Source organism: Chiloscyllium punctatum, chromosome 14 (genome assembly GCF_047496795.1).
Source record: "Chiloscyllium punctatum isolate Juve2018m chromosome 14, sChiPun1.3, whole genome shotgun sequence".
NCBI classification, from domain to species: domain Eukaryota; kingdom Metazoa; phylum Chordata; class Chondrichthyes; order Orectolobiformes; family Hemiscylliidae; genus Chiloscyllium; species Chiloscyllium punctatum.
The window spans coordinates 23,657,636-23,729,724 of NC_092752.1; positions in this window are offsets into that span (position 1 = coordinate 23,657,636).

The following is a 72,089-nucleotide window of genomic DNA, read 5'->3' on the forward strand; positions in this document are numbered from 1 at the left end:
GTCTGTATTGTTTAAATGAGACAAGGAATCATCTGTTTGAAATTACTCTGTTAAAGTAACAGATACCTCAAACAAATATATTTGTTTATCCACAAATATTGGTAGCAGTAATTGGTGTCAGCTGGGTCTCAGCAGGAACAGCCTTAACCATCAGTCAGTCCTTTCAGACCCTATTCTTGAGATTTTAGCGCAAAATGTAGATATGAACTACTGGACAGTACAGAGGCAGTGCTGTACGGTCAGGGTTCTATCTTCTGGGTGACATAGAAACCTGCGATCCTTTCAAACTTTTTCATTGGACATAAATGATCCCATCATACTATTTTGGAGAAAAGGTAGAAGCCACTCTTTCACCAACTTTATCTGCCGAAGCTTGCATTGTTATTTATGGGACCTTTTTGTGTAGCTTTGGTTGCCTCAATTCCCACTTTATAACAGATACATTTCCAAGGACTTACGACCTGACACAAAGGGGAGGTGATAGCTTTGTGGCATTATCACTGGACTGTTAACCCCAGGTAGTGGCACACCTGGGGACTCAGATTTCACCCTTATGCCTCGCAGATGGTGGAACTTGAATCAATAAAAATCTGGAATTGAGAGTCTCGTGATGACCATGAAATGAATTGTCAGGGAGAAAAACCATCTGATTCACTGATATCCTTTTGGGAAGGAAACTGTTACCCTGACCTGATGTGACTTACATGTGACTAGACCCAAAGCAATGTGGTTGACCATTTTATGCTCTATGGGGCAATTATGAATGGGCAAAATATGTTGGCCTAACCAATGACGTTCACATCTTGCAAATGGATAAGGACAAACAAAGTATTTACAATGTGCTGAAGCATGAACAACGAGGTTTTAATTTTCCTTTTATTTCTAAGCCTTGATAATGAATATTTGTAGTAAAACTTTTGACTTCAGCTGGAGTGTTTTGCCCAGTCCTGGGCACCACATTTTAGAAAGGGTGCAAAAAGCATTGGATAGAGTGGAGTAAAGAATTGTTCAGGATTGAGGAACTACAGTTGGGAGGATGAGCTGGAGAAGTGGTCATTAGGGTTGTCCTCTTCGAAGAACTGAGGGTTGAGATAAGAATTGATAGACGTGATCAAAATCATCAGAGCGAGAAACAGAACAGATAGGGACGAACTATTCCCATTGTTGATTGAGGATCAGTAGACCCTGATTTAAGGTGATGGGTAACAGGAGCAAATATAACTTGAGGAAAAACATTTTTTACCTGGCATGGGGTTCAGTTCTAGAATACTTAGCCTAAATCTGTGGACAGCTATGTACTCTATCAGAAACACAGGAGCTAGCTTGTTATTTGACTATAGGTAGTTGTGTGTGTAGCATATCCTGGAGATATGTCCACTCTATCAAAAATAGATAGTATTCAATTCAATAAAATGTATTCAGAAATACTAGATTTGCTTGAGATACCTGTTCTGAGACCCACCATTCAATTTTGAAAATTGGGACTGCCAGAGAGGAAGACGAGGAAAAATTAAAACTAGACTTGTTGAATGATATGTCAATGGAAGAACTATCTTTCTCCCTTTATTTAAACTGAGGAAAATTGGGCAAATTTCTTTCCAAGTAAGAATATTGAACTGCCCAGTCCAATCTTTTAAACAATCTTGGGAGAAAGGGTGACTTTATAAAGGTTTCTAAAATCATGAGGGGTCCAGATAAGATGAATGGCAAATGTCTTCTCCCTAGCATCGGGCATTTCAAGACCAGGGGGCATATTTTTAATGTGACAGGAGAAAGATTTATTATAAGACATCAGGGACAACTTTTTTATGCAAAGAGTGGTCTGCGTGTGGACTGAACTTTCAGAGAAAGTGGTAGATTTGGATACAGTTACAATGTTTAAAAGACATTTGGATAAGTGCATGAACAAGAAATGTTTGGAGGGATGTGGGCCAAGCACGGGCAAGTGGGATTAATTTAATTTGGGATTATGGTCAGCATGGATTGGTTGGACTGAAAGGTCTGTTCCCGTGCTGTATGACTCAATGACTCTCTCAACCCGTGGAAATTACCCTTGAATGTATTTTTGGCTTGTTATTTCTCTTCATTAAGTAACATGGTCATCATCCTTTGGGCTTATGTTTCTCTTTTTGTCTCATATGCAAATGCATAAATTATTATCCAAAAGGTTGAGTCACTGAAATATCGAATGGATTGTATTAAAATAGAACTACTATTATCACCCATTTTAATTGCTACTGTGAAAATGTAGAGTTCAAAGCACAGAGAAGCTTCCACTGAAGAAACTGCTGCTGGCCACTCGAACAATTTTCAAGTGACCTTTTCAAATCATTTGATATTAGATATCCTGTGGCATGATGGTTTCTGCAAAAGTAATAGTTTGGAATCTATGCCAATTTGCTCTCCTGCTCATTATGAAGATATTGTGATTGACAAAGTCAGCATGGAAGGAAATGAAGGGACAGCAGCAGAACTTCTCAAAAACTAAAACAGATTGTTTCCATCCCTGCTCATGTAATTTTCGAAGATGGGCAGATTGAGGCAGTAAAGTGGGCTAATGACATTGATATTGACATGGTTCCTTGGGACGCGCTAAAGGAGTGTTAGCAGATACCGAAATGGATCAACCAACTGCTGTGACATCATGATACCTAACTTTGAACCATGCAGATCCAAATAATCGACTTGTACATCAATTGCAACCAGTAAGTGCGCAGCTGGAAAACAAACCTGAGTACACTGTGTTGCTTAAAGACCCAGGCATCCACATCACAACCTTTGAAGAACAGCATTTTGAAAAATCTCTGCCATTGCAAGGTTCCTGTAAGTGAACTGAAGTGTTTTTGGCCATTGTGCATCCTTGAATTTATCAGAGTGCATTGCCACATGTCACAGGGACAGTGACAGAATAGGTTGCCAGTTCACACAAAGACTGCAATAGTTGCCAAGGGAAGTCCAAACTCATTCTCGGTCCTTGATTTGGCAGGAAGCTCGCTGGCAAGCCAAAAAAAAAATGCAGTCCGCATCCTGGTCTGCAAATCCATCGGCACTCTCCTGCACAGTAACTCATCAAGGTTCTCAACTGCAGGAGAATAACTTGGCATGTCTGTAAGCCCACAAACAAAATAATATATATCATACCTTATTTTCACTGTGTCGTACCCACAGATTACTTGAGTCTGGATGGTTCTACACATTGACCCAAGCTACATGCTTGTTTCCAGAGGCATGTGCAGTACCAATAATGTAACTAACAGCGCATGTCAACCATGGGACCACTCCATCATAGAATCACTACAGTGAGGAAAGAGGCCAATCAACTCATCAAGTCTGCACCAATCCTCTGAAGAGGATTCCAATCAGACCCACAACCCTGAATTTATCACAGCTAAACTATCAAGCCTGCACGCTATGAGACAATTTTGTGTGGGCAATCCATTTAATCTGCGCATCTTTGGAGTTTGGGTGGAAACTGGAGCACCCGAAGGAAACCCATGCAGGCATGGGGAGAACATGCAAACTCCACACAGTCTCCTCAGGCTGGAATCGAATCCAATTCCCTGGCCACTGAGCCACTGGACCGCTGTCAGTACTATGCTGTACTGCTGCTAGCTCTTTGTCATTCTGCAGCTTGTTACAACATGGAGTAAACTCTCCTGCTTAATTTAAACCAGCAATACAGAAAAGATTTATCCCATGCAATAATCTATGAAAATGTGAGAGGTCAAGAACTATTTAAAGTAAAAATTAACAACTTTATTTCTTAAGGTATAACAGAGATTAATTAACTAACCACCATTTACAACTCCTTCCTCTAACCGATCTTTTACCTTCCCCTTCTACAACACTAGTCCGATAAAAACCCCTGATTAAGATTTACCAAAATTCAAATTTTCAAAACCAGCCAGATGTCAAATCTTCAATTTATATCTTCCTCTCTCATCGTTTCTTCTTCTTAGGGATTTCTGTTTCACAGTTTACTGATCGATAAAGAGAGCTATTCTCTTGGCAGTCTGCTGAAGCTGGTGGCTCAGCAATTCTTCTCCCAACTGTTCAGTTTTCCCCCGTCTTATACCCACAAAGCACCAGATTGTGTTATTGGCTTTTAAGATTGTCAATATAATAAACACAAACTTGATTGGAGTTTGGTATTTTTCGGGGTATAATTTAAACTGATTGGCCGAATTCAAATTTGTTTTGTCGTCTCCAGGCAACCAGCTAATTGAGTTGTTTGACTGAATGTTACATTATATCTTGTTCCAAACCCTTGGTGCTGTGTTAGATAGTTCCGCTAGCTATTAACTCTCTTAATGGTACAGTACACCCACGCCTTCATATCAAGCTTAAAGAAATGTAGTTAAAGAGGGAATGAGTGACTATCAGTCAGAGGAATAATGGTAGACAAGTAGTCAGGAAATCCCCAGAGTACATCTCACTTGAAAACAGATTTTCTGTGTTGGAAAATGGCGGGAATGACTCTTTCTCTGTGGAGTGCAGCCAGAGTCCAGCTTCACTGGGGGAGAGGTGGGGGAAGCAAAAAGGGAGGAAGAGCAATGATGGCTGGAGATTCAATGGGGAGCTGTACAGACTGACGTTTCTGCAGCTGCAGAGATGACTCGGGGACTATGTGTTGTCTCCCTGAGGCCAGATCAAAGATGTCATTAAATGGCTGCAGGGCATTCTGAAGGTGAAGGGTAAACAGTCAGAGATTGTGCTTCATGTTGGGATCAATAGCATAGGTAGAAAGAGAGGTAAAATCCTGAAATGAGAATTGAATGAGCTGGTAGCAGATTGAAAAGCAGGGCCTTAAAGGTTGCAATCTCTGTATTAAGCCCTGTCTGGTTTGGGCCTGATCACATATAGGAAGCTCCAGTTACTGATCTATTAGTTCATGTTTCAACATATAGTCAACCTCTTCCCAAACCAAGATTGTTGTAAGTGATTTAAAAGAAGGCAATGGCTTCTAGGCTATTAATCTAGAAACTCAGCTAATGTTCAGGGGACTGGGTTCAAATCCTGCAATGGCAGATGGTGGAATTTGAATTTAGTAAGGAATCGGGAATTAAGGGTCTAATGGTGACCATGAAATGATTGTTGGAAACACTTATTTGAATTTATTGATGTCCTCCAGGAAAGGAAATCTGAATCCTCACCTGGAATGACTTACATGTGAGTCCAGACCCACAACAAGGTGATTGACTCCTAACTGCCCTCTGGGCCATTTGGGATGGGCAATAAATGCTGGCCGGTCAGAGACACCCATATCCTGTGAGTGAATAACTGAAGTGATTGATGAACATGTGGTGCACTCAGCAGTCCAAAAGATCGGTGCAGTGGTGAGTAGGATATCTTATGTGAAGATGAATACGTTATCCCTGAGCATCTATTTGGACACTTTTTAAAAAAAATCTTTGTAGTATTGCTGCAGTTCCTTAGGTCCAGATTCCATGCATTGATCTCTTTGGCCACTTGTTTCACTCTCTTCTGAGGGTTGTCCTTGATGACCTTTGACTTACTGTGGGACCACGGTATCTGCCCTTCTGGCTAACTTCCCCAGTAATGACTTGAGCAACGTATCCATTACCCTGCTTGGACTTTCTTCTTCTTGCTTTGATCACATTATTCAGTGTTGTGTCCTCATATGAGGGACAGCCTGCCTGTGAGAACAGAGTGTTGGGTTGAATATAGATTAGATTACCTACAGTGTGGAAACAGGCCCTTCGGCCCAACAAGTCCACGCCGCCCCACCGAAGCGTAACCCACCCATACCCCTACATCTACATCTACATTGAGATTTACATCTACCCCTTACCTAACACTATGGGCAATTTAGCATGGCCAATTCACCTGACCTGCACATCTTTGGACTGTGGGAGGAAACCGGAGCACCCGGAGGAAACCCACGCAGACACGGGGAGAACGTGCAAACTCCACACAGTCAGTCGTCTGAGGCGGGAATTGAACCCGGGTCTCCGGCGCTGTGAGGCAGCAGTGCTAACCACTGTGCCACCGTGCCGCCCATATGTTCTTGATGTAATACAATCCTGTTACCAAATAAGCCTTGGACAGCCACCAGCGAGAAGATAATGCCAGCAGCAAGGAAGATATTTGGCTGCAATGCTGCAATCAGTGACATGGGAGCTCCAAATCGATATGCTCCCTCCAATAGAATCAACACGGATAGGTTCCAAATCATGACCACTGCACCAAATAAAAAGTCAGATGGATTTTCAACTCATAGACCTGAATTCCAATGGTCTACAATTGAACTTAATGCAGTATCTAGAACTAATCTCAAATTGCAATAAGTTAAAAACATACATAGAACACAGAATGGAGGACTTACTTTTACAATAAAGCAGTGGTTTCAGTTCAAAATTATTTCACTGCTCACTCCTGACTGCTAAACAATCTCTGACAATACTGCCAACAAAAACTCATATTATTATCCGCAGTCTGAGCATTTGTTGCCTTTCTTTGGAATAGGAGCCCAGCAATAAATCTGTGATGGGACTTCTCCTGAAGTTTATTGAAAGTGATTCAATTGGTTTTGTGAGAGAATGATTCTCTTTGCCTAGCACAATGAAGTGTTCCAAGCCATCTACACGGAACAAAGCAGATAACTTTATCTCTCATGATTCAGTTCTTCACTTTCAAATAAATTAGAAAGTAGAATGGCAATACCTGACCTACATTAAAAAAAAGTGTTTAAATCCGATAGATGATGTTTTGGATTCAGGTTTTCTTTCTTTCATTTGAAGAACAAGATAGATTATATTGTTGGTACCGGAGAAAAAATAACGGAATTCAAGACTGGAATACAAGCACAAAATACAATGTTGTGCATCAGAAGCAGTAAAAGTCATTGTAGAAAGTTCGTCTCCAATTTATACAACCCAGAAAGATTGGTATCTTCCCTGTATTGAAGTAAATGCGATAGAATTTTCTGGCCTATAAGATTCATTACTTTTTGTCAGAGAGCAGGAGATGTTTTGTTTATATGTTCCCTGTGTAAAATGCTCAGAGGAATTTTAATTTTGCTTAATCCAGAGAAGTTTGAGAAGCAATGCCTTGAGCTAATCACCATGGATATAGATTCCATACTGATCCCAATAAAGCAACATTTTGTTCTGAATAATGCAACTGATAAGAGTCAAAAATATGGAGATAATGAACAGATTACTGCACTCTTTCCTTTTCCCTATTTATAGTCACAATTAATATGTGATGCAAATGATTCTTAAGGTGCCAGCACCTTTGATGAAACAGAAAGTGCCAACAATCAGCAGGACAGGCAGCATTTGGAAAGGCTGAAGCATCAGGATTAACAACCAGGATTTTACCAGTCGGTTGGAGATGGGGATGCTGTAAAAATGACAATGGACGTCTTCAGGAGTGATATCAGATGCCTTGCAGTCAACACAGTGTATTACCAGGAATTGAACTGACAAAATCTTGGCCAGTTAGTAAATGCACTTAATTCATCTTGAGTAAAGATGATGCCAGGATTTTACCAGCAGTGGATCAGACCATGTCCTAGGGCAGGGTCCTTTGCTTAAGCTGCAGGAGGTTCCAGCAATCCAATCACCAAGGTCTGCCTCTCTGACCCCAGCACATCAAAAAAAAATTACTGTCCTTTAATATAAGTGCAGTGAACATTCAATTTGTTCAGGTAAATACATATACTTTGACGTTTGAATTTCGCATGGTGAAGTGAAACAACCTTTGATTTATGTCAATAAGTTATTTTCACCATTTTGAATTCTGGAAAATATACATGTGACGGTTATGATGCATGCATAATTAATCAAAGGGAGATGTCAAATATTAGTTAGCCTGTTATTGAAGGAAAAATGTCTGACTAGCTCCAAAGCATGTTCATATTTTGAGTTTATAGGTTAAGTAAGGTGTTTTAAAACAATCTTAAACCTTGAAGTAAGCATAGCACATTGATGACTTCAATAAATAAAGGTATTTAATACTGAATGCATGCATAATCTTGACTCAAATCATGCAAGATTAAAATTTGTACATGTTTTAAAATAGTGAACCGTGGATCTAAGTTTGCTCGCTGAGCTGGAAGGTTCATTTTAAGATGTTTTGTCAGAAAAATGTCTGAAAACGAACCTTCCAGCTCAGCGAGCAAACTTACAGCCAGAACTTCAACCTGAGCTCCAAATCTTATCAAAATTCGATACTGAACCATTTTAAGGTGCTCCAAAAGAGAAGAGGAAATTTAGCTATTAAGTAAGAATGAACAGAGATGTGACGATTATGTGACTTTAAGAGAGGGATTTTGTCCTTTTTATATGAAGAGAGGTTGAGACAGAGGTTCTTTGTCTGCTTCAAGCCAATAAAATAAACAGCATGTGAGGTTTTGCTTCTTTTTAACGTTGAAACAATGGAAGTCACCTGAATGAGTGAGGTCGAGCTCCAACAGAACCAAGACTTTTTTTGTTTAGTTTTCCGTAGCTGTTGGGGCTGTGAAAACTGCTGCATCTCTGTCTCTCTCTCTCTCTCTCTCTCTCTGTCTCTTTGCCAGAGGTAACAGCTTGGGTTTTCTTCCTGCTGTTAGAATTGTACACGAGACAATCTATTTTAATAACTGTACCTTTTCCAAGGGTGTGCTTCTAGGATGTTACTATATTGGAACAGTTAATGAGTAGCTTATTATTTTGTTAATATTTCAAGAGTTACAGCTAAGCCAATTCTTTTGTTTGGTCTGGATTTAACTATAGCGTATGAATAAAGTGTGTTTTGTTTCAAGCCAGGTAGTTTGACCAATCAAGTTACCTCCAAAACGCAAGGAGTCAATGGCCTAGTGGTATTAGTGCTGGACTGTTAATCTAGAGACCCAGGTAATGTTCTGGTGAACGTGGGTTCAAATACCATCACAGCAGGTGGTGAGATTTGATAAGTGCCTGGAATTAAGAATCTAATGATGATTATGAAACCATTGCTGTTCGACTAGGGAAAACCCATCTGGTTCACTTGTGTCCTTTAAAGAAGGAAACTGCCATTCAGACCTACAGTAATGTTATTGTTTTTTAAATTAGGGATGGGCAATAAATCTTGGCCTAGCCAGTGATGCCCCACCCTGTGAATAAATTTTAAAAAACACAAAGCTTGGCACTTGCTGTCCAAATAAGAAAAAGTTAGGGTCGAGGCTATCTCTTTGATATGTTTTAGGGGGTTTGGTCTGGTCCGTAACAGAGGTGCCTGTGTTTGAAAGTAATTGAAAATGAGGAAGTATGTGATGGTGCAAGTTAATTTAAAACGGAGTACTGGAAAATAAGCATGTGGTGTTTGAATACCATGTCTCTCTGGGGATAATGGCAGTGGACTAGATTTTGTCACCAATTGGGGTCAGGATAATGGCTTTGGTCCAATAATGTCTTTGCTGCTTCTTCAGTGATCTTCCTTCCATCATATGGTCAGAAATGGAAATGCTTGCTTATTATTACACAATGTTCAGCACCATTCACAACTCCTTACGTACAGTAGCAGTCGATTTTCATATAGACCTAGCCAAAATTCAGTCATTCTGAAATTCAGTCATTCTGATGAAGAGATTATGCCTGAAATGTCAATTCCCCTGCTCCTCGGATGCTGCCTGACCTGCTACACTTTTCCAGCACCGCGCTCTCGACTCTAGCCAACATTCAGTCAGTCCTGATGAGGGGCTTGTGCACAAAATGTTGATTCTCCTGCTCTTTAGATGCTGTGTGACCTGCTGTGTTTTTCGAATGCCGCTCTTTTCGACTCTGACCTCCAGCATCTGCAGTCCTCACTTTCAGATTAAGGCTGATATTTGGCAAAAAGCATTTGTGCCATTCAAATTCCAGGCAGTGGCCATCTCCACCAAGACAGTATCTTATCATAACTCCTTGATGTACAATGGGATTATCATTGCTGAATCCTCACAATCAACGTCCTAGGAGTTATCATTGATCAGAAACTGCACTGGACCACCATTAAATACTATGGCGACAATGATAGGTCAGAGCCTAGGAAGTCTGCAGCGAAAAACTCACCTCCTGTCTCCCCACTGCTTGTCTAATTTGTATCAGACACAAATCAGGAGTATGTTGGAACATTTCTCACTTGCTTGGATGAGTACATCTCTGTAAACACCGGATGCTTGACACCATCCAGAAGAAAGCAGCCACTGGTTTGTCACTACAACCATGTGCACCCTTCCCCAATGATGCACAGTAACAGGAGAGTGTACCATCTACAGCAAGCAGAGCAGAATTACCAAGGTTCTTTGGAAATCACTTTCAGGTCTATGACATTTATCAACCAGAAGGATGTGGGCAGCAGATACAAGGTCACATCGCCACCTGCAAGTTCCCCTCTAAGTCACGCATCAACATGACTTGCCATTCCTTCACTATTCTTGAGTCAAAATCCTGGACTTTCTTTCTCAACAGCTGTATGGGTATCCCAATACCACAGTGACTGCAGATTAAATAATTACCTTCTGAAGTGTAGTAAGGATGGGCAAAAATATTTTGCCCAGCCAGAGGTTTCCAGGTCCAATGAAGAAATAAAAAAAATGTCTGTGTATGGTGAGTGTTGGTAAGGAAAGCATTTGGAAACCAAAAGTGGCCTAGGAGTACAAGTGAGGATTCCAATCACATTAAAATGAATTTGAAACAAAAATGGAACATAATGAAGCGTAAAAAAAATGTTCTTTTTATTGGACAAGATGTGAGCTCTCAAACTCTGTTTACAGTTGAAAAGAATACTTAAATCTGAATACTTTCAACCTGTTGTACCATTCAATTCAATCACATTTGTTATGCACCCCAACACTATTTATTTGTTTTTGACCCCATAAATTTATCTAAAAAAATTCCATCTTTCTCAATCTTGAAATCTCTGATTTTTATTCAGCATCTGCCGCCTTTCAGGAAACAAGTTCCAAATTTCCATGATCCTGTTTGTGAAGTAATTTCTGTCCTGTACTGTTTTACTTTAAAAAGGAAGGCGTAAAGTCCCATCACACGGAAACATACCCTTCAGTCCAACCAGCCCATGCCAAACATAATCCCAAACTAAACTAGTCCCGCCTGCCTGTTCCTGGCTCATATCTCTCCAAACCTTTCCAATTCATGTACTTATCCAAATGTCTTTTAAACATTGCAATTATGCCCACATCCACCTCTTCCTCAGGAAGTTCATTCCACACGTGAACCATCCTCTGCATAAACAAAATGTCCCTTATGTTTTCTTTAAATCTCTCTTCTCTCATTATAAAAATGTGCCTCTGGTCTTAAAATCCCTTATATTTACATAGTGTTGTTCATGACAACCAGGCGTTTCAAGGTATTTTACAGTCAATGAAGTTTTTCTATTGTGCAGTCAATGTTGTAATGTATGGAGATGCAACAGCTAATTTGCACACAACAAAGTACCAAGAGAAAAAAAAAACATATGGTAATGACGAGATAATGTGTTTCCGTGATGTTGATTGAGGGATAAATATTGGCTAGGACATTGGAGACAACTGTTTTTACATGTTTAAGATAATCTTCCTTAAAATAATGCTGCAAGATGTGTTACATCTACCAAAGTAGACTGATGAGATTCAGTTTAACATCCTGATTTAGAGACACCTCCGACAGTACAGCCCTCTTTCACTTCCATTTTAAAAGTGCCACAACAGTCTTGACATCTCTCAGCAGAGAAAATAATATATCCGTACTTATCTTGTACAATCTGTCGTTACTTAAACTCCTACATCCTGGTATGACTCTGAATGGAGTTCATGAACAGAGTTAAGCAGTGGGCCTTCCATCCTTCCACTGATGGAAGTTCTGGGCTATTTCCAATAAAATGGACAGGGAATCTAACAGCAGTTTGTGCCTGAGCTCATGTCATTGGTATGTGAAAGCAGACAATGTGCTTAGATACATTATATACAAGGTAAAAACAATGACTGCAGATGCTGAAAATCAAATACTGGATTAGTGGTGCTGGAAGAGCACAGCAGTTCAGGCAGCATCCAACGAGCAGCGAAATCAACGTTTCGGGCAAAAGCCCTTCTTTATTCCTGATGAAGGGCTTTTGCCCGAAACGTTGATTTCGCTGCACATTATATACAAGGCATATTCTCCTTTTATATGACTGCCAAATGGATTCTATATTGCCTTAATTTCTTGACATACTGACTAGATCAATACCTCTTCATCCCAAAAGATGTTCCAAGTATAATTCCAGAATGTCTGGTCTAATCCCATATCTATAATCTCACTTTAGCTGTCTGTACAAATAGCATTATTTCCCATTTTTCCCTCATTTCCATCCCAACATTGCAGAAGCCATCGTGTTCCTTGGAGTATTTGATTAACTTAGTCCATATCTGTTTGGCTGTCTTAATTTCAATTCCATACTGAATATTTATCCAGCTGTTTTATTCAATTAATTAATCAACTCAATTACCTTCGCTTTTGCTGGATGCCTATTCCAAATATTTATCGACACTCATCTGTCATTTGAGGCTTATGAATAAATCACTGTCCATTACATCTGTGTTCATATTCTAAAGATACCTTTCAGCATTTAAAATCCTCAAATATATCACTTCCCAATCTTCTCTTGTGTATTGAAGTTCAGTTTTATGAATCTGTGTTCATAAATTGTCCTAAGCTCTGGAAACATCATTGTCACTATAATTCACACCCATCAGTGTACATTTCTGTTGCCCTAAATTACACTCGATTCCAAATTTGGCCTGATCAGTGGTATATATGGTATAAGAATAATGTATTTTCACTTCCAGTCAAATGCCCTTGAGAGGTAACCTGACATTTTATTAGCTTTATTGATAGCAGCTTTACAGTGACTTATGGGCTTTACATTTACATTCGATCTGAGTTCCTTTCAACAAACCTGCCAAGTGCCACTCATTAGGAGTAGCAATCATTCATTTTGGTTTAAGACTGTGACCTGTTCTGATTATGTCAGACGTAAAAATAAACATGGCTCCATATGTTTATAGGAGTCGGTGCATTATGTCATTCTCACTGATCATAAATGTCACACATAAACTTTTTCTGACACAGACAGCTGTGAATGCGATTGAAAAGGGAAATGTTCTGTCAAAGTAGCGAAGTTTGTGGAAATTTCTGCATGCCCATTGTCGATGTTAACCTGGAGGTCGAAGGGTATACAGTTCAAGATTGTCAGAAAGTAACCTCTTCTGATGCTTTGCAGTGAAGGTACAAATGAACAATGAACAGAAATAATTCTTGTGACATATTTAAATCTTACTTCTTTCACTTTCTTTTGCTCGCCAAGTACAACACAGTACTCCCTCTTCAGATAGCACTCCAGAACATTCACTTACATACCATGGTGAGTTTCACTCTCTGAGACACTGCTTTCGAAGTCATTGGATTCAGAACTTGGGCAAGATCGTTACTTGGTGTATGACTGTTTTTTGTGGCTTTAAGTTAGAACCCTGTGTGAGCTCACTTTTAATGAAATAGTGAAACATGTCACAATGTTTGGGTGGGATGCTATACGGAGGGTCAGAATGGGTTTACTTCCACACTTTAGTGATTCTGTGAAAATCTCACTGGGGATTTTCAGTGTAACTTAAATGTTCACATGCAGCCGGAGGTTTGAAAAACAATTTTGAAATACATTGGCGGATGTTCGGAGATATGTTATTGTCAAGATTCCATCAACATTTATTCAATGTTCTGTGAAGGCTCCAACCAAGAAAAGGAGTCAGCGTTCACATATTACAATCAGTTTCGCTGATGGTGAAACTGAAGAGGCCCAGAAAAGGTAACTTTAATTTTTTGTGGGGCTATGATGGTCAACTAAAACAAAATGGGCTATTACTGCTCTGGGATTTCTACTAAATCAGCTTCTGGATTACCATTACCTGGGTTCTACCCAACACCCAGCAGATATGAACCAGGCAAAATACTACATTAACATCGTTATTGGTGCAAATCCACATTGCCATGTAAATGGTGTCAAAATAGCTCTTCACCACTCAGCTCTGGAAATGGATCCCTAAAATAAATTAGCTACCTGCCCAACCTCTTTAAGGCTTATGTGTAAACATTCGTGAGCACGGTGATGCTTCTTGGGTAGCAAACAATTCTCAACATTTATTGCACAAGAAAGCCACTTCACTTTACTAGCTTAACTTTAGTCAATTACAGAATAGTGTCATAGAGGTGTACTGTACACAAAAAGGCCTTGAGCCCATCAAGTCGGTCCTGGTCAGATCACAACCATCTAACTAATCTAATCCCATTTTCCACCACTTGGCCCATAACCTTGTATCCTTTTGCATCACTTTTTAAAGGTTATAAGGATTTCTGTCTCTACCATTCTTACAGGCAGAGAGTTCCAAAATCCCATCATCCATTCTTAAATCTCCTGCCCCTTATCTTAAATCATGCTCCCCTGGTCATTGATCTCTCCATCAATGGGAAAAGCTCCTTCCTGTCTATCCTGTCTGTGCCTTTCATAATTTTATATATCTCAAATATACCCTCCCAAACCTTCAGTCTCTTCCATTCCAAGGAAAACAAAATCAGGTCCGTCCAATCTCTCTTCAGAATGAAAATGCTCCAGCCAAGGTAACATCCTGGTAAATCTCCTCTGTACCCTCTCCACTGCTATCACGCTCGTCCTGTAATGAAGATTCAAGAATGGCACACAATACTCTACTTGTGGCCTGACCAACATTTTATACACTTCCAGTAGCACCTTTCTGCTCATTAACTCCATGCCTCAGCAAATAAAAGAATAAAAGTGAAATAAAATAAGAATCTGGCAGATGGTAACAAATCTATTCTAAGGCAAGTACAAATGGAGTGGTGATGGTCTAGTGGCAATATCCCTGATTTAGGTTATTGCTAGATAGATATGTATTCAAATCCAACCAAGGTAGATGGAGGAATTTAATAAACTTTGAGTTTAATTTTATAAAAAAGTAGTCCAATGAAATTAACATAATATAAATTTGGTTCATTAATGGCCTTCAGGGAAGGAAGTCTGCCGTCTTTACCTAATCTGGTCAACATGTGAATCCACAGCAATATGGCTGGCTCTCAACTGCTGTCTGAAATTGCCCAGAATATAACTCATTTCAAACTCAATGAAGGATGGGCAACAAATTTTAGTCTTTCCAATCATGTTCATACCTCATGAAATAATATGTTTCTTTAAAAAAAAACACATTAACTTTCATGAATCTACGATGACAAAAGATTTGCATTTATGTAGTCTTTTAAGGTTTCAATGTCGCAAAGCATGTGAACTCTAATCATGCTTATAATATTGAAATTGTATCATGCATTTTGTCCACTTCAGGCTGTCATACACACATGGATCAGCAAATGAGTTTGGAAGGAATATACAAGAACTCATGCTTTGATAATACCTGCAACAGAACTTGTTCTGTTCTTTACTCAGTATGAGAGTTACTTCCGAATAACTTCCTACGAACATGGCTCATCATTAACTCACTGCCTCAGAACGTTGTGGAGGCCAGGCCATTGAGTATATCTAAGACGGAGGTAAATAGGTTCTTGATTATCAAGGGGATCAGGGAGAAAGTAGGAGAATGGGGTTGAGAAACTGATTAGCCATGATTGAATGGTGGAGCAGACACGATGGGCTGAATGGCCTATTTTAAAATAATTTTTAGAACTAGAATTAGAATGCCTACAGTGTGGAAACAGGCTCTACGGCCCAACAAATCTACACCACCACTCCAAAGAGTATCCCATCCAGACCCATTCCCATACATTTCCCCTGACTAATGCATCTAACCTATACGTTCCTGAACCCTATGGACAATTTAGCATGGTCAATCCACCCTAACCGGCACATCTTTGGATTCTGCTCCTATGCCTTGTAGTCTTTAACTTCCCGACAATGTGGCAAAACTGGGCAGAAATAAGAAAACATTGCTTTCTGGCATGCAAATATTTGAAAGGCGTTTGTCTATTTTCTGCCGGCAGATATTTAAATTGGGGATTTAGAGAACACATTGCAATACAAGGTACATCAGCATGGGCTTAGGAGCAGGAAGCTTGCACAGTTTAAAGCTATTTGGATGCTGCCTGAACTGCTGTGCTCTTCCAGCACCACTAATCCAGAATCTGGTTTCCAGCATCTGCAGTCATTGTTTTTACCCAGTATACACACACACACTGATCTCTTAAAAGTAACTATCGAAACAAAGAGAAGATACATCTCAGATCATTTCAGAGAGATTTTCTTTCGAAGGCACACAATCTTGGATCCTTGATTATGTACTATTGTTGCATGAATGATCATGATGGGCATTGCATACGTCCGATCTTCCACATTTGATGTGATTCCTGAGCTATCATCTGTTTCCTCATTGATAAAGGTGGCTGTGCTGTTTAGAAGGTGCGATGGGAGATTTAACAATTCTGTACTGTGGAAGTGAAAAATTGGAAGATATCTTTGATACACTTAAAACTCCACAAGCTAACAATGGCTATGACTCAGCAAAAGATGCAGTAACAATCTATTTCACACCCACAGAAAATACGATATCCAAAACAATGATCTTCCATCATACTAAGCAAGAAACATACAAGACAATTGATCAATAATGCGCATGATTGAGGTAACTAGCAATCAAATGTGACTTTGATGATGTTGAACTGATCGAATGGGAAATCAAAATGCAAATAGCCAAAGTAGTCAACAAAACATTTACAAAAAAGAAAGTTGTCAGCATTGCTGGAGTTAACAAAATCACGACTGCTTTCAGAGTGGGAGGTACTGAGATAGATGCTGCTAACAATAACCAACATCTTCCAAGTCAACATGGTGAACACTGCTCATCATTCATATGCCAGCAGCCATTACCACAGTCCCCCAAGTAGAGCTATGACAATTGTCCAAATGATGTTTTCACTATTGCTTTTCACACTGGACAGAATGTCCTGACAAACAGTGGAAAGCGTGTGGAAAATTCAACCACCTTGCTTAGAGTGATCGCTCATCAGTACATTCAATGACAAAGGCCAATTACACCAGAAGGATTCTACTTAACACAAACCAATGGAATGATGAGAGAATGTAGCCAATGTAGAGGCAATGATCCGGATTATATTTTTGTCCTCCCTGTTGACATGGCCAACAGTTACGTGAGATAGTGGCATGGCTTAGAAATAGGTGTTTTTATAGATAAGGGAGTGTTTGTTGACACTATCATAGGGAAACTGTTCAACAAACTTCAGGAGTGCCCAATTCTCTGCAAACCGGGAAACATGAAACTCTTAATAAAAGCCAAAAGAACTGCAGATGCTGTAAATCAGAAACAAAAATATAATTGCTGGAAAAGCTCAGTAGGTCTGGCAGCATCTGTAGAGAGAAATCTGACTTAATCTTTCAGGTTGAGTGACCCTTCCTCAAAACTGGGGAATATTAATGTTCTCCAGTTCTGAAGAAGGGTCACTCAACCTGAAACGTTGTCTAATTTCCCTCCACAGAAGCTGCCAGACCTATTGAGCTTTTCCAGCAATTATATTTTTGTTTCTGAATGCAGAAGTATTATTTTACAGCAGTGACAGTTCCATTGAAAGTTCTTGGGACTTTTGAAACACAAGTCTGATTTAACAACACTGGAACAACTGCTGCGTCATATCTAGAGAAGGTGAGAGTTGATACACAGCAGCAGATTTGCACAAGCTTGCAGTCACACATGTGATTCCTACACTTACAAGCAACATTCTGGAACAACTTCTCTAATATTGACATTATTTTAAAGCTGCATGTTGACCCTAATGTGCTCCCATTATGTGTTAACAGTGATGAATGTTGATATATGTCAGAATGCACATAGTGAGGTAATAGCTGGGCTGACTTGACTCTGACATTATTGAACATGTTGGAGATGAGCCTACCTTTTGAAAGTCACTCATACAAGTCAGCAAAATAACCCAAGAGAAAGAACTAGTTTAGAGTTTGTGCTAATGTGGTGGTCACCAAAGCAAGCTGGACAGAAAGATCCTTGATACTGATAGTGGGTATTATCTTCTAGAAAGTGAATGGTGCTGAGCACTTTGCTACATATGACCTCAATGCTGGGTCCATCAAATCAAACTTCCAGAAGATTTGAGGTATCTTATGGTGTTCTGTACAGTCATTAGTCTTAAAACATAAAATGGTACAGCACAAGAACAGGACCATTGGCTCACCATGTCTTTGCTGATCACGATACTAAATTAATTCTATTTGCCTGCATGTCCCTTCATATCCCTCTTTTCACTGCCCGTTCATGTGTCTGTCTAAATGCTTCTTTAACATTGCTATCATATCTGCTCCCACGCAATAAAGACAGGATCCCCCTTGTCCTTACCTTCCACCCCATCAGTCTCCACATCCAAAATATCATCCTTCAACATATGCACCAACTCTAACTAGACCCCATCACTGAGAACATCTTCCCCACCACCCCCCCCACCCCATCCCTCTCCACCTTCCACAAGGAATGTTCCCTTCATCACTCCTTGGTTTGCGCCAAGCTCACCAACCAACACCACCCCACCCACCCCACCCACCCCACCCCCTGGTACCTTCCCTTACAACTGAAAAAGATACAAAACCTGCTAGCACATCACGCCACTCACCTTCATCCATGGCCCCAAACAGACCTTCCAGGTGAGACAGATGTCCACCTGCCTCTTTTCTAACCTAGTTAACTGCATCAGGTGCTCCCAATGTGGCCTTCCCTACATCAGTGAGACCAAATGTAAACTAAGGGCACATTTCGCCGAGCATCTCAGCTGGGCCCATAAAGGCCAGCCTGACCTCCCAGTCACCACCCATTTCAATTCCCCTTCCCATTCCCTTTTCAACGTGTTTGTCCTTGGCCTCCGCCATTGCCACAGTAAATCAGACTACAAATTTGAGCAACAACACCTCATCTTCTGCCTGGGCAGCCCACAGCTTGGAAGATTCAATATTGAGTCCTCCAATTTCAAATAACCTTCCTTTCCATCCCCCGATTCCCTTTCTAGACCCTCCCCCTCCCTTCCACTCCACTGACAGAGACTTCCAGCCATTGGCCGAATTCATTCCTCCCATTGACCAACCAGGTCATACCCTCTCCCTGTGTTCACCAATCACAAACTCAGTACTCTGACCTTTTCCCTACCCAAATCCCATCCCCTACCTTCCTTTTATCTGCAGCTCTCCTACTCAACATCCATTCCTGAAGAAGGGTTACACCCAAAATGTTGACTCTTCCACTTCCTGATGCTGGGTGTCCAGAATGTGCTGCTGGAAAAGCACAGCAGGTCAGGCAGTGTCCTGAAGGGAAAGGCTGGTGAAGGGCTTATGCCTGAAATGTCGACTCTCCTGGCCCTCAGATACTGCCTGACCTGCTGTGCTTTTCCAGCACCACACTCTCGACTCTGATCTCCAGCATCTGCAGCCCTCACTTTCTCCTAGTTCCTGAAGCTGCCTGGCTTGCTGTGTTCTTCCAGACTCCTGCTTGTCTACTTTGGATTTCAGCATCTGCAGTTTCTTTTGTCTCATATCTGCTTTTACCACCTCCTCTGGCATCATGTAGCAGGTACTCATGATCTTCTGCGTAAAAGTGTTGTTGCATTTTTTTCTCTAATTCAACTTCAGACCAAATTCAGCAGTTGAGAGGTTTCAACATGTGAATCAGGGTACACTGCCTGAATTTGGAGGCATACCAAACATTAGTACTTTATCTGTGTTTGCATGGCAAATAACGAAGGCACAGTGACATGCATGGCTTCAACGTCTTGTGGAATATGACCTACCATTGAACAAAGACAAGCTATTGGTTAGCAAAAGCAGAACTGAATCCGTCAGTCTTTTGTGTAGCAGGGAAGATGAATTCTGTAAAGGTAAAGCTGCTGCGAATGCCATGGATCTAACAAATGTGCAGGATATCCAGGGTCTTCTAGGGTCATCACATACTGTAGTCATTTCACTTTTACCTTATCTGCCATCCTTAAAGGTGATCTGACAAACCAGACCATTGAGTGGGAGTGGACTAAATCTTACATACAGGCTGTGCACCAAATTACACAACAAGTGTCAGTGCATTACAAAAATACCTGCTTTGATTCTGAAAAGCCTCCTAACGAGACATGGATTCAAGCCCAGTTGGCTTCGCTGAAGTTCTCATGAAGCACAAGGCCACAATCCATCAGTTATTACACTGACAAGTAGGTCACTAATCCCTGTACAGTCACAGTATTTTCAAAACTGAGAAGAAAGTAATCTCAATCATCTGGGGTATCTTACACTTTCATTTCAACATCTATAGAAGCAGATTTGAAGTGACAAATGATCATCAACTATCAATAGGTTTTTCAACAATTCACATAACCAACAACCTTCAAGAATACAGGTTCCATGCTGAATATTAGCAAGGCAAACCTATTCCGGTGATCTATCTTTCAAAACATCCTCGTCCAACTCTCTGTCCTACTGGTCATGACGATAAAGATCAGCCAGCATTATCTTAATTATGTAAGCCCAAAAGCAGTGCCAAAGTCCTTAAAATTAGTTGACATCAAACAATGACAAAAAAAAGATGAGGCAGTGGCATTATATTTGATAGCTATGGAATCATAAGACTGGAAGAACATGATCGAAAGATCATCTGCAAATGAAAATCACTCACGCACTACAAGATCTTCACAACGTTTGAACTAGACCACTTTTTCAAACACATCTAAGTTTTCATCATATGGTAGCTATATTGTTATTCACAATGACTGGGGAAATGTGGTATAGTTATAACAATATTAAGGTGACCAGGGAATTGTCAAAAACAAACAAAAAAATAAATTCTTATGAGAAAGGTTTGGTTCCCAGGAATTGACCGGGTGTTAGTGCACAAAATGAAACAGATTCGAGCATCCACAATGTCAAGTCTTCATGATCCACACAAGACATCTAAACTAAACTCCAGGACTATAGATTGAACGTAGCACTGAGTTCTCAGACTTACACATTGGCAAACGCCTGCTTGTCATCAATGACATGGAAACTGTTACGTCCACTTCAACAAAAGCTCTCATTTCCAATCCTGACTGGATTTTCACTTTGTTTGGCAAATGGTGAGAAGTCACAAGCATTCAACAGGATGACTTCATTAAATTTGCAAAATACTTGACCTTCATCATCAAACAAAATCACACCACATTGACTGATTGAGCAAGTGAGATGATTTATGTGTACATTGAAAAAGTGATACATACAACTCCAGTTGAAGGGATGCCGTGGAAATATAAGTTGCATTGTTTTTATTGCAAACATAGACTTATTTCTCACTTGACGGCTTGGAAGTTTCCAGCAACACTCAACTTTTCAGATCCTTGTTATGCACTCAAGCTTCTGTGAGCTCTCCCACATTGCAAAAGATCAACATGAGAATGAACATGGTCTTTTAATTAAATTAAATGCTGATTGAAACATGAATTCAAAGCTACACTACAAAAACCAGAAGATAAAACATGAGTTAAACAGAATGATCATGTTGGAAAGTAAACAACCCCCTTATGACATCCAGCCATTTATTGTGGTAACCACAACAGGACCAATAATCACTTTAAGCACAAGTTGCAAATCACACAAAATGCATCATTTTCAAAGCAGTGAAAACATTCTAAGTGTAAACATTGAATCTGATTCTTACACCTCAGATGAAGAACATGCGTTAATGAGGCCTGATGTCAGATAATATCCTACTTATGAGAAAACTAATCCTTCATATGTATGATTATATTATGTAAACTACTTAAGTAAACTATTTGCAGTCAGTGAACACATCTTTACGTGATCGAGTGCATTATCAAGTTATTAGAAATATTAGAATATATAATAATATTATTAGTGATGTTGAATGTTCATGTTATGCTTAGGTTTAGTATTGACACATTTGAAAACAACTGTTGAAACACGTTTTGCCTCTCTGACAAAGAAGGAGAGAGGTGGAGCAAATTTAAAATTGCACTGTGCAGTTTGTCCACCGAAGGCTACCATACACACATACTAGCAGAGGGAGTCAAGAAGGGGAATAAAGCAGAAAAATATAAAGACAGAAGGTTTACATGCCTGGAAGGAAAGTCACCAACAAACTCAAAATAAGCTTTCACTGCATACATAGCACATAGTGGATGGGCTAAATTAGTAGATAATGAGATTTCCACCCTTCAGCTAGGCAAAACCCTACCTCTGGACCTCCCAGTTAATTTGATTAGCTGACACCAGTGCTGGGACTGCAGCCAATCCCAGGATAAAGAGCCCAGTGAATCACTTGAGTCAGATACATATGGGGTATTGGACAAGGAAGTCTGCTGACCTTTGGGAAGGGGCTAAAGGGAGCAGAAGAGTAATTTTAAAATTCTAGTTGGGGAGGAAGGAAGGGGTAGTCCAATCTGCAGGGGTGGTCTCTGCGCAAAGATTACTCTCCAAAGAGTAACTATGTTATGACATGAAAGAGTAACATTGAGGTCAATTTTAATTGACAGTTAATTATTTATTTGTGTGATGTACAATTATTCATTTGGCAGCCTGTACACTCATTGTATCATAAGGGTAAGCTCGGGAATCAGTGGGAAGGTAGTGGGTCAGTCACCTGTTTTATTCTACATGGCCTTTCCACCTCTCGCTGAGAGTACGACCATCAGCAGCATGGGCAGCAGTTTGGCTTCTTAATTAATGTATTATTTCTTCCCAAGAACTTAACCTGCAGCAGCAGCAAAAAAGCTCCGCACAGCAAGGTCAAACAAACAATAATGTTATCATGGTCAGAAAATTTGTTTTTGTGATGTTTATTGAGAGGAAAATAATGCACAAGACAGCAAAGATAATCTCTTAATCTTCTTTCATTTTCTTATTGCTTATTGTTTGACTCACATTGAGTAAGAACCAGCATGGATCAGTTGGGTTGAATGGCCTGTTCATATTCTGGATTAGTGGTGCTGGAAGAGCACAGCAGTTCAGGCAGCATCCAAGGAGCAGTAAAATCGACGGTTCGGGCAAAAGCCCTTCATCAGGAATAAAGGCAGAGAGCCTGAAGGGTGGAGAGATAAGCTAGAGGAGGGTGGGGGTGGGGAGAAAGTAGCATAAAGTACAATAGGTGAGTGGGGAAAGGGGATGAAGGTGATAGGTTGGGGGTGGGGGAAGGGTGGAGTGGATAGGTGGAAAAGAAGATAGGCAGGTAGGACACATCATGGAGACAGTGCTGAGCTGGAAGTTTGGAACTGGGGTGAGGTGGGGGAAGGGAAAATAAGGAAACTGTTAAAGTCCACATTGATGCGCTGGGGTTGAAGTGTTCCAAGGCGGAAGATGTGGCATTCTTCCTCCAGGCGTCTGGTGTTGAGGGAGCGGCGGTGAAGGAGGCCCAGGACTTCCATGTCCTCGGCAGAGTGGGAGGGGGAGTTGAAATGTTGGGCCATGGGGCGGTGAGGTTGATTGGTGCAGGTGTCCAAGAGATATTCCCTAAAGCACTCTGCTAGGAGGTGTCCAGTCTCCCCAATGTAGAGGAGACCGCATCGGGAGCAACGGATACAATAAATGATATTAGTGGATGTGCAGGTAAAACTTTGATGGATGTGGAAAGCTCCTTTAGGGCCTTGGATGGAGGTGAGGGAGGAGGTGTGGGCGCAGGTTTTGCAGTTCTTGCAGTGGCAGGGGAAGATGCCAGGATGGGAGGGTGGGTTGTAGGTGGGCATGGACCTGACCTGGTAGTCATGGAGGGAACGGTCTTTGCGGAAGACGGAAAGGGGTGGGGAGAGAAATATATCCCTGGTGGTGGGGTCCGTTTGGAGGTGGCGGAAAAGTGGGTGGATGATTTGGTTTATGCGAAGGTTGGTAGGGTGGAAGGTGAGCACCAACTCTGTCACTTCCCTCCCCTTCCTGGACCTCTCCATCTCCATTAATGACGACTGACTTGACACTGACAATTTTTACAAACCCACCGACTCCCACAGCTACCTGGATTACACCTCTTCCTCTTGCAAAAATGCTACCCTGTATTCCCAAATCCTCTGCCACCACCGTATCTGCTCCCAGGAGGACCAGTTCCACCACAAAACACACCAGATGGCCTCCTTCTTTAGAGACTGCAATTTCCCTTCCACGTGGTTAAAGATGCCCTCCAACGCATCTTGTCCACATTCCGCACCTCCGCTCTCAGACCCCACCCCTCCAACCGTAACAAGGACAGAACGCCCCTGGTGCTCACCTTCCACCCTACCAACTTTGGCATAAACCAAATCATCCACCGACATTTCCGCCACGTCCAAACGGACTCCACCAGCAGGGACATATTTCCCTCCCCGCCCCTTTCCTCCTTCCCAAAGACCGTTCCCTCCGTGACTACCTGGTCAGGTCCACGCCCACCTACAACCCACCCTCCTATTCTGGCACTTTCCCCTGCCACCGCAGGAACTGCAAAACCTGCACCCACACCACCTCCCTCACCTCCATCCAAGGCCCTAAAGGAGCCTTCCACATCCATCAAAGTTTTACCTGCACATCCACTAATAGCATTTATTGTGTCCGTTGCTCCCGATGCGGTCTCCTCTACATTGGGGAGACTGGACACCTCCTAGCAGAGTGCTTTAGGGAACATCTCTGGGACACCCGCACCAATCAACCACACCGCCCTGTGGCCCAACATTTCAACTCCCCCTCCCACTCTGCCGAGGACATGGAAGTCCTGGGCCTCCTTCACCGCCACTCCCTCACCACCAGACGCCTGGAGGAAGAATGCCTCATTTTCCGTCTCGGAACACTTCAACCCCAGGGCATCAATGTGGACTTCAACAGTTTCCTTATTTCCCCTTCCCCCACCTCACCCCAGTTCCAAACTTCCAGCTCAGCACTGTCCCCATTTCGTGTCCTACCTGCCTATCTTCTTTTCCACCGATCAACTCCACCCTTCCCCCGCCTCCGACCTATCACCTTCATCCCCTTCCCCCACTCGCCTATTGTACTCTATTCTATTTTCTCCCCACCCCCACCCTCCTCTAGCTGATCTCTCCACCCTTCAGGCTCTCTGCCTTTATTCCTGATGAAGGGCTTTTGCCCGAAACGTCGATTTGACTGCTCCTCGGATGCTGCCTGAACTGCTGTGCTCTTCCAGCACCACTAATCCAGAATCTGGTTTCCAGCATCTGCAGTCATTCTTTTTACCTTTGGCCTGTTCATGTGCCATGAATTCTAGCCTACTCTTTTACCGCAATACATTTGCATTAGGGTTGTGGCTTCCATTTCACAATCACTGGGAGCTCTACAAAAGCCAGTAATTATAGTTTTAATATAATTATGACAGGCAGATTTAATGCAACTCATTAATTTTACATTTTTATCTTCAGTATTCAAAGGCAGAGGTAACAGCACAGGAAGAATTTTCAGTAGCTCTGAAGAGAAAGGAAACTGATTTTTTTTCTTTTCAAGGGAACTGATGCAGCCGATAGTAAAAATATTCTGCTGCTGTGTGATGACATTTTCACGTTGGAAGATAAGGTAAGAGTGAGGCACAGACTGCAGGCTCGTTCCTATTTGAAGCAATCTTTATTTCATATCCTCAAAGTATAAACAGGTAAGAATACCTTATGGCAGTCTATCAGTCAGATGGAGAAAAAACGAAAGATAAAGAACAAATAGACTTATCCAATATTCTCATTGGTTATGAATGTTCTACACGGCCAAATTCATAGGATGACCTTTGCAGCCTAATTTCCCACAAACCTGAAGTTAAAAAAATAACATGCATAATATGTGCTTTGTTTATTTTTCTACTTTCTCTGCAACAGAATCAAAAGCATCATTTCAATACAGAAGGTGCTGGAAAATAACATTATGGCACGTTCTTTAGGCCTATTACTGGATAAAGGTAAAGTTGGTCTCGTGCTACGGGGCTGTAGAGCTACTCTCTCATTACAGAGAAACAACACATAGTGGTTAAGTTAGAAGGTCACCATAATTCAGGTGAGGGGAGAGATTGAGGAGGATTCCTTCATGGGAACCTCAGCTAGCATGGCAAATTGAGTCCATGCTGTTGGCATCACACTGCATTGTAAGTCATCCAGCTAAGCTAACTGAGCCTCAACCCGTTACACACCCATTTCAGTGAGGAGGTCTGAGGCCTGAAGCAGCCCCCAGATTGGTCTTCAAGACCCTTTTGTTTAATCTGAGCGGACTGCCAGTGCTAGTCTTGTGCTCATAAAGGCAGGTGGCCATTCTTTCAGATCTGAAGATTGGGGAGACTTAATTCAGCAGCCTGAAGGTCAATCCAGGGACCTGGAGTGGCAGTGGCTGAACGCTAATTGCTCTGGATTCAGGGGAGCTGTCCTACTTCTCCTGCAGTGAAAATGTCTGCCTGAGGTTTTAGAAAAATAAATTAGTATTTCATGACATCCAAAGAGATTACGGAAAAATTGTAAGGTAGAATGGACCCAGCAATGAGACAAATAGAAATACAAATTGCCAAACTGATCATATTGCTACTATTAGGGCAGTACAGTGGCTCAGTGGTTAGCGCTGCTGCCTCACAGCGCCCAGGACTTGGGTTCAATTCGAGCCTCAGGCAACTGGCTGTGCTGAGTTTGCACATTCTGCCGTGTCTGTGTGGGTTCCCTCTGGGTGCTCCGGTTTCCTCCCACAATCCAAAGACATGCAGGTTGGGTAAATTAGTCATTCTAAATTGCCCACAGTGTTCAAGGATGGTTAGGTTAACCATAGGAAATGCAGGGTTATAGGAATGGGTGGAATGCTCTTCAGAGGGATGGTCTGGACTCACTGAGCTGAATTGCCTGTATCCACACTGTAGGGATTCTGTGATTATAAATAAGGACAGATTTGCTAAATTTTGTCCCCAAAAATCAAGGGATGGTAGCTTTGAAAACTGGAGAATTATGCAAGGAGATTGATTAACTGAGATACTAACATTATCACTTTACCGGACATAAATAATTAACAAGTCATTACATATTTCTGATTATGATTAACTTTCAGCCACAACCATTTGGAGTGCTGGGAGGGTTAAATGCATTAAGTTGCGAAATCTTCTGCATTGCAGGCCATCTCTCTTGGGAAGCATGTGCAGCTGACTGACTAGATGTGGGGTCAAACAATGCAACTTAATTTGGCATGTTTTGAGAACCATCCGTTGCCAAACTCACAACATTCGCGTGCCAGGGGAAAGGTCAGAGGTGGTGCAGCGACAGTGGTTCAATCAAGCACTAAACATAAGAACGTGAAGGGCCAGCTTTGTGGGTCTACATGCCAACCTTACATCAAGCTTTTCAGTCATGAGGGGCGCCATGGAAGATGTTGAAGTTTGGATGTGCAGAAATCTACCAAAAAAGGAATGTGAAAACTAATATCACATGTCAAATTCTGTTTTCTGGCAGCAAATGTGCATCCCTGACACCTCCTCACATCCTGAGAAATATCAAAACCATTAAAATAGAATATTTGAAGTGCCAGGATATTTTTCAAAATGTCAAGCTCACTTTTTTTATGAAAACAACATGCGGCTGTGGGAGTATATCTCACATGATTTGAAAATACTGGAGCAGGTTATGCTTTAAAGCTGCTCTGTTTGGTCCAGGTCTGTGAAGCATAGTGGTCTAATTATTTTTCAAATTATATCACCATAACTATACCACAAAAACATTTTTTTTTTGGCCTGAATGCTGGGCTGAGAGCCGGTTTCATTTGATTTCTGCCTTGGTTATTGACATGTAGAAATTTTGGTCATGCTTGCAGACTCTATTTTTCCATATACCCTTTCATTTAAATTCATTAAATCATCAGTTTGCTTGAGCTCATCTGAAATTCTTTGTTCTCCGTGATGAAAGAATTGTATGTGTTACCAATAGCAGCACGTGCAAGTGGAATTGCTTTCTGTTTATTGCCTAGAGTGGGGATGGGCTATTTATGGTTATATTTGGATTTAACCAACAGAACTTTATTTTCTTCAGTGATACAACAGGTTAGACTCTCATCTAACAGGTTGGGTGCTTGTTTATTTCAACAAAAGCTTTGCTCATCCCATCCAATCCAAAGGGTGCCCATTGATTGACAAGGAGTTTTGTGCTTGCTTCCATTGAGGGCAGCCAGAAAACAGTGAAGTAATATTGTGGAGGATGCACAAGGCATCACCAGCTGCTGTCCCTCCCGACATTACCCCACAACATTTCTGTAAGGCAATGCAGATTTTATAAATATCTTTGTGAGGTGCTCTGTGTGAGCCAAGTATGATTCATTAGGACAGTGTCAAATGGTGCAAGACATGTAATAGAAAAGCTTATCTGTCACATTTATGATCAAATTCTGCTAGTGGTTGTCAAATTTACTGCCATTCCTTTCAAGGAACACTGTGAAGCATTAGCCACATTGTGAAAATTAAGAGGTTGAGCCCTATTCCACTTAGTCTGCTCACCACACAGCAAGTAAATGGCTGATAGCTTTTAAATTCACTTGGCAAGAGGTGGACGTCCCCTGCCTCAGAGATATGTTGGACAGTTGAAGGACTGGCTGTCCTCATGTCCTAGTAGCACCACTGTGAGACATAGCCATCACGAGGACTGCAGGAAGCCCCAATTGGGCTGTGAGGAAAGTCTGATCTCTCACCAGAGCCAATCTGACAGGATATGGCATCAGGATAAAAGGGTTGAGAGGCAAAATTGAAAAATAAATTCAATTGGGAAATACAAGGGGAAGGGAATGTTTGTACCTTGTTTTGGAAAGGGTGCTCCAATGGTGTCTATCAAAAAAACATTCTACCCTTAGCCTGACACCAAAGCTCAGTGGACTTTACTTAATGTCCTGGTTATCAGCTGTGGAGCACTCATGTATGTATAGGGCTGCAGCCCAGGTAGGAGTGGAATCAGTACTGCGAGAGTGGCAGCCACTTTTCCATATTCTCACCTGCCATACCAGCTCTAAGGTAAGTAAGACAGTAAAACTGCAGCCAGTTGCTAACTAATCTGTAGCTCACAGAAGCAATCTGCAGGTACATCAGAGAAGCCACATAGTTTGAAATGCAGCAACAACATATCATCATCTTAATTATTGCTTTTAATATGGATGTAAGTTAGCTCGCTGAGCTGGAAGGTTTGTTTTCAGACATTTCTTCACCATGACTAGGTAATATCATCAGTGAGAGCATCTGGTGAAGTGCTGGTGCTATGCCCTGCCTCTTTATTTACAGATTTTGGTTTCTTAAGGTGGGTGATATCTATTCCGGTTCTTTTTTCCAAGGGAAGGTGGATGGGGTCTAAATCAATGTGTTTATTGATGGAGTTCAGATTAGAATGTCATGTCTTTAAGAATTCTTGTGCATGTCTTTGTTTTGCTTGTCCGAGGATGTGTGTGTTGTCCCAGTCAAAGTGGTGTCCTTCTTTGTATGTATGGAAACTAGTGATAAAGGGTTGTGTCTTTTGGTGACCAGTTGGTGTTCATGTATCCTGGAGGCAAGTGTCCTGCTTGTTTGTCCGATGTAGTGTTTTTTCACGGTTCTTGTATGGAATTTTGTAAATGACTTCAACTGTGGCAACACATATCTTAGGAAACACGAAACAAAAACAGACACAAGACTTCTTGGAGGCCTCGCATTCTAACCAGAATTCCATCAATAAACACATAGGATTTAAATCCTATCTACCTTCCCTTGAGAAAAAGAACCATAAATGATATCACCCACCTTAACAAACCAAGGCACATAAACAGAAATGGGAGATATCACTAATGCTGCACCGGAGAGTCTCACTGATGATATTACCTAGTCATGGTGACCCAATGTCTGAAAACAAACCTTCCAGCTCAGCGAACTAACTTGCATCCATATCATCAACCTGAGCTACAAATCTTCTCAAAAATCACCATTACCTTTAATTTCAGGGTATAGTGGAGGGCACTCAGTTGAGATTGCAAATGTCTATAGTTAGCCATGCAATGTTCTAAACATAAAGGGATACCACTCACTTAATACCCATTCACTGTAAATTGTCTTTGAACAGCTCCACAGCTTTCTGTATGGTGAATTGTCCATTTGTAGACAGCTGTCATGGAAAATAGATGCCCTGAAATTTCAGACATACTGATCTCAACAAAGACAGTCAAGGGTGAGGTTCTGGATTCGTAATGTTAACTCTGTTTTCTCCCACAGATGTTGCCAGACCTGCTAAATTTCCCGTTCCGTTTGCTACAGCCGGATGTAAAGAAGCTTCTGGGAAGTGATACTTGGCTTTCATTTTCATGGATCATGACCTTATGAGATGAGCAAGAACAGAAGTAGAAGAAGCTCTCGTAAGACATATTCATCAGCATGAGTGATCATTGGGAAAACAATGAGTAAACCCCATTTACCTTGAGATATCACCTGTGTGGAGGCAGCGGTAAGAAACAGGATTTGGAGGTGTTCCCAGATCTCAGCCCCTTCTCCCCACCTACTGGCAAGTCTGGTAAATCGTCATTGTTTAGCAAATCCCCTTACATGACCTGAAATCAGGGCAGCAAGTGGGATCATGATGTTGCAGAGTAAAAAGCCTTGCAGATTTCGCAATGCACTAAGCTGCGGTAAAATGTAACTGAACGAGTACTTAAAATGTGCCCTCTCAGCTATAAAGTTATAATTCACAATGAAGCCAGGACACTAGGGATTTCTGGTCAGAAGCTGAAAAATCCTTTGACAGGACAGCCTTACGCTGTACTCCCAATGCACCACCCCTTCCACGGAGGCAAAGAAGGCTTGCAGAACTTCCAACTGTATTGATCAATGGCTGTTGCTTATGGTCTATCTCCAAGCAATACATGTGGCCCTGTCCCACCAGGAAACTGGTGGTTGACCTGAAAATCCCAGCTGACTTTCTTAATCTCTGCTTAACAAGCGTGTATCAGGCCCAATGCCCTGCCTGCCTTGTGGGTCATGTGGTCTTCCCAGACCCCAATGCCACACAAAGTAACATGGATAGCTTTTTAAAGCAGGACCCAGAAGTCCATTCACTTGCCTGCCTCACAGTTTTTTTCCTGCCATATCTGCTTTCAGTGATCTGCTGAGTATTCTCCAGCCTTGAAATTTCAGGACATGCCCCTATTTTCTTCTGAGCCTGTCTACTTCTGATAGTAGCTTACCATGATCTTGGCAACTTTATTTCTGAAAGAACTGTAGATCAAATGGAGAATATGATCCCTGCTGAAGGACATAGAATACAGGTTTTTGATGAATTTTGTTCTATTTTATCAGTATAAATCTGTGAAGATCCACCTTCAAATTCAGGTCTGAGGCAACCTTCTCAATGGTTCTGAGTTCAACAGAAGGGTTTGCTTCAGGAATCAATCACAGATTCTTTCAAAAATGTCCAGCAACTTGCAAATGCCATAACCAGAGAACAAGAAACCTCTCTCCCTCAGCGTGCGTCCCACTTATTGAGTCTACTTGTACAAAACAAATACAGCCGTTCAACTCCAGAAGCCATCACATCCAACTTCAAGGGTTAACCTCGTCTCTTCAACATGAAAGAACTCCATTAATAGGCCTCAATGGTATATCATAAAAACATGTTGGGATTTTTCACTTATCAGTATTATTTCTCTAAGCTGTGCTTGTTTTAATCTTGGTATGTGCAGTCCTTTACTTAATAAGTTTCCCACTCCATTCTCAAGTTGACTTCTTTAATTAACTAATCTTTAACCTGATTAAGCAAATGTTTTATTGTTGGTCTACATTAACTTGAATCATTTTAGTTCCAAAGGGGATTAAATGAATTGTATTAACTTACAGTTCATTGGCCATGCTAACACGCCCAGTGGTTGTCAGAGAGGTCAGAAGCTAAATATGGATCTGCCAAAACCAGAAAAGCTGAGGAGACAGTGAAAGACAATATTCCTTTAAAAGGCTGGATTTGCTGAATGCCTAACTTCCATGCACACCCACTCCTGAAGTTCAATAGCTTGTTCCTCTGGCTTATTGTTCATCCAAAGAATTTCTTTGGTCAATAATATGATGGATATCCTTATTTGATTAAATATACTTTACAAGCCCTGAAAAAGCCAATGGTTCTGTAAAATTGTGTTGTCTTCACTTATTGTGATCCATAAGTACAGAAATGGCATTCATTCTCCCTAATAAATAGCACCTTAAATTTATATTTTATTCACATTGTATGCTACATTATATTTAAGCTTTTTCCCAGGACCAGTAATTGTTCACATTTTAAGCTGCACTTTGATTATCCTGCTTCTTTCTCACAATCACTGCCATTATAATCCTTTCCCTAACTACCTTGAAGGCCAGATTCACTGTGCCAGAATTATCTATGTAAAATTTAGGTCTCTTAATACTCAAAGCCTGAGACAGATTCTGATTTTATTTGTCATAAATATTTTTCCTCAACCTGTTCAGATGGGTGACGTCACACATTGACTACTGCAGTTCAAGAAAGCTGCTCACCACCACCTTCTCCAGGGCAACTACAGGCAGGTAATAAATGTCAGCCCAGCCAGTAATGTCCACAGCCCAAGAGTAAATAAAAATATCTTTGGAGCTGGAAGAGCTAGAACTAAAGATTTCTGATCCAAAGGTAGATATGCTACTACTGAATTATAAGAGCTTTTTAGAATTTAAAATACTCAAAGACTCAAACTGACGTAATTAAGGAAGGATATACTTTATTAGAGGCTGCACACTAAAGGTTCAGGAGATTGGTTCCTGGATGAGTGGGGTGTCCAAAGATGACAGACATGAGCAAATCAGAACTATATTCCTAGAGTTTATAAGAACAGTAGGAATTTTCATTGACTTAGACAAGATTCTGAAGGCTTGACAAAGTTGTGTCTGAGAGGTTGTTGCCCTGGCTGGATAATCACTATCGAGAGTGTGGTGCTGGAAAGGCATAGCAGATCAGGAGCAGGCCATTCAGCCCATCAAATCCCCACAAACCTTCCAAAGAGTGTCCCACCCAGACCTACCCCATCCCATCCCTGTAACCCAGTATTTCCCATGGATAATCCACCTTGCCTGCACATTATGGGTTTGGGTTAGGATTAGGGTTAGGACAATTTAGCATGGGCAATCCACCCAAGGAGCAGGTATGCCAGAGAACAATCTCAGGATAAGGAATCGATTTCAGATTGAGAGAAGGACAGTTTATTCAGTCAAATAATTGTGAACGTTTGGAATTATCTCCGTGTAATGGCTGTCTGTCCTCCATTCCTGCATATCCTTAAGGCTGAGGTAGACAGATACTTGATCTCTCAAGGAATTGAGTAGTTAGGAAGTGGTCAGGAGTATTAAGACTGTGTAGAAGAGCAGCAATCATTTCATTGACTTTTGAAACAGGTACAATAGCTTCCTCCTGGTCTTATTTGTTGTGATCTTAGAGAACTTTAACTATAAATGAATGAGGGTGGTTTGGTTGCTCAGTAGTTAGCACTGCTGCCTCACAGTTTGATGCCACCCTCGGGCGACTGTCTGTGTGCCATTTGCACATTCTCCCCAGTCTGCATGGGTTTCCTCTGGGTGCTCTGGTTTTCTCCCATAGTCCAAATATGTTCAGGTTGGGTAGATTGCCCATGCTAAATTGTCCTAACCCTAAACCTAACCCAAACTCATAATGTGCAGGCAAGGTGGATTATCCATGGGAAATACTGGGTTACAGGGATGGGATGGGGTAGGTCTGGGTGGCACACTCTTTGGAAGGTTTGCAGGGATTTGATGGGCTGAATGGCCTGCTTCCCCACTGCAGGGATTCTAAGATATTTCTAAGATAATTGAAAAATGTATTCACAAAATGTGTCTGTGAATTTTCAGATACTAATCAGCCTGAGCTTCCAAAGCAGTCATTTTGTGTTTCTGTTCAGAAACATTGCTTGCTATATTGGTGATTGTTGGTGTGCTGGCAGTAGGAGTACATGTTAATAATATTTAGACCAGAGAGTAATTTTTATTTTATTTCCTTTTCAGTCCTGTGCTTCTTTCATGATCGCGATCCAATTCGTAAACACACGACTCACTAGGTGTTGAACTTGCACAGGGAAACAATGCATTTGCTGATTTAAATAACATTGTTTTTATTTGTATTTAACACTCTGAAATATTTACATTGTTTGGATACTGCAACATTTTGCTGATAATGCATGTTTTTACCTATCTCTCAGCTAGGTTCACTGCTAGGTGGTCTACTAAGTCTGTTGACAAGGCAGGATAATGGGCACAGAGGTAAAAACAATGACTGCAGATGCTGGAAACCAGATTCTGGATTAGTGGTGCTGGAAGAGCACAGCAGTTCAGGCAGCATCCAAGGAGCTTTGAAATCCACGTTTTGGGCAAAAGCCCTTCATCAGGAATAAAGGCAGTGAGCCTGAAGCGTGGAGAAATAAGCTAGAGGAGGGTGGGGGTGGGGAGAAAGTAGCATAGAGTACAATGGGTGAGTGGGGGAGGGGATGAAGGTGATTGGTCAGGGAGGAGAGGGTGGAGTGGATAGGTGGAAAAGGAGATAGGCAGGTAGGACAAGTCCGGACAAGTCATGGGGACAGTGCTGAGCTGGAAGTTGAGAACTAGGGTGAGGTGGGGGAAGGGTAAATGAGGAAACTGTTGAAGTCCACATTGATGCCTTGGGGTTGAAGTGTTCCGAGGTGGAAGATGAGGCGTTCTTCCTCCAGGCATCTGGTGGTGAGGGAGCTGCGGTGAAGGAGGCCCAGGACCTCCATGTCCTCGGCAGAGTGGGAGGGGGAGTTGAAATGTTGGGCCACGGGGTGGTGTGGTTGATTGGTGCGGGTGTCCCGGAGATGTTCCATAAAGCGCTCTGCTAGGAGGTGCCCAGTCTCCCCAATGTAAAGGAGACCGCATCGGGAGCAACGGATACAATAAATGATATTCGTGGATGTGCAAATAAAACTTTGATGGATGTGGAAGGCTCCTTTAGGGCCTTGGATAGAGGTGAGGGAGGAGGTGTGGGCATAGGTTTTACAGTTCCTGCGGTGGCAGGGGAAAGTGCCAGGATGGGAGGGTGGGTCGTAGGGGGGGCATGGACCTGACCAGGTCATGGAGGGAATGGTCTTTGCGGAAGGCCGAAAGGGGTGGGGAGGGAAATATATCCCTGGTAGTGGGGTGTTTGGAGGAGGCGGAAATGTCGGCGGATGATTTGGTTTATGCGAAGGTTGGTAGGGTGGAAGGTGAGCACCAGGGGCGTTCTGTCCTTGTTATGGTTGGAGGGTTGGGGTCTGAGGGCGGAGGTGCGGGATGTGGACGAGATGCGTTGGAGGGCATCTTTAACCACGTGGGAAGGGAAATTGTGGTCTCTAAAGAAGGAGGCCATCTGGTGCGTCCTATGGTGGAACTGGTCCTCCGGGGAGCAGATACGGCGGAGGCGGAGGAATTGGGAATACGGGATGGCATTTTTGCAAGAGATAGGGTGGGAAGAGGTGTAATCCAGGTAGCTGTGGGAGTCGGTGGGTTTGTAAAAAATGTCAGTGTCAAGTCGGTCGTCATTAATAGAGATGGAGAGGTCCAGGAAGGGGAGGGAGGTGTCGGAGATGGTCCAGGTAAATTTAAGGTCAGGGTGGAATGTGTTGGTGAAGTTGATGAATTGCTCAACCTCCTCGCGGGAGCACGAGGTGGCGCCAATGCAGTCATCAATGTAGCGGAGGAAGAGGTGGGGAGTGGTGCTGGTGTAATTACGGAAGATCAACTGCTCTACGTAACCAACAAAGAGACAGGCATAGCTGGGGCCCATACGTGTGCCCATGGCTACGCCTTTGGTCTGGAAGAAGTGGGAGGATTCAAAGGAGAAATTGTGAAGGGGGAGGACCAGTTCGGCCAAACGAATGAGAGTGTCGGTGGAAGGGTCCTGTTGGGGATGTCTGGAAAGGAAAAAAACGGTGGGCTTGGAGGCCCTGGTCATGGCAGATGGAGGTGTAGAGGGATTGGATATCCATGGTGAAGATGAGGCCTTGGGGGCCGGGGAAACGGATGTCTTGGAGGAGGTGGAGGGCGTGGGTGGTGTCTCGAATGTATGTGGAGAGTTCCTGGACTAGGGGGGATAGGACAGTGTCGAGGTAGGTAGAGATGAGTTCAGTGGGGCAGGAGCATGCTGAGACAATGGGTCGGCCAGGGTGGTCAGGCTTGTGGATCTTGGGAAGGAGGTAGAACCAGGCAGTGCGGGGTTCCCGGACTATGAGATTGGAAGCTGTGGGTGGGAGATCTCCTGAGGTGATGAGGTTCTCTATAGTCTGGGAGATGATGGTTTGGTGATGGGGGGTGGGGTCATGGTCGAGGGGGCAGTAGGAAGAGGTTTCCTCGAGTTGACGTTTGGCTTCAGCGGTGTAGAGGTCAGTGCGCCAGACTACCACGGTGCCCCCTTTATCTACTGGCTTGATTGTGAAGTTGGGATTGGAGCAGAGGGATTGGAGGGCTGCGCGTTGTGAGGGTGAGAGGTTGGAGTGGGGGAGGGAGGTAGACAGGTTGAGGCGGTTAATGTCCCAACGGCAGTTGGAAATGAAAATGTCGAGGGGAGGTAATAGGCCAGCGCGGGGTGTCCAGGTGGATGCAGTGTGTTGGAGGTGGGCGAAGGGGTCCTCGGAAGGTGGGCGGGAGTCCTGATTGTGAAAGTAAACTCAGAGGTGGAGGCGACGGAAGAATTGTTCGATGTCATGGCGTGTATTAAATTCATTGATGCGTGGACGGAGGGGGATGAAGGTGAGTCCTTTGCTGAGGACTGATTGTTCATCCTCAGTGAGGGTGAGGTCTGGGGGGATGGTGAAAACTTGGCAGGGCTGGGAGCTGGGATCTGGTGTGGATGTAGAGCTGGGTGTGGGGGCGGAACCTGTAACTGGAGTGGGTGTGATGGTGGGGGGAATGGGGGTGGAGTCATGAGCAGGGGCAGTGTTCCTCTCGGGGTTCTGGGGGGTGGGGATAGTGACAGTGGGGTCTGTGGGAGCCGTGTCAGCAGAATGCAGGTGAGTGGCGCTGGTGGGGGCAGAAGTGGTGGTGACCATGGCAGTAGGGGTGGCGGAAGTCACTGAGCATGTGGCATCAGCGATGATGTGAAGTGCGGAAGTGATGTCACGTGTGATGCATGAGGAATTGTGAGGGGTGGAAGTGGTTGTGGGAGTGGCCATGATGGGGGTGGAAGTGATATCATCAATCAGCGTGGGGGTGGCAGCTGCATCAGCCGCATGGCTAATGGCGGAATAGATTTCGAGGCCAGGGGAATCCTCTGGAATGTTTGAGGAGCGCTGGTTATGGAGGTGGGTGGATAAAAGTTTGTTGTACTTACAGTTTTTGATGTTTGAGATGGAATTGAAATACTGTTTGTTGAGAGTATGAATTCTCCTGAGGATGTAGTACAGAGTGGGTCCTTTGAAATTCTGAGAAAGTGTGGCCCTCAGCTGAGGCAGGGCTGACTGTAGAGAGGTTAGGTGCTGGTGCATTGTTGTAAGCGTGGAGCGGAGGATCTTGAAGGAGAACAGTTGCTGGTGTTTTCGAATCTGTAGTCTGTACTGTTTGTCCTGTTCAGGTCCAAACTCTGCTGGTTTAAAGGTGGTCCGGAGTCCATGTGGGATGAGTTGGTTACGGAGGCAGGCACTGAGGAAGCAAATGTGGCTGTGGTAGCGAGTTTGTTTCACGACATGGTTGAAAAGCTTCAGGGCAGAGGAAATGACCTGGGAGTTGCAGTGGGAGAGGGACTCCCTGAGATTCTTGTAGAGAGAGGTAGAAAACTTCTTCAAGGCAGGCAGCATTGAACATACTAAAGGGCTGGAGTAGCAGCTACAAGAGGGAAAAGGAGTCGACCAATGTTCAGGAAACTAACACTAAATGGATATTCGGGAAGTTGTTTTCCAGCATCACCTTTGATAACACCAATTCATCAAGGAGGCAGTCACTGGGATATGTACACACGATAGCAATACCTGAGGCTTTGTGCCAGCACAGCCCCTATGACTATTAAAGTTGTTATGATCTTTCACATTCTTTTCAGACAACAACTAATAACATCAGTTAATCCCACACTTTGCTGTATTGGACAGAGGTCCTTGTAAATTCCTACTTTGAAAGAAGCGCGTACATCTTATCATAAAATCATCAGGAAAAAATAGTAGAAACAGGCTAGTCAGCCCACTGCGCCTGTTCCCTCTATCGATAGCATCATGGCTGATCTGATTGTGCTCTTAACTCCAATTTCCTGCCTGTCTCCCTTTTAGATCAAAAATATAACTCAGCTTTGAATATATCAAATGAGCCTTCTGCCACTGCTCCATACAGAAGAGGATTCCAGGGAGTAATGATCCTCTGAGAGAAGAAATTTCTCCTTGTCTCTGTGTAAGATGTGAGATCCTTTACGTTTACACTCTGACTGCCAGTTCAAGGCTCCCTCATAAGGGGAAACATTGTTTCAGCATAACACTGTCAATAGCCCTAGGAATCTTGAATGCTTTAATAAGATCACTTTGTATACTTCTAATAGTCAATCAATATATCTTCCAACTTCAAGTCTACTCTTTCAAACCAGCAATCAGCTCAGTGAACCTTCTCTAAATTGCTTGCAATAAGAATATGTTCTTTCCTGAGTAAGGAAGTCAAATTATACTCCACACTTCTCCATAGATAGAGAGAAGACCATCAATCAGTTTACTATAGACTGCACACACATTGCCTGACATACTCCCTATTATCAATCTGCCAACATTATCATTTGAAAGGGATTTTACCTGTTTAATGTGGTTTGCGACCAGGGCACTATATCTGGCAGCTATGAGTCTGATTTCCTGGTGGCCAGGTATGAGTCCTTCATTCCTCATCTGTCCTTTGTGCAAGCTTTATTCCAACCAGACTGTTAAACTCCAAGTTGGCTGATGAAAGCCATGGTTATCAACTCTGAGGATGGCTCATAACTCCAATCAGAAGTCCATGCATGGTTACAGAGCAGATTTATACAACAAAAGCTGCATTGATGCAGGGGAACACCATTGAGCAAACAAGTTTGATAATCTTCCATCAAACACCCTCCATTGAGTTGTCATGTTCAATAGACTTTAGACTGGTTGAAATTGTAAGTGAGTTCAGAACCTCTAAAAGGTTTGCCATGATATGGAGATGTTGGGCTGGGTGGACAAAGTAAGACGTCACATGACATCAGATTACAGTCCAAGAGGTTTATTTGAAATCACAAGCTTTCAGAGCACTGCTCCTTCATCAGGTGAAGTCTGAAGAATTTTCAGCATAGCATCACAATATCACATTGTTTTCATGAAGTCCAATAGTTCAGATGGGATTCTCTACCCCTCTCTCAAATCTGGAACATTATCATTCTGATCTTTATTGCAATATTTCTAAACAAAATTGAACGTTCTTCAATCTTTAGGTTTTCAAAGAGATCACAGTTCTTGAATTCAGAAGCACCAATGTAATCATTGTTGAACGTTCATACATTCCTTTTTGAGGAGCCTTGTAAAGTGTTTTGGAGAATGTGCCACGTGCTAGATGACCTGTTGATCTGTGCAACATGTGAGCTAAGGCTAAGTGCAGGCTAAGGGTATGAGGAGAAGGAGATGCAGTACAGTGTCTGAAGGAGAATGAAGAGTAGCATTCAGGTTAGTCAGGAAAGTCAGGAATCTTATACTTAGTGAGATTCTAAATGATGCCGCTAGGTGTAGAGAAGAGAATAAATGATGTTCCACTGCTAGCTTATTATTGAATTTCTTCTGACATTGAAGCTCTGTCTTGCTAGCTAACCTCCTGACCTTCAGAGATTTTACAATCTCTTTCTGTTGATTGTACAAATGATCTTTAAGGTCTCCTTTCCCTCTAAGTCTCAAGGCAAGGGAAGAAAATGTCCTTCCGCCTGATCCCTGGCAGCATGATAGGCTCCAATGTCCTGAACATCATAGCATTCATTCAATACTTGCTTCAGCCACATCTCTGTCCAGAAATTCCCGATGTTTGCAGCCAGAACTCTTCTTTGTGAAGTGTTAGCTGCATTTAAATGGCTTAATGTTTGGCCAAAAGCTGTCCCTTCCCCTAACAGCATGCAGTGAAAGAACAATGCAGGTTGGACTAATCTGATAATAATCAGACAGCGTATATATTACATGGCATCTGAGTTATTTGCAATAAGTTTGTTCTGAATACACCTCAATTCTTGCTGCTTGAAGTTGGGCCTGACTGGATTTCCAGACTTTTTTTTAGTTTTTTCTTTAATTGCAAATGCAATTGGTTTCAATTAGATTAGATTACTTACAATGTGGAAACAGGCCCTTAGGCCCAACAAGTCCACACCACCCCGCCGAAGCGCAACCCACCCATACCCCTACATCTACCCCTTACCTAACACTATGGGCAATTTAGCATGGCCAATTCACCTGATCTGCACATTGTTGGACTGTGGGAGGAACCCAGAACACCCGGAGGAAACCCACACAGACATGGGGAGAATGTGCAAACTCCACACAGTCAGTCGCCTGAGGCGGGAATTGAACCCGGGTCTCTGGCGCTGTGAGGCAGCAGTGCTAACCACTGCCACCGTGCCGCCCACTACCATGGATCAATGTGCTTAAAGGTATACCTTTTGCAGTGTGTTTTTAAAACATGGAGCTATTCGTTTCCAGAATTGCAAATGCTAAGGTTGTAAAAGCAAGTTTTTTTTATTAGTGTTGATGGGCAGCAAACCATAGACTGTGCACAAGTTTTGATAGTGTGTATTACCACTTTCAGAGAATACATGTCAGATGTGCATAAGCAGAAACGTTTCCCCATTAAGTCTAAAGCCAGTTGGTTTTATTCATAATTGCTTCTAACAATCCTAGGCCCTGAACCTTAGTTCAGCAGTGGAAGACAAAGTTACCAACTGGCGCATGTCAAATATTATAAGCGATGTGAGACTTTTTGAATAACTGTCATTGTTGCAGGTACCATAAACTTAAACAATTCTGTCACGGCAATTTTATTTGTAATTCAGGTGCCAGATTCTAAGACATCATGGATAATTTAGAATATTCAATATCTCTATGTATTCATAAAATTCTGTTAATATTTTGGTACAAAATAATCTTTCAATTCTTGTCAAAAAGAGCTCTAATTGGTTCTCACCCAATTCCATTTGTGATATATGAGGACTAAAATTGTTGCTGGATGCAAAGCAAATATTGCTTCCTCAACACCAGTTGAACTCCAAATATATAGAAAGTGACTTGTAATTCCATTGAATCTTTGTTCATTCTTCTAAACTCATTATAAGTTTCATGTGCATATGTTGAATTTTGCTAAAAGCCAAAATCCTGTTTATGCCTTGTACTCTTGCATTGCTTACGGAAGTTGGCCACTTCTAGTCAGGCCACATTTGTAACCTAGTCCTGAAGCTGAGTGGCTTTCTATGCCAAAATGGATTGTATTATGAATAAACTAGGCCATACTAAGTAGACACTTTCTCTTTCAATTTAAGCTTAAAAGATAACACAGTAAGTCCATTTGTTTTGCTGTTCGTATACAAGTTATGGGGGTTAAGTAATGCATCTCATGGTTAGTAGATAGTTGAGAGTTAGAAGGTAGAGAGTGAGAATAAATTAAATGTTTTCCTATCAGGGATGTGACAAGCCATGTTCCTAAGGTATCTCTACTTGCTTTATATAAATGACTTGGATGAAGAAATGAAAAGTTGTACCTTCGCACTTATTGGTGACAAAGGTGTTATGTAGATGGCAGCTAGAAGTTATAAAGAGACATGGACAAATTGCGTGACTGCTCAAAACTATAGCAGGAAAATGCAACAGAGGCCAATCCAAGAAAGGTAAATTAGGTTTTTAATATACTATATACATATGACAGATGAGGTGTTGTGGCTGAACAAATGGATTTGTTCAGCTTTATCTAAAGATAGCTAAAAGCTGATGCATTGGTAGAAAAGGGCAAATGGACTGTTTGTTTGCATCCCAAAGAGGTTGGAAGCAAAAGAAAGGACACAATACTCTAATTCTACAAAACTGTGGTTTGGTCCTATCTGAAGTACTGCACTTAGTCTTGAGTACTGAATCTTGTCTTATTATGGGCATAGCACGGGTATAAAGGGTTCAAAGATTTAAGTTATGGAAACAGTCTATTTCTTTATTTAATGTTTCCTTAACAGTCCTGTTTCCAGGACTGAAGGAGGGTTACACGTGAAATATCGACTTCTCCCCCTCCTGATGCTGCCTGGCTTGCTGTGCTGTTCCAGCCTCCTGTCTGTCTACTTTGGATTCCAGCATCTGAACTTTTTTTTTGTTTCCTTTAATTTAGAAGCAGGAATCGTAATCTAATCAATAGGTTTAAAGTAAAGAGATTCAGTTCAGTTTGCAAATAAAGTTCTTCTTTCTATGAAGGAGTTTAGAACAAGAGAAAATTTTCTTAAAACTGGAACAAAGCCATTTAGGTATGAAGTCAATACATTTATTGATGCAAAGGATTGTAGAAATCTGATATCCTGCTACCCAAATGAAGTTGTTGATGCCAGAACAATTGAAATGTTCAGGATTGAGATTAATGCATTTTTTAGATAAGGATTTATCATAGATGGCTAAATGGAATTGAGGTACATATCTAACTGAACAGCAGAACAGTTTTGAGGAACTAAGTGATTTATGTTTAATCCTGTCTTCTTGTGATTAGAAAATGAATTTGCAAACATGAAACAATGTTGCTTTTTCCACGCTAATGCCTTGGCCAAGCAGAGTCAATTAGACAACTAATAGCACCTTTTTCTCCTGTATTATAAATTGTCATGATTATCAGAAATTTGGCATTTTAGCATTTTCCTGATGTGGATAATATCTCTTTTCAATATCGCTTTTATTGTTCAGAATTACATTTATTTTTGAAAACTCTTCTGCAATGTTTATAAGTTTGAATTGCTGTGGATTAACGGTGTGGAATAGATCCACAGAATGCACAATGAAGAAAAATCTACTGATGCTTAAAGGTCACAATTGTGACCTCCATCTATTAACTAAAGACCTTCCTTCAGTATAAGGAAAAGGCCTTCTGGGCAAGTAATACATTGGCTGATAGATTTTCAAGATATCCTCGTGTAGAAAATTATAGTCAGAAACATGACCAAGTTGCAGATTTACTTAAGGAAATAAAATGCCTTTCTTTTCCTCTTCAGTAGAGACAGAGCCTTGTTTAGTTTCAGAGCTGTCACCGAGAGCAAACCTGCTATTGGCACTGAAATAGAAACAAAGTGTTCATGTTGATGTATTTGGGACAAGTAGTGGCAATTAAGGTCAGGAATTACACCAGGGGTCTTCTCCGATTCCTGTGCTTAAAACTGCAACAAATGCAGATAAGTGCAGACTACAGTAAACTGTGAAAGGTATATCGGATATAACCTCGTTAATGCATTCCAGCGAGGAATACTGCTTGGTTAAACAAATTATATTTTGTGTTATGATGATCAATCATCTATCCATGAAGCACAGAAGACATCTTACAGGAGTACTCTGTTCTACAGTGTAGAAAATTAACTTGTTCTATGTACTGAGTTTAATCTGCAGCTTGCAGTGCTACTAATGTGTTATTGAGCAGAGGTCATTTTATCTTGGTCCATGAACTTGGAAAATAAATGCAAGGTAACTAGCTGGATGTGCATAAATATTATCTTTTTGCCTTTCTACCTGTGACTTGCTATTTTCTCAAATGAAAGAAAACTGTGCCAAATGATAACACAAAATGTTGTCGTAGATATTCAATTCAGAATGTTGGCACTGATGTCGCTGAAGAGATTTTTTAACGGTTAATCAAAGTGTGGAATATTTCCTCTTTCTTAAACATGCATGTATTTAGTAGGCAGTTATAATGTTGCCCAAAGCTCTGATATGAAAATATATAATGGACTGAATCATATCTCTTTTCGGTTAAGACTGAGTTGCATCAAAATCTTGGGAGGATCTCTCGCCATGAGGCAGAGTGGATTCTCTCTCCGTAAATTACCAAACTCACCTCATTAATTACTTACCACATCCAAATGGTGACTCACTAATCTGATTTTCACTCTATCTTATAATGCACCATTCTCAGATCAACCTACCACTCACCAACTTCAACCAAGACAGTGGCAAACCCTGTGCCTGCACCATCTTTAAAAGATCATTGCACACTAAGAGTGTCGCTGTCAGTCTACACTTGACCTGACCTTTGCTTTGGTCATCACAGAGAGAGGGGCAATCGAGTTCACAGGCAGGGGCATTGGGCTTCTGTTGGCCAGGGTGTACTGGCATGGGCATTCCTCCTCCCAAGACCAGCAGTGGAGGCCATGATGCCCAGACCATGCCAACTTAGCCCAAAGTTGCCAGCTGGATTAAAGCAGTCTCAGCAATCTGGAGAAATGTTCAGCACTGCAGGAAGAAGCTCAATGTCCTTCTTTACTTCACCAGCATAAGTGCAACCATCTTCCCTTTGATTTCCCACTCTATCTCTGCTACCGCACTCATGTCCAAACAAGGCTAATGCTCTACCAGGCTTGCTTCTGCCTGCAGCACTTACCTCCCTGAAAAAGGAGAGGTGAAGAGGGAAAAGGAGGATGCAGAAGGAAGAGAGTAAGAATGGGAATAGAAGAAGAGGTTAAGGGGAAAATGAAAGAACATCAAAAGGAGAAGCAGAGTGCAGATAGGATATTGGGAATGGAGAGTTGACTGATGAACAAAGACAAGGAAGCTACCTCAAAGGGTTAAGGGGTAATGTGGAGCTTGACAAGTTTTTAAATTGCTGCCGTGGCATGAATTTCTCAGGTACTAAACAGCTGATTGGACCATGCATACAGTGAGTCGAAGTCATGCACTTGAAATGCCTACGCAATGTCTCAAAGTGAAGGGATGGCCCTTTAGAACTGAGATGAGAGGGCTCCTTCAATTGGAGGATGGTGAAGCTGTGGAACTCATTGCCACAGAGGGCTGTGGATGGCAAGTCATTGAGTGTACTTAAGGCAGAGATAGAGAGGTTCTTGATTAGTAAGGGAATGAAAGGTTATGGGGAGAAGATAGGAGAATAGGTTTGAGAAACATGATTAAATGGTGAATCAAACTCGATGGGCAAAATGGCCTAATTCTGCTCCTATATCTTATGGTTTTAACATCATAGTCTCTAACTGCATCAACAGAAATAGTTCTGCCATGCACTTTTATCTCTTGTTACTCCTGTATTTCTGCCTCTCATTCCATGCCGAAAATAGTTCACAACAGGGCAGAAAGAATCAAGATGGGAGGTATGTGGCTAGTCATTTGGTGGATCCTCACTCTGACTGCATGACCAGGGCTTAGTCTGGTGACAGAAGCTCTCTTTATTTCCTGTGACACAAACCCTTTCACAAAGGCTGACCCCCTTGACTTGACTAAGGGCCTATTAACAACTATGACATGCTTCCTGGCTTTGTGTAAACAGCATGGCAAGACGGCACTCAATGGGACTGGTATTTCTGGGTGAGGAGGTAAAGCGCAAAAACATAAGGCCAGGCAGGGATCTTGTGAACATCCAGGTAGGCTCAGAGTGAGTAGGTACTATGAGTTTAGGTGAAGAGTGAGGAGGTGCACCTGAGTCTAGTCTATGAGCTGGATTCATGTCTCTGAGTGTACAGTGTCCTTACTGCAGTATTACAATGACAGCTGCAGCATTGATAGGCAGAAGCATCCTCTATGTCGATCAAAGATGTACTATGGAGGTTGTTAAAGGCTGGCTGATATCAGATGCCAAATTTCATGGATGTGGGATGGGTCTGTTCAGTGCCCACAAAGTGTGGCCCAAAATATTGGCACCTGATTTCCAACATGCGGTCATTCAGAGTAATCGGTGAGCTGAGCTCACCGCTCTGCTTTTCTTGTCGAGTTTTCCTGATGTCCAGCAGAGATGTGAGGCTGAGTATTAACTAGGCAAGTAGTCGCATTAACCAGGTGCAGAAAAAGCATTAATGCTTTTTAACTTGCATCTCATCAATGCCCAGTGAGCATTTTTCTGCATCTGCCTGTGAAAAACCTTCCAGGTGGAGCGAGATCATCTCGACATCAACAGTCTCATCTGACTCTGTCATAGCCCACATCAGTCAGACTCGTATAGATTCTGCCCATAATTTATCAATGTGCGGACTATTAGTTGTTTTTGTACTTTATAGATTTTAGTTGTTTCCATGTGGGATTGCCAATGATGTCTGTACATTGATTACTGGATTTAGGTCAAGCAGCGTTACGTGCAAAGATGGGGGGGGCGGTAAAGTTTGAACCAGGCTACAAAGGGATGTTAGCAGAGTATGGAGCAAGTAACAGAAAAATAGAAGAGGTATAATAGTGGAAGAGGGAGGAAAAGGTAAGTGAAGATCATGGGAGAGCAGAGATGAAGACAGTCAGAGGAGAACACAAAGAGAGAAAGGTGGAAATGGGATTCATATAAGGATAGAAAGGGCACGGGTGATGGAGAAAAAAAGGCAGAAAAAAGAGAGGTGAAGAGGGAAAGGGAAGATGCAGAAGGAAGAGAGTAAGAATGGGAATAGAAGAAGAAGGTAAGGGGAAAATGAAAGAACATCAAAAGGAGAAGCAGAGTGCAGGTAGGATATTGGGAATGGAGAGTTGACTGATGAACAAAGACAAGGAAGCTACCTCAAAGGGATAAGGGGTAACTTGGAGCTTGACAAGTTATAAAATCACTGCCATGGCAAGCGTTTCTCAGGTGCTAAACAGCTGATTGGACCATGCATCCAGTGAGTAGGAGTCATGCACTCATTTCTGACGGTGGCATGGTGGCTCAGTGGTTAGCACTGCTGTCTCAGAGCACCAGAGCACCTGGGTTTGATTCCACTCTTGGGTGACTGTTTGTGTGAAGTTTGCATATTCTCCCTGTGCATGCATGGGTTTCCTCTGGGTGCTCTGGTTTCCTTCCACAGTCTAAAAATGTGCTGGTTAGATAGATTGGCCATGCTAAATCACCCACAGTATTAAGGGATGTGTAAGTTAGATGTGTCAGCCATGGGAAATGCAGGATCATTGGGCAGGGGGATGGGTCTGGGCAGGATGCTCTTCAAGACAGTCAATGTGGACTTGTTAGACTAATTATACACTGTGGAGATTCTATTCTATTCTGCCCTTTAATATGCTGCCTGCCTGAAGGAATCAGGCTTTTCTGGGCAACAACTGCCTGTCAACAGAAGCTTTATCAAGAAGAGGAGTTAAGCATTAACCAGGATATATTAGGAGTGACCAGGAATAGTACTTTTAATTTAGTTATACAATCTCTTTCCCTTCACTATACATGAAACTAACTTCCATTGGATGAGAATTCTGAACATGCTCCACTTTCAAAGATCTTCTGTATTTCTCTATTCCTCTAGCACTGGGAGTAGCTGAATCAAAAAAAAACAAGGAGAAAATCAATCATTCTCTATCCCACACTTTTTTGCAAAGGCCAAGTATTGAACCCTGTTTGTGCCTCACCAGTAAGCAAGCACTGTACCACAAGCATTGGATATGATTGCCCTACTTTTAACTACACAAGGTTTGATCGAATATTGGACTCTATCAGTGCATTATTGTAGCATGAATGTTGTTGTTGTCCAGTATACCCATCTGATGATAACCCATTGCTATTGGAAAGAAACATAACATTTGGTAGGATTTCATATTGCTGGCGGAACAATAATAAATCATTGGAGGAAGTTTCAACATTTCCTTTGAAATTGCTGTGTTACATGGAAATGGTGAGAGACTAAACAAAATAAGTTTCTGCTTCCAAGATCTGGTTTGAAAGGATAATTCTGCCTTATGTTAGGTTGAATGATCTCTTTCTATGTTGTATGATTCTGTGGCAATGACTGCCTTTGTTCTTGTGTGTATTCTTTGTGCAGCTGTTTTACCTAGAACAATTGAATACTACTGGCAGGGTAAAAACCATGGCAGCAGTGTTCTTATCTGCTTCAAAACTAACCCTATAAGCATTGTACCTGCGTATACACACACACACACAGACACATTGGTGTTCAGTTTTGCTTCGCCAGCTGCATAACCTGAAATCGAGTCCCATCTCATGTCAAATATAACTTGACTGGCATAAATGAAGCAGCACTGCTTCATAGGCTTTAAGGGAGAATAGCTGCCATGATAAAGGATGCTCGTGATAGGTGTGATGGATATCTCCAGATGGGCAAAGTCCTTGTCAGCCCAATCAAACTGAAAGATAAATTGCGAGTTAACTGGGGTTATCAATCAGTGAGACGTGGCTTCACTTATATCACGTTATTGGTTGTGTAAATTGATAGTGTTCCAAATGCAGTCAACATTCAATAGTGAAGGCATCAGCAAATACTGATTTAGTGATGTATGGGAGGATGGAATCTGCATACAGTGAGATTTGAAACATAGCAGTGGATATGTCAGCTCCCCAGGTATTTGGGTTCAGCCTTGCTGCTGTAGCTAATAGTTCAATCACAAACTGAAAGGCAGGGGTTGACAGCGGTTATCCCTGCCTGATTCCTGAATGAACTGTTCTTGCCTGGGAATCAATATTATTTATTTTGATAGCTCGGTCTTGGGTGCAATTAACAACGTTTATCATTTTTAAAGAGTTCAGAATCTATCTGAAATCCCAGGGCAGCAAAGAAATGCAGACTAGCACCTACTGAAGTCATCCTTAATAATATCTAAGGAGAGAGTTCTCATGCATTTTTGTATAGAATGCATTAGAAGTCATATGTTAGCAATGGTCTTGTGTATATATTATAAGGAATGGTAGTTTACAGAGCAGACCCTACTGCATCATGCCAAGAATTAACAGGAATATTTGAAATTTTAAGGGGAATTTAGAACTAGGATTGAATATAGATAAATCCTTCTTTCAAAAATAAGGATACACCTTTTATCATTCAAGATTCAAAACCTTTTAATGAAACCTCAGCAACACAATGCTGTTTGTGGTTTGGAAATAGTAATTCATTCATCATACAGAAAGCAAGACATTGCCTATCTCCTTCTTTTAGCAAATATTCAACTCTCTGTAATATATTAGTACAGGATTAAATTAAAGGAATGACGTGTACTTCGTTCTATATCTGCTAGATACAGAGTTTATTCAGTTTTTCAAACTAGAAATTGTGATAAGAACTGTTTCTGTGAGTCAGCTTGCATTTTTGTTTTTTAATTAACTGTATGTATTACACGGCTTGAGAAAATCTTCAGGTCTTTGGCCCATCAAGCTCAGTTCACTGCACACCTTGAATGATATTTCAATTCATCATATTTTCCAATTACTAGTCTTGGATAAGGAACTTTAGCAAATGTCTGCTAAAGGTTCATCTATCAGATGATGGTAATGTCTAAAATTACGATGACTCATTGTACCATCTGTGCTTTTCAATATTAATTTGAAGCATTCTGCAGAAATGCTGAAAACTCTCCACCAACTGGAGACATGTCTAACAGGGGAGAAATATAGTTGTTGTTATTGGAGGCCGATCACTTCAGCCTCAGGACATCTCTACAAGAGCTCTTCAGTACAGTACCTGACGCCCAACCTTCTTCAGATACTTCATCAATAACGTTCCCTCCATGATAAAGTCAGAGGTGGAAATGGTTGCTAATGAGTTCAACATTTGGTTTCATTTATAGCTCCCCAGTTTTCAGTTCATGTTTGCTTATGACAAGATGCGGCATTCAGGCTCAGGTTGTTAAGTGGAAAGTAACATCTGTGTCACATAAATGGCAGGCTAGGGCCAGCTCCAAGAAGAGAGAAATTACTCATCTTCCTTTGACATTCAACAGCCTTACAATCACTGAATACTCAGCATCATCAGGATGGAGGTGGGTACTGCAGATGATGAAGATTAGAGTCAAGATTAGAGTAGTGCTGGAAAAGCACAGCAGGTCAGGCAGCATCCGAAGAGTAGAAAAATCGATGTTTCAGGCAAAAGCCCTTCCTGACGAAAGGCTTTTGCCCGAAAAGTTGATTTTCCTGCTCCTAGGATGCTGCCTGACCTGCTGGTCCTTTCCAGCACGACTCTAATCTTGACTCAGTATCATCATCTAGAGATTACATTGACTAGAAACTTAACTGAATTAGCCACATAGATACTATTACTACAAAGGTAGGTCAGAATTCTAACAAAGCACCCTCCAATGTGATTCCCTGGAATATTTTCAAATGCAATTGACAATAAATCATAAAAAGTTATATTGCAGAGATGATTTGGAATTTGATGATGCAGTTGCCTAACTAATTTGATCAGGTTTTAAGGGAAATCACGTCAGCAAGTAGGCAGACAAGGTTATTGTTAATTTAAGGCAATGGTGGGTGCATAGGGCAACTGGCAATTAGGTTTTCTAGTTGTAGTTGTTAGATCGTCAAACATTACTCTAATTTTGATGAGAAATATTACTGTACAATTCTTGAACTTCCACAAGAACAGGCAGAAGGGATCTTAGCTTAATATTTCAGCTGAAGGGAAGAGAGTACCTTCATGCAAAACATTTTGTGACATTTATGCCATGATTTCAGGGCTGTTGAGGCCAATTTACCTCCGATATCTGGTTGACTATATTCTTGTTAAGTAAGCAGGACATCAGCAAAATAAACAGGAGAAATAAGAAATAAACAAAAGTTCTGTAATCACAATCAAATTATTTATTAATAAACAAACAACAAATATGTTGATATATAGAGGTAACTCCACATTTTTCTCTAGTATTTATTCTCCATGAATCATCATAACCCTACAGTCTGGAAGCAGGTCATTTGACCCATCAAGTCCACACTAACCCTCCAAAGAGCATCCCACTGAATCCCTGTATTTCCCATGGCTAATCCACCTAGCCTGCAAATTTTTGGACTGTGGGAGGAAATCAGTGCACCTGGGGGAAATCCACACAGACATGGGGAGAATGTGCAAACTCCACACAGTCACCCAGGGGTGGAGTTGAATCAAGGTTCCCAGTGCAGCAATGCTAACCACTGAGCCACCATCTGCCCTTCTTCAGCACTATATTTGCATGAGAAGCTACGTGGCAATGGATGAACATTGACTTAATGAAAAATGAGGATTCTCATTCTCTTTCATTAACTGAGTTTAATGCTCCAAGCAGCGATGTAAAAAAAACTGAAAGAAATATTGAAAAAAGCCACACACAGATAATGATAGAAGTGAATGAATAATTTGACTTTTCTACCTTGAAGTCAGTTTGACCTGAGTTAACTCCAGGCCATTCAGCCTGACTCTCTGTGTGGTCTACTGAAAATTCCAGAATGGTTACCACAATGACAATTCTCCTCTGTCAGGTGAGCAAATTTGTATTCGTTGAGTTGCATTTTTTTTTAACCAATCACGAACTTGTCGCCGTGCGTTCTAAATCCAGCTTCAATCCAATCTCAATAAAATGTCAAAGTCCAGAATCAAATTTTGTCTTTACCTCTTCAGTTTATGTTTGTGAAAAATTCTGGCAGAAACGTGCTTTTGGAGAGGTTTTTTTCATCATTGTAGCTTTCTTTCAAGAGCAATCTTCCGTCTGTATAGAGTGGATGCAGCAATTCCTTTTGTTGCTGTGAAAGAGAGGAGGACCAAGCAAGTGTCATTCGGTCATGATAACACAATGAATCAAAATTGTTTTGATGTAATGATGTTGTAAATAAAATGGACATCAGGTTGAATAAATCTTTCATGAAAGTAGTACCATTTAATACATACAGGCATAAAATATAAATTATTGCATTTTTAAGAATTACTCCTCATCTGAAAACTCCTCTGATAAAAGGCAACAAATCAACCAAGTTTCATAATGCATAACTGACAGATACGGCCATTCCAACAATTCTGTGCCAGAAATCTGGTCATCTGAAGAAAGTATTTCTTGGCAGAAGCATAAATAACGCTAGTGATGGAGAATGGGCTATTGGTCTAACGTTTTTCAATATGTGTAAGTACTGTATTATCTGAGTAAGAAAACAAGTAATATCATTCTTGAATCATGACATTAGGCTGGGGTTGGTGAGTAATTTATTGTGTTCAGGTAGCACAGTTCAGTCGCTTACTTAAGTTACTGTGTCAGCAGGTAATGTTTGCCTTGCTCTGGTGGCTAAGACATCTTGTTCCAGCTGAAACTGTCATATTTCAATTTGATTTTTTTAATCAATGGAAGTGAAGATGAAAATGTGGGAACAGTATGATCCTAGCAGAGAAAGGAGCAAATTCATGCACAGTATGCGTTCCCATTGTTTGCCAACACATTTAGTCCTAAAATGGAAGGATTCAGAGTCTGATACATACACTTTAACTTAAACTGACTTACTTAGACCAAATGCTAGCAGGTATTGTAACCTATTCCAGGTTTTCAGCAGAAATATTAAAGCACTCGGCATTCCTGTTACCCCAGGGTCTGTATGCAGTGAGCCAGACTTAAAAGTTGAAAAACAGAACATTGAAGGCCTTTCAAGGCACTTTTAAATATCATTAAATCTTTAAAAACAATTAAAAAACAACTGCAAGCACTCTAAAATACTTAAAATGTCATTGAACCGAATGTAGTCCTCAAGAAGACCAAGTCACAAGTCCATGAAGTCAAACAGGATATGGATTTTCAGGAATAGTACCTCATCACTGGTCCTCAGGCTAGTTAAGATTACAAGGAGATCTTGATCAATTAGGTCAATGGGATGCAGAATGGCAAATGGAGTTTAATTTGGATAAATGCATGGTATTGCATTTTGGTAAAACAAACAAAGGGAAGATTTACACAATTAAAAGTCAGGCCTTGGGCAGTGTTGCAGAACAGAGAGACCTAGGGTTTCAGGTACATAATTCTTTGAAATTTACATTATATATATAGGGTGGGTTAAGAAGGCATTGAGAAACTTGCCTTCATTGCTTAGACCTTTGAGTATAGGATTTGGGACATTATGTTGGGGTTGTACAGAATGTTAGTAAGGTCTTTTCTGGGGTACTGTGTCCAGTTCTGTCCTCCCTGTTATAGGAAGGATATTATTAAGCTGGAGAGGATTCAGAAGATGTTGCCACGATGTTGCTGGGAATGGAGGGTTTGAATTGTGAGGAGAAGCTAGATAGGCTGGCAGGTTTTTCACTGGAGCTTAGGAGGTTAAGAAGTGACTTTATAGAGAGTTATAAAATAATGAGGGGTACAGATAAGGTAAATTGTACAGATAAGTTGTATTTTCTGTAGTCTGGGGAATTTCATAATGAAGGGGCATTTTTTAAGGTGCGAGGAGAAAGATTTTAAAAAGATATGGGGGCAATTTTTTTTTACAGAGAGTGTTTTGTGTATGGAATGAGCTTCCTGAGGATGCAGATACAGTTACAATGTTTTAAAGACATTTAGCTAAGTGCATGAATAAGAAATGTTTGAAGGGATATGGGCTAGGCACAGGCAGGTGGTCAGCATGGACTGTTTGGACCAAAGAGTCTGCTTCTGTGCTGTATGACTCTAAGACTCAGCCCTTTCCTCATCTTTTCATTCAGGCTGCAGCTGGGAGAGCAAGTTTCCACTGCAGCCAATGGAGATGGTCGTAATGCACTTTCTAATGTGTGCAATGAAGTGAACTATAGCTTCCCTGATAACAGGATTATCCTGGCTAATCGCCACCTTTGAAACTTGAACGTATAATCTATGTTGACTCACCAGTATTGAATGGGAGTAATATTTTTGTGGAGATGCTGTATTTCATCGGAGACATTTGGCTATAACCCCTGTGTTAAGAATTAGCACTATGCCCATCTATTTATATAATATATATATTTGAAATAAGCAATGAATAGTTTAGTGCTGAGAATTTAGTTTGATTATTGAAGATTTTACTGTCAGAGAAACAAAGCTCATGGAATGATTATTTTTCGATGATGACAGAAGTAACTTGCTTGAAAGACACTGCTTGAATAGGGACAGCCAGCACGGATTTGTGAGGGGTAGGTCACCTCACTGCTGCGCTTTTCCAGCAACACATTTTCAGCTCTGATCTCCAGCATTTGCAGTCCTCACTTTCTCCTCGAGGGGTAGGTGTTGCCTTACAAGTCTTATTGAATTCTTTGAGGAGTTGACCAAGCATGTGGATGAGGGTAGAGCAGTGGATGTAGTGTACATGAATTTTAGTAAGGCATTTGATAAGGTTCCCCATGGTAGGCTTATGCGGAAAGTCAGGAGGCATGGGATAGTGGGAAATTTGGCCAGTTGGATAGAGAACTGGCTAACTGGTCGAAGTCAGAGAGTGGTGGTAGATGGTAAATATTCAGCCTGGAGCCCAGTTACAAGTGGAGTTCTGCAGGGATCAGTTCTGGGTCCTCTGCTGTTTGTAATTTTTATTAATGTCTTGGAAGAGGGAGTCGAAGGGTGGGTCAATAAATTTGCAGGCGATATGAAGATTGGTGGAGTTGTGGATAGTGAGGAGGGCTGTTGTCGGCTGTAAAGGGACTTAGATATGATGCACAGCTGGGCTAAGGTGTGGCAGATGGAGTTCAACCCTGTTAAATGTGAGGTTATCCATTTTGGAAGGACAAATAAGAATGCGGAATACAGGGTTAATGGTAGGGTTCTTAGTAAGGTGGAGGAGCAGAGGGAACTTGGGGTCTATGTTCATAGTTCTTTGAAAGTTGCCACTCAGGTGGATAGAGCTTGTAAGAAGGCCTATGGTGTATTAGCGTTCATTAGCAGAGGGATTGAATTCAAGAGTCGTGAGGTGATGTTGCAGCTGTACAGGACCTTGGTAATGCCACATTTGGAGTACTGTGTGCAGTTCTGATCACCTCACTTTAGGAAAGATGTGGAAGCTTTGGAGAGGGTGCAGAGGAGATTTACCAGGATGTTGCCTGGAATGGAGAATAGGTCGTACGAGGATAGGTTGAGAGTGCTAGGCCTTTTCTCATTGGAACGGCGAAGGATGAGGGGTGACTTGATAGAGGTTTATAAGATGATCAGGGGAATAGATAGAGTAGACAGTCAGAGACATTTTCCCCAGGTACAACAATGTTACAAGGGGACATAAATTTAAGGTGAAGGGTGGAAGGTATGGGGGGGATGTCAGGGGTAGGTTCTTTACCCAGAGAGTGGTGGGGGCATGGAATGCACTGCCTGTGGAAGTGGCAGAGTAAGAGTCATTGGTGACCTTTAAGTGGCAATTGGATAGGTACATGGATAGGTGCTTAAGCTAGGACAAATGCTAGGGTCCGAGACGTCTCGGACCGTGTCTTCAGAATCCTTAAGGGGGAGGGTGTGCAGCCAGAAGTCGTGGTACACATTGGCACCAACGACATAGGTAGGAAGAGGGGTGGGGAGGTCATTCAAGAGCTCAAAGAGTTAGGCTGGAAACTAAAAGCTAGGACAGACAGAGTCGTCATCTCTGGGTTGTTGCCGGTGCCACGTGACAGAGAGGCAAAGAATAGGGAGAGAGTGCAGATGAACACGTGGCTGCAAGGATGGTGTAGGAGGGAGGGCTTCAGATATTTGGACAATTGGACTGCATTCTGGGGAAGGTGGGACCTGTATAAACAGGACGGGTTGCACCTGAACCAGAAGGGCACCAATATCCTGGGGAGTAGGTTTGCTAGCACTCTTGGGGGGGGGTTAAACTAATTTGGCAGGGGGATGGGATCCGGACTTGTCGTCCAGCAAGTAAGCTAGCCGTGTGTCAGGATGTCCAAGACTGTAGGGAGGCTGTGGAGAAGGTAGCACTGACAGGGACTACTTGCGGACACAGAGATGGGCTCAAGTGCGTATACTTCAATGCAAGGAGTATCAAAAATAAGGTGGGTGAACTTAAGGCGTGGATCGGTACCTGGGACTACGATGTTGTGGCCATCACGGAAACATGGATAGATGAGGGACAGGAATGGCTGTTGGAGGTTCCTGGTTACAGATGTTTCAGTAAGATTAGGGAGGGTGGTAAAAAAGGAGGGGGGGTGGCATTGCTAATTAGAAATGGTATAACGGCTGCAGAAAGGAAGTTTGAGGGGGATCTGCCTCTGGAGGTAGTATGGGCTGAAGTCAGAAATAGGAAAGGTGCAGTCACCTTGTTGGGTGTTTATTATAGGACCCCAATAGCAGCAGAGATGTGGAGAAACAGATTGGGAAACAGATTTTGGAAAGGTGCAGAAGCCACAGGGTCGTAGTCATGGGCGACTTCAACTTCCCAAATATTGATTGGAAGCTCTTTAGATCATGTAGATTGGATGGGGCGGTGTTTGTGCAGTGTGTCCAGGAAGCTTTTCTAACGCAGTATGTAGATTGTCCAACCAGAGGGGAGGCCATATTGGATTTGGTACTCGGTAATGAACCGGGACAAGTGGTGGGCTTGTTCGTGGGTGAACATTTTGGTGATGGCGACCACAATTCTGTGACTTTCACCTTGGTTATGGAGAGAGATAGGTGCGCACAACAAGGAAGTTTTTACAATTGGGGGAAGGGAAATTACGATGCTGTAAGACAGGATTTGAGGAGCATACGTTGGGAGCATAGGCTGTCAGGGAAGGATGTGGTGGAAATGTGGGACTTTTTCAAGGAGCAGATACGACGTGTCCTTGATATGTATGTACCGATCAGGCAGGAAAGAAATGGTCGTGTGAGGGAGCCTTGGTTGACGAGGGAGGTTGCATGTCTAGTAAAGAGGAAGAAGGAGGCTTACATAAGGTTGAGGAAACAAGGTTCAGACAGAGCAGTGGAGGGATACAGGATAGCCAGAAGGGACCTGAAGAAAGGGATTAGGAGAGCTAAGAGAGGGCATGAAAAATCCTTGGCGGATAGGATCAAGGATAACCCCAAGGCATTCTATGCGTATGTGAGAAACCTGAGAATGACGAGAACGAGGGTAGGTCCGATCAAGGACAGTGGTGGGAGACTGTGTATTGAGTCGGAAGAGATAGGAGAGGTCTTGAACAAGTACTTCTCTTCAGTATTTACGAACGAGAGGGACCGTATTGTTGAAGAGGAGAGTGTGAAACGGACTGATAAGCTAGAAGAGATACCTGTTAGGAAGGAAGATGTGTTGGACATTTTGAACAACTTGAGGATAGACAAGTCCCCCGGGCCTGACGGGATATATCCTAGGATTATGTGGGAAGCAAGAGAGGAAATTGCAGTACCGTTGGCAATGATCTTCTCGTCTTCACTGGCAACTGGGGTGGTACCAGGGGACTGGAGAGTAGCGAATGTTGTGCCCCTGTTCAAAAAAGGGAATAGGGATAACCCCGGGAATTACAGGCCAGTTAGTCTTACTTCTGTGGTAGGCAAAGTAATGGAAAGGGTACTGAGGGATAGGATGTACGAGTATCTGGAAAGACACTGCTTGATTAGGGACAGCCAGCACGGATTTGTGAAGGGTAGGTCTTGCCTTACAAGTCTTATTGAATTCTTCGAGGAGGTGACCAAGCATGTGGATGAGGGTAGAGCAGTGGATGTAGTGTACATGGATTTTAGTAAGGCATTTGATAAGGTTCCCCATGGTAGGCTTATGCGGAAAGTCAGGAGGCATGGGATAGAGGGAAATTTGGCCAATTGGATAGAAAACTGGCTAACCGGTCGAAGTCAGAGAGTGGTGGTAGATGGTAAATATTCAGCATGGAGTCCAGTTACAAGTGGAGTTCCGCAGGGATCAGTTCTGGGTCCTCTGCTGTTTGTAATTTTTATTAATGACTTAGAGGAGGGAGTCGAAGGGTGGGTCAGTAAATTTGCAGATGATACAAAGATAGGTGGAGTTGTGGACAGTGAGGAGGGCTGTTGTCGGCTGCAGAGGGACTTAGATATGATGCAGAGCTGGGCTGAGGAGTGGCAGATGGAGTTTAACCCTGCCAAGTGTGAGGTTGTCCATTTTGGAAGAACAAATAAGAATGCGGAATACAGGGTTAATGGTAGGGTTCTTGGTCAGGTGGAGGAACAGAGGGATCTTGGGGTCTATGTACATAGATCTTTGAAGGTTGCCACTCAGGTGGATAGAGTTTGTAAGAAGGCCTATGGAGTATTATCGTTCATTAGCAGAGGGATTGAATTCAAGAGTCGTGAGGTGATGTTGCAGCTGTACAGGACTTTGGTTAGGCCACATTTGGAGTACTGTGTGCAGTTCTGGTCGCCTCACTTTAGGAAAGATGTGGAAGCTTTGGAGAGGGTGCAGAGAAGATTTACCAGGATGTTGCCTGGAATGGAGAGTAGGTCGTACGAGGATAGGTTGAGAGTTCTCGGCCTTTTCTCGTTGGAACGGCGAAGGATGAGGGGTGACTTGATAGAGGTTTATAAGATGATCAGAGGAATAGATAGAGTAGACAGTCAGAAACTTTTTCCCCGGGTACAACAGAGTGTTACAAGGGGACATAAATTTAAGTTGAAGGGTGGAAGGTATAGGGGAGATGTCAGGGGTGGGTTCTTTACCCAGAGAGTGGTGGGGGCATGGAATGCGCTGCCCGAGGGAGTGGTAGAGTCAGATTCATTGGCGACCTTTAAGTGGCATTTGGATAGGTACATGGATGGGTGCTTAATCTAGGATAGAAGTGCGGCACAACATCGTGGGCCGAAGGGCCTGTTCTGTGCTGTATTGTTCTATGTTCTATGTTCTATGGCACAACATCGTGGGCCGAAGGGCCTGTTCTGTGCTGTATTGTTCTATGTTCAATGTTCTATAAAAAGGGCCCACAAACCAATAGGATCTCATGAAAGATTTACTGCTAGATATTAAAACCAAACTGCCACAGTGCAAAGTTGTTCTTTTAACATTGCTTAATGAAGAGGTTTGCTGAAATATATGAAGAGCTCAATGTCGGGCAGTGGAACAAACATTCCTGTTGTGAACAACATTGTGTCTCAACAGCCTGATGAGTAATAAGAACAGCTGAATAGAATGTCCAATATGAAAATCTTGTTAACAGATTTTACTTAGAAATAAATAACAGCTAGCAGGTTGCAGAGAATGAAAGTTACTGTGATAGTGAAATTGGCTTGAGAGAATAGTGTGGGATATGCTATGGAAAGGTCAGAAAGTACCTGTGAAAGTTCACAAACTAGTGGCAAGGGAATAGCATTCAAGGTCAGATTTTTAATTCAAGATTTAAACTAGAAACTCAACGTTTAATAGGATTGATTGAAATCCATTCAACAGTGTGAAATAATCTTGTCAAGAATCCATTCAAGTCCAGTCCTGAAAGAAAATGAATTAAAGAAAGAGACTTTGGGAGGCAACATACAATAGAAAAGGAATCTCAAGGGAGAGTCCAGTCCAAAGTTCTTGAGTGTTTCAAGAAATAGAGCAGGTTTAGGTCACCAAGAAGAAGAAGAAAGAAAAGTCATGCCAGTTGTTTCACATTGATTTGGATAGGTACTCAATACTTGTCATAGATGCACGCTTTTGTTATGTAACTACCACATTAGGAGATGAGAAATTTCTTTAAAAAGTTACGAGAGGCAATTGTTTTACACAGAGAGTGGTTCGTGTGTGGAATGAACTTTCAAAGGATGTGATGGATGTGGGTACACTTAGAATGTTTAAAATACATTTCGATGAATGCATAAATAAAAAATATTTGGAGGGCAATGGGCCGAGCGAGGGTAGGTGGATTAATTTAATTTGGGATTATGGTCAGCGTGGACTGATTGGATCAAAGAGTCTGTTCCATACTGTATGACTCTTTGTCTCCATTCTTGCCACAGCTGTGAATTGTAACCTTGGATCAATGGATATGATGGACTTTTAATTACAACCTGCTTTCTTTTCAGAATAAGCTCATGCAGTCAAAAAAAAAGCAGAAATTCTGAGCAATATAATTTAGTGATTGTCTGGAAGGCCTGCATAGATTATCGTCAGCCTCAAGGAGACCCTACAATGTCATACCTGATAGGTGTTTAGGAAACTTCAACAAGAATAACTTCAAAGGGAAGTTGCAGTTGCTAGTGTTGGACTGGGTGGACAAAGTTAAAAATCACACAACACCAGGTTTAGTTCCTAAACAAATTTAGATTAAGTCATTCATCTTTTAGAATGGGGTAACCTAAACCACCATATTCCCATTTTAAAAGTTAAAAGATTTAATCTAAATTTGTTTAAGAACTGGTGTTGAGTGATTTTTAACTAAATTTGTTTAATATATCATTACAACTCATTATATCTTCATTACACTGTAACACTTTTGCTATAAGTTCTACATCTTATGGTCCTGCTCCACAATCACTTGATGAAAAGGCAGCGCCTTGAAAGCTACTGCTTCAAAATAAACCTGTTGGACTATAACCTGATATTGTGTGATTTTAACTTCAAAGGGAAGGACTGCTTTGTAATCTCTTGTGAGTTATCTCAGACTGTGAACCTGATTGGAGCAAAGAGTAGTCTGGACAAGAGTCATGTTTTTGTTTGCCATTTTGATAAATACATAAGAATAGTCATTAAAATATGTGTGCTCAGTTAATCATAGCTGAGAAAATCCCTGCGCTGCAGGTGACAAAAAAAAGGTAGTCTTACTCTTGCTGAAGCCAGAAAACAACACTGAAGTCTTTTAGCTGATCTGCACAGCTAAATATCTTGTAACCAACTGCTTATCTATCAATATCAAAGTTATCAGTATCACCCAATATGAAGGCCACAACTTACCATGAGTGGTTAATAAATTCACTCTCCTGTTAACTCAAAGATGTCAGTTTAAATTGGCAGCTTTTGAAACATAAAATCATTTGGGTCTAGAAGATAGCTATTTACAAGTGAAATAATTTTTTTTAAGATAACATTGTTTCAACCAACTGAGGAGTTGGTTGGCTAAGATCCCCCCAACCCTTAACACTCGGAAGCCTGATAATTTGCAGTATCCCACATGGATCATACTAAACTGAGGAACCTTACCCAGGGACTGAACATAACTGTTACATTTCATCTAAAACTAAACATCCTGTCAGATTGGTTTCACGTGATTCTGATTGATTGATTGCGTTCATTTGATTAAGTAGATGATGAGATTTATAGTGATAACTAACTTTAAAAGATTTGCATTTGTATACCTGTCAGCCTTCCTAGGTGGTTATTTTTAGAGAGAAAAAAAACTTCAAAACCACTGTTTGAAGAATTTTCCTGGTGTCCTGGTCAATAGTGATCACTCAACCAATATAATTAAATGATGGAACTTTGCTGAACACACCTTTGTTAGTTTCTTTTGCAAGTTGCAATGGTGACTACCTTTCTAAGGCACTCCATTGGCTGAGAACTGCTTCGGGATGACTTGAGGCTGTGAAAGGCACTACAAGGTCTTTCTTCCTTTCCTGTTGGAAGGAGCATCATTCAATGTGTCACAGAATTGCAGAATTGTTACTGTCCAGAGGGAGGCCATTTAGCTCATTCTATCTGTGCCAGATATTTGTAGGGATATTTATTTAGTGCTACTCCTTATCTTCACCACATAGCCTTGCATGTTCCTCCATTTCAGTTCATAATCCAACTCATTCTGGAATGCCTTGACCAAACTTACTGCCACAATATCTTCAGGCAGCATGTCAAGGTCCAAACCATTCACTCCATAATCAAATTTCTCTTCATGTTTTCATTGCAACCTTTGCCAATTAAAGCAGTGCCAATTGTCACAGTTTCTTAATGTCTACTGTGGGAGAAAATCCACTTCCTGTCCACCCACAGCATGACCACAAAGAACCATAAGGAACCATGTCTGCTGAAGCCACAATAGAAACTACCCAGAGTGTCTCAGCCTTGACCAAACAGGCTAATGAAGTCACTAGGCAGCAAACCGGAGATGACTCCAGTCACTTCCAGACTGGGGAATACACTTCCCGAGACAGCCCAACAATAGACCTCCCAGCCCTCAGTAAGCACAACCGCTTCTGAAGCCCTAAGGGCAGCCTCATTCCTCACACTTACTGGAACTCCACAAAGGGTGCCCAGACTGAGAGGGACCAAGGTAACTCACACCCCCCCCCACCCCAACCACCCCCCACCCCCCTCCCCCCCCGACCAAGCTACAATAGAAACCCACCAAGGCCAGGATGAGACACATTCGCACTACTCTGCACAGAATCGAGTCTTCTGTTTTAATTATGGACTGATTGCTACTCCCTGCCAGCTGATTATTCTCCCATTGATTCCATTCTTCTCTTGATCAATCTGTAATTCACACCATTGTCCTGTTTTCCTATAAAAACTGCCCACACTCACCGCTTGGGGAAGAGAACCCTTGACTTACCTGTACAGACTGTTAGTTCTGTGTCAGCCTCATCAATTTCTCTTGCTTGTAATAATTTTGCTTGTAATAAACAGCTTGTCAATTTCACCTGATTCATGCTTGTGTGGTCTCTGTTCAATTGGGTAATTTATCCGACATCTACTCTGTTCAAAGCTCTCATGCCTATGAACACCTTTAGTAAATATCAAATCTCAGCCTTGTCTTCATAGAATCTCTACAGGGTGGAAGTAGGCCATTCAGCCCATCAAGTCCATACCAATCCTCCAAAGAGCAGCATCCTAGCCAGATCCACTCTATAACCTTGTGTTTACCATGACTAGCCCACCCAGCCTAGCCCTGGACATTATGGGAAATTTAGCATAGCCAATCCATCTAACCTGCACATCTTTGGACTGTGGGAGGAAATTGGAACACACAGAAGAAACCCACGCAGACACATGGAGAATGCGTTAATTCCACACAGCCAGTTGCCTGAGGCTGGAATCAATCCTAGGCCCCTGGCACTGTGAGGCAGCAGTGCTAATAACTGGCCACCATGCCATCTCCTTTCTTCAAAGAAAACAGTCCCAACTTCTCTGCAGTATCTAAAGTTCTTCTTACTTGTGATTTTTATTTTGCTCTCTTTCTAATGCAAAAACATGGTAACCGAAACTATGCACAATACTTTCGTTGAGGCTAAATAATGCTTCATGCGTATAACTGTGTTATATTTTATACATGCTGTTTTAACTACTTTCTCAATCTGTCCTTCTGAACAACCACCCCCCCCCCCCCCCCCACTTCAGATTGTACCTTTTATTTTGTATTGTCTGCATTCTTTCTTGCAAATAGAATCACTTCACAGTCTACTGCGTTACATTTAAACTACCATTTGTCTGTTTATTGCACCAATCTACCTATGTCCTTTTCTGCAGTATGCTCCTCACAGTTCTCCTTTCTTCCAATGTTTGTATCATACGCATTTTTGAAATTATGCCCTGTACAATAAGGTCTAGATCACTGAGGAACAAGGATTCCATCACTGAATCCTCTTCCAACTTGAAAAGCATCCATGAACCATAATCCTCTGTTTCCTATCATTCAACATTTTGGCTTTACCTTATCTTTAATTATTGTGAAAAGGTTTCAGAGAATGATCATGGTGCATAGGTTTGCTTGATTTGCCCAGAGACCTTGGTACAGGTCCTTAGTTGCTACATCCTCATTTATTTAATAAAAGAGCCAAGCAGCTTGGAGATAACAATAAAATGTTTTATTTGTTCTACTAATTCATGGAATGCAGCCATTGCTGGCAAGACTAGCACTCAATATAGCTCGTTCATTGTTTTTGAGAAGGTGAGTCAAGTCTCTCCTTGGCCCTACACATGTCAAAATATTGAAGTCAAATTGACGTTTTGATTATCAAACTCGCTTTATTCATATGCTTAACTGAAGAGCCAATTTTCCTGGGGTTTTGGGTGCAACAAATATTGGAACATGGGCTCGGTTCCTTTCAGCATGTGGTCTGATACATCCAATTTTCTTATAAGTAATTGGTCCAGGTATTTTAGTCTGCTGAGGCACAGGATCACCTGCTCTTTCAAGGCAAAGGCATGTTAAATGAACAATCTGGTTTACTCCTGTAATAGCATGGTAAGCCATTTAGTTCAAGAGATGGCGACACACGTTGGCCTTGACAGCTATGCCCAATTCCCATAGAATACTACCTTAATATCCCTGAATTTTTATGTTACAAAATTTAGCAATAATAGAGGTCATTGTGAGCTTAGTGACCATGTAAACCATACAAGTGCATCATTAATTTGCTCATCCAAAAAAGTAGATGGATAAATAGTATGACTTAAATTCATCCATCTCTATTCCACTTGGAATTGAAGTGACAATGTTTAAATTGAGTTGGTCTTATTGCTGTTTGAACAAGCTGAACAATTAGTGCTTCTACACAGAAGTCACTCAAGGACACTTGAGAGTAATGGTTACACAGTAAACGTGCCTTTCCTTTCAATCTCTGCCTGTGTGTGGGAACGAGGGCTGCAATAAGCCGAGAGGCATCAAGAAATGGCTGTGCATTTTTGTTGCCATGTGTCTGGACTTAGGTATGGAATAAGCAGAAGCATTGCTAGGTTGAGATCATAAATCTTGCTGCAAGCTGAGGTAAGAATAGTTCAGGATAAGGCAGACATCACTGAGTAGAATCACATTTTAAATGACAAAAAAACCTCTTTTGAAAGCAGTCAATGTAAAAATGAAAGGTTGTGCAGGGTGAGTCGAACTCATCTGCATAGAAATGTAAAATCAGTTGGAATTGAGAGATTTGACACAGCTGACTGTTCTGAAGCACTGTTAAGTACAAAAACAAAGGTAGCATCATTGACACATTTCCTGTACTTCAGGGTAATTGCCTATGATGTGATTTGAGCTGTTACAAGTCAGTGTGAATGCAATCTCTTCTTGAGTTAAAGTAAAGAACAGAAGAAGAACATTGGAACTAAAGTAGGTCATCCAAACCCTGAAGCGGATTTCACCATTCAATTAGATCATCAACGATCTGTATCTCAACTTCATTTATCCATCTTTATTCTGTATCTCTTAATATCCTCAGCTGATCAAAAGCTACCAACCTCAGTTTTGAAACTTTCAAGTGACCAACAATAGCAGACTTTTTTTTAGGGGTAGGGAGGCTGTGTTCTAGATTTCCACTACCTTTTGTATGAAAGTATTCTTCCAGAAAGCTCATCCATTCTTTACCCAACCACCCTGCCCTCCACACTTCTTCCACTATCGTCCCCACCCCAACACACTAATGAGTGGGCTAAATCAAATTTTTAGATCTGTTTCCTCATTTATCCTTTCTTTTCTTTCTGGCATGTTCAAGGTTCCTTCCTGTCCCTATTTTTGTGTAACTAATATAACACGTTTTAGTTAGAATTGGTCCCAGTGCTGTTTCAATAATTCCTTTAATTATCATTAAAACGTTTTAGAGAATGATCATGGTGCATAGGTGTCTTGACCTGCTCAGAGACCCTGGTACAAGTCCTCAACCCCATTTAATGTCTTCTATGATGTGTTGCCCTTGTGGTTTTTTTTATTAATCAGTTCCTTCATAGAATTAGGACATCTTTACAATTATTGGACAGACCATAAAATAATGAAGTGGAAGTCTGAAAATATCAACTGCATCCTTTTAACAAGCACATAATTTAGTTTATTACATCCCTATAAATCAAGAACCTTGGTAGTATTTTAAAACAGTTGTTGGTATCAAATGTAAATAGAATTATCTGTGACTAAAGACAAAAAAGTGAACACTTGCAGAATATTTGTCATTGATGAACACATACTTGTAAATACAACGTCCACAATATATCCAGCAACCTTTCCAAAAAGCATCCTGACTGTCTGTTGAAGCATAACATTCAAAATCTCCTTTCATCTATTGTTTTACAGCAAACATTCAACTGACCGTGCACTTCTATCATTTCCTCTTTTTAATGGTGCGTTGATGTCAATTTACCTGAGAGAAGTTCTGCAATCAAATTGGGAATGGTAACCACACAGTTCCTCATTATTCCGTGTCAAGCAACATTAGAGTTTTCATGCATACTCCAAACATTGTTAGAAATCCCTGCTGGCCACTCACGGTAAAGTTGCAATGATAAGATATTGATGCAGTATATTTACGTCTCATGAAGGTCAAAAGGGATGTTCACTGTATATAAAATGACATTGTATGTGTTGAATGCAAACTGGTCATTGCTGGAAATCATACATTAGAACATAAAAAAGGTTGAACAGCAGAAACGGTTATTTATGTAGAAGAAGCTGTTTTTCGTGTACTTAATTTTCTCATTATGTTGCATGTAAATGTTACGATTAGTTTCATCTGTATCATCCTACCGATTATTTTAGATATTTATCATACAATAATTCTTTTAAATTCAGATGTTAGTGTAATAAATCTGTAACTTGTTCCATATTGCTGAATTTATTTTGAAGTCATACTTTAAATGCACCACTTAAGGTAATGCTTACATGAATAATCTTACAGTGTCATAGAGTCATACAGCATAAAAAGAGACCTTTTGGTCCAACCAGTCCATGCCAATGATAATTCCAAACCAAATTAGTCCCACCTGCCTGCTCCTGGCCTATTTCCCTCCAAACATTTCTTATTCATGTACTTATCCAAATGTCTTTTAAACATTGTAACTGTACCCGTATCCATTATTTCCTCTGGCAGTATATTCCATACACTGTCTGTGCAAAAAATTTGCCCCATGTCTTTTTAAAATCTTTCTCCATCTCCATTAACAATATACCTCTTAGTCTTTAAATTCTTTATCCTAGGGAAAAGACACCTACTATTCACCATATCTATACCCCTTATGATTTTATAAGCCTCTAAAAGGTAACCCCTCAGCCTCTGATGCTCCAGTTAAAAAAATGCTTCACCCCGTCCAGCTTCTTCTTAATTCCTTGCCACCACTCCCAGCAACATCCCTGTAAATCTCTCTGAACCCTCTCCAGCTTAATATCCTTCCTATGACAGGGAGAATAGAACTGGACACAATACTCCAGAAGACGCCTCACCCATGTCTTGTACAACCTCAACAAAATGTCCCAATTCCTACACTCAAAGGTCTGAGCAATGAAGGCAAGTGTGTTAAACACCTTCTTAACCATTGTTTATCATCTCATTCGTTTTATCGACCTTTTTCAGAACTCATACCCATTACGGTTAAAATCAACTTTAACAAAATTTGTGCAGCTGACTTTGTTATTCTTTCATCAGCCTGACTAGCTGGGCCAGCATTTATTTCCCACCCCTAATTACCATTGAGAAGGTGGTGGTGAGCTGCCTTCTTGAACCATTAGAGTGCATGTCATGGCGACAAATTGACAGTGCTGTTAGGATATGTTGACCTGGTGACAGTGAAAGAATGGTGGCTCCATTCAGGATGATATGTGGCTTGGAGGGGAACTTGAAGATGCATGTGCTACTCTTGTCCATCTAGGTGGTAGAGCTCACACAACTGGAAGGTGCTGTTGGAGGTGATGTGTTCCTGCAGTGCCACTATGCATCAGAGGTGCAGGGAGCAAATGTTTCAGTCAGTGGATGGAATATCAGTCAAGTGGACTGCTTGGCCTGGATGGTGTTGAGCTTCTTGAGTATCACTTGAGCTGCACCTAATTCAGGCAAGTGGAGAGTATTCCATTACACTCTGATTTGTGCCTTGTGGGAGATGGACAGACTTTTGGGAGTCATAAAATGAGTCACCCAGTTTGGATTCCTAGCCTCTGATTTGCTCTGTAGCTACAGCAATAAATGACTGGTGCTGTCTACCTTTCAGTCAATAGTAAACACCAAGTTGCTCAGCAAAAGCAATACCATTACTAGGGGCAGATGGTTAGATATACTTGTATGGCATGAATAAAGTTTGACACTTATCAACCCTCACCTAAATGTTACCCAATAGTGTTATGTATGTATTACTTCTGTATCCAAGGAGTCATGAGGAGTTCCGAACACTATGCAATCACCAGCAAATGTCCTCACTCATGACCCTATGATAAGTATAATATCAGTGATGAAGTGCCTGAGGATGGCTGGGCTGTGGACATTGCCTTGAGGAATTTCTGCAACAAAGTCATAGAATTGAAGATGAGTGACCTCCAACAACCTGAACCATCTTCCTGTAATGAGGAAAAGAGCTGAATGGCCCGAGCAGAACCCAAACTGTGCACTCATGTGCATGTTATTGCTCTGTAAGTGCCTCTTGAAAGTTCTGTCAACAACAACTTCCATCACTTTACTCATGGTTAAGAATAGACTGATTGGACAGGAATGGTGATTTGGATTTGTCCCTACTTCCTGTACACAGGTAATACTGCAAAAGTTTCTATGTTGGCTGCTAGATATTGGTGTTATAGTTTTACTGGAACAGTTTCCCTAGCATCATGATGAGAGTCATAGAGATGTACAGCACAGAAACAGACCCTTCCAATCAATTCGTCCATACCCCAATCAGATATTCCAAATTAATCTAGTCCCGTTTCTATTCATATACTCATCCAGATGCCTTTTAAATGTTGTAATTGCACCAGCCTCCACCACTTCCTCTGGCAACTCAATCCATATATGCATCACCCTCTGTGTGAAAAAGTTGCCCCTTAGCTCCCTTTTGTATCTTTCCCTTCTCACCTCGATCAGGAACACAAGTTTTCAGTGCCATTCTTGAAATATTATTAGCTAATTTGCAATCAAGTATTTTCCGTCATTTCTTGATTTCACATGAAATAAATCAAATTGGCTGACCACTGATATCTGCAATAGTGGAGACCTCAGGAGAAGATGAGATGATTACCCACGCGGCACAGCTGGCTGAAGCTGATTGCATATGTTTTTCAGCCTTAACCTTTACACTGATATACAGAGCTCCTCCATTGTTGAGGATTGGGGATTTTTGTGGAACCATCTCTTCCAGTAAGATGTTTAATTGGAAGCTGTCTGACTGACATAGTAAAGAGAATAGGCTCTCACTTGAATTTAGTTACAAAGCCTGAATACAAGGTAGAGGCAAACTAAGGGGTAATATATAGAAGAAAAGATTTATCTCCTTTCAGGGAGGGATGGGAAATTGTCTATGAACCGAGATGAAGTATCAGTTGCAGAGCAGGTCAGTATATTTGTGTAGCTCCTGGGAATCATTGCTATTCTTCCTCGGCACAAAGTAGAAATTATAATTATTTTCACTTGTCTTTCTCAGCGACTTCAAAATGATAGATTGAATGAGCTCTGGTTTAGTTGTGCAGTTCTGGAGTGCCAGTATAAAAAGGATGGAGTCTTTGGTATATGTAACTCATCTGCACCTCAAAACTGCAATTGGAGTTCTAGGTTCATTACAGAGCACTGATTTCAATAATGAAAGTGGCTTGCAACTTGAAAGATTCAGGCATTCAGACCATTAATCTAAAGGTTCCTAACTATACAGTTTGCCAAGATAATTTGTGTACGAGGTGATCCATTGCCATTTTTGACACAATGCTAGCACTTTGTATGGAAAGGCTACAGTTAAAAGTCGAGCCCAGTGTCTCAATTTGAGGAACATCATACTGATTTTTTGCTTCCATATCATGAGACCAGTGAGAGCACATTTCTAGATTGCAAACCCAAACATGCATAGCTGATGCCTTAGAGAAGGTCAATTAAATACCTCCAAGAAGCGGCATCCAATTCATGTTGGTTGGCAACCAGAAGAGATAGGGGCATTCAGCACATCAACTGGGAATACTGTACTGGAATTTTCCATGTATATAGATCCCTGAAAGTTGCCACCCAGGTTGATAGGGTTGTTAAGAAGGCATACAGTGTGTTAGCTTTTATTGGTAGAGGGATTGAGTTTCGGAACCATGAGGTCATGCTGCAGCTGTACAAAACTTTGGTGCGGCCACATTTGGAGTATTGTGTACAGTTCTGGTCACCGCATTATAGGAGGAATGTGGAAACTTTGGAAAGGGTGCAGAGGAGAATTACCAGGATGGTGCCTGGTATGGCAGGAAGGTCTTACAAGGAAAGGCTAAAACACTTGAGGATGTTTTCATTGGAGAGAAGAAGTTTGAGAAGTGACTTAATTGAGACATATAAGATAATCAGAGGGTTAGATAGGGTGGACAATGAGAGCCTTTTTCCTTGGATGGTGATGGCTAGCATGAGGGGACATAGGTTTAAATTGAGGGGCAATAGATATAGGACAGATGTCAGAGGTAGTTCCTTTTCTCAGAGAGTAGCAGGACCGTGGAATGCACTGCCTGCAACAGTAGTAGACTCACCAACTTTAAGGACATTTAAATGATCATTGGATAGACATATGGACAAGACTGGAATAGTGTACGATAGATGGGCTTCAGATCAGTTTCAGAGGTCAGTACAACATTGAGGGCTGAAGGGCCTGCACTGCGCTGTAATGTTCTATGTTCTAGAGAAGGTGAGGGTAACGTATGTTGGAGACACCAAATTGTTGCCTTGTGGATTGCCAATTTTGTCCTTTAAAGTAACTACTACAACATGAATATTGCAGCAGTCTGAACTCCAGCTCTGTTTTCCCTTCCAGGAGTAGGTAAGCTGAAGTCACAGCGAGATTCTGGTGCATTCACAGTAGAATGCCTTAGCCTTCCCAAAATGCAACAGCTTGCATAATTACTGCCACAGGTGGCTGTGTTGTTAATTCATCCCATCCCCAGGGAAAGCATTTGAAGGTGGGAGCACATGAGTAAGCCAGCCCAAATCCTTTACATACCAATTTCTTGTCTTGTCTGTACACCTCCAATAGCTGTATCGAGATCTTTGGATTGGGAGCAGACTGAAACGCATGTCCCAGCTGCTTTACTCATGCTTTGAATGAACACTTATCTGAGAAATGGAATAGAGGCAATAAAATTGTTCATTCAACACATTGTTAGCATGTCATTACTGATGATAATTAAGCATGCTGCAGTTTGAAAATGCAAAATTATAAAACTAATCGTGAGTCTTTCCAGTGGTAGATTTATGCTCTACCTCTTCTTAGTTCAGATTGAACACCATCTGTGTTGAGATTTACCACTATTATTGTAAGCTGAGCTGCTAGTGTAGTTGCCAACTAGATTATTGGTTTCATTAATTGATTTTAAAACTTTAATTATTTTCGCCTTGGGTTACTATCTGACAGTTCCATATAGCAAATGTGCAAAGATCTTCAGAAGATCAAATGAAATTGAGAAAAGCAAACTTTTCCATTTGAACAAAATAGTGAAGTATATAACTTTTAGATTTTGAAAAGGAATTGAAATTCTGTGAGTTGTTGTGGTTCTGTTCGCCGAGCTGGGAATTTGTCTTGCAAACGTTTCGTCCCCTGTCTAGGTGACATCCTCAGTGCTTGGGAGCCTCCTGTGAAGCGCTTCTGTGATCTTTCCTCCGGCATTTATAGTGGCCTGTCTCTGCTGCTTCCGGTTGTCAGTTCGAGCTGTCCGCTGTAGTGGCCGGTATATTGGGTTCAGGTCGATGTGTTTGTTGATAGAGTCTGTGGATGAGTGCCATGCCTCTAGGAATTCCCTGGCTGTTTTCTGTTTGGCTTGCCCTATAATGGTAGTGTTGTCCCAGTCGAATTCATGTTGCTTGTCGTCCGTGTGTGTGGCTACTAAGGATAGCTGGTCATGTCGTTTCGTGGCTAGTTGGTGTTCGTGTATACGGATCGTTAACTGTCTTCTTGTTTGTCCGATGTAGTGTTTTGTGCAGTCCTTGCATTGGATTTTGTACACTACGTTAGTTTTGCTTATGTTGGGTATCAGTTGGGACAACACCGCTGATAACAAGAAAAAGACAAACACATAACCTCATTGTTGACTGGTGGTCTGTATCTGACACATGGTGGAAGGATTCGATTCTTTCGGCATTCATGCAGGAACCGGAGTTGTTCGTATGTGGCGCTTAGGCGGTTGGCACAGGATTCCCATTTCCTGGCTTGTCTTAGCGTCTCTCGCCCGTAGGTGTTCAAAGTTTGGGAGAAGTGTTGTCCCAGTCGAATTCAACTGATACCCAACATAAGCAAAACTAATGTAGTGTACAAAATCCCATGCAAGGACTGTACAAAACACTACATTGGGCAAACAGGAAGACAGTTAACGATCCGTATACACGAACACCAACTAGCCACGAAACGACACGACCAGCTATCCTTAGTAGCCACACACACGGACGACAAGCAATATGAATTCGACTGGGACAACTCTACCATTATAGGGCAAGCCAAACAGAGAACAGCCAGGGAATTCCTAGAGGCATGGCACTCATCCACAGACTCTATCAACAAACACATCGACCTGGACCCAATATACCGGCCACTACAGCGGACAGCTCGAACTGACAACCGGAAGCGGCAGAGACAG